Genomic DNA, 72,089 nt, shown 5'->3' on the forward strand with positions numbered 1-72,089 from the left:
CACAAAACATCAACCCAATTTGCATTTCAACGAGTGAAAATATGGAGACGGCCATTTTGCTCCCCCTTCGCTCGACACGAAAATGACGTGAGCAAGGCAAGGCTGCCAGATGGCCAGATTTTAACCTGACCAAATTCGACTTCAAAAGTGGCTAAATAGAAAATCATATGGCTTTCACTATTAAGACTGGCCCACTTAAAATGAACTAAATTTTAACAAACAGAAAATTGATAGACTAGGATAAATGTCACTGAGACAAAAATAGATGAATAAAATTTAATAAAAGAAACAAAATTATATGTTTGGCCATCTGGCAACCTTGTTCGCGATGACGGATGACACAAATCCTCGCGCGCTTTTTAAAAATTAAGGTATTGTTTCATTGTTATGTCATAGGGATAGTAGATTAACACACACTCTACTCTCTCTCTCTCAAATAAATACTAGAAATAACATAAGCCATGGTCTCACGGGACTGATGGATAATAATTTAGCAGGCATTTTACGTGTCATTTGTATGGGTTGTAGACACAAAATTACACTTTGGAAAAGTTCCAAATGATCAATAATATGTATATTTTAAAACAAAATTATAGTTGACCCGAGTCATACAGCTCTATAACTATACTAAGTTAGAACTCTTCTGATGTCTTCATTATATTTTCTGATAATTTTGCCATAAAATTGCCAAGTTTTGATATCTAATTCCACGTATTAAACGAAATACAGCCACAAACCAGATTAAAACGCAGAAAAAGCGTCCCATATTTTCCGTATTTTTTTCTCTTTGTGAGTCATCCAAATAAATGACACCTTTGAAACTGCATAACTTTGTTACATATTAATGGATTTTCAAAATTCAAAATGATTTTTACTCAGTGGAGATAGGGCTTTGATTTAAGTGTAGTATTTCCAACAAAAATAGAAAACAAAAATTTTCAGTCATTGCTACCTTAAAAACAAGCAAAAACAAAAGAGATAGCAAGGCTGTTGCCAGACTGAGTCTTCATCGACCCAGAGAGTCCAACTTTCTCCCATCCTGCCTAAGGAGAATTCCATCTACCACTGCACATGTAAAACATGCCTTCGCAGTCACTCATACTTACAATTTAAAAAAAAATTCTTTGTAATTATGTCCATAGACAAAAATAATCCGTCTGATTGAGTTGGCGAAAATAATACGATATCAAAAAATGGAAAAACAAATTCAAATATAAATAAATAATCAGACAGTCACTTACAAGGTGACAAAAGATCTAGGAAAATAAAGACTATTGGGTGTCTCTCCAGCAAGCCTTCAATCCATTACATGCCCCATCATAATTCATAATGCTTCTCCCAGGTCCTGATATAACCAAAAAGTGTCGCTGGTCCTAGTTATCTCCAAAATCGAAAAATATTCAACCAGACCTACTAAAATAAAGCATAATAAAGTGACAAAATTGCAGAAGATAAAAGTAAGATGTTTTAGTCTATCTATCTTTATTAACATGTAAAATTATAAGATATGAAAATGGCACAAATGAAAAATATATCCTTATATATATCTATGTGCACATATTAGCAGGTCTGATAACCAAGTGCAATTATGGGCACGATTTAACATTGTTGTAATGGACAATATTTATGTTTTGTTTTTAAGGCACTTACAACACATTTAGGTTATATCATCGCCAGTAAAAAGGAAGAAAATGGGATAGTAAAAAGTTCTAGAAATACAATTAAAGCACCCAAGAAAAAGTAAGACAGGGGAACAAATTCAAATAGGGATCAGATGTAGATTCCAAGAGCACACCACCAATGTACTTATTTTGAGATCACCTATAAGTCTCATCCGGACACAAGCACAAAATCCAACAAAGAGGAATACACTCAAATGCTGACAAATACATTCAAAATAACAAATATAATAATACAAAACAGATGATTTACAAGGAAAAAATATCATCTCCCAAAACAATAATTATGTACTTGACTGTTTCCCTCCCAGCTAGGACTCCGGCCAAGGCCAGGACAAAACCAAGTAATCTCATTCCAAGACAAAGACAGAAAGCATGTTGGAAAACAGATATAAGGGGATAGAAGACACAGTATGTACCCCTCTGCCTACTATGGAGGTCAGGGACCCGGACAATATTTAGTGTTCGTTTGAAAGTATTAACATTGCAACAATGAGCCTGTAACAATTTGGGTTTTCAGACCTGCAAATAAGTACATATTGCTTCATATTTATATGTATTTGGTTAAAATTGCTATACTATAAGATTTATGATATGATACAATAACAAGAAAACAATAGCTTTCAATTATCTTTGTATGTACCGTAAACCAGGATGATCAGGAATTGAAAAAAAACCACTAAACAAACTTAACAAGATGCTTTACTCATTGTTATCTTCATGAACTGAATAAAACAAGTAAAAAAGGTATCAAACACGAGTTTTAAGCTCGTCATTTGTTATTTATTTTATAAGTAACTAGTAAATTCTGGGGGCCTTAATTGTCACATCTTTATTGTATGAATGTAGTCGAGTTAGCTCTTGAACACTCATACTCATAAGATCATGACAAAGACCATTGTGATAAAATCTGGATACTACCAGAGCCCAGTAGTGGACAAATAGGTCCAACAGTAGTAGCTACCCAATGAAATAGAATAGAAGTAATTAAGGCACTTAGTCACTTAGTGCTATTGATGCATTAGACTTCCTACTTTTATCACAGAAAATAAAATAACATGGTTAAAGCTTCATTTAGGATTATATCCTTTAAATGTCTTTGACATGAAAAAATTAAATCTGATTATCAATATCATCAACAAACCATTAAACAAAGGAGTGAGAAAACATTACTGACAATCCTCATAGTATTGTTAGCTTGGTTCATACAGGTACATATCAATATAAACATAAAAGTTGAGAGATAGATCAAAAATAATCTCTAATAGGTAGATCCTTTTCAGATTCAATGGAAGACAGAACACATGCTCTAGAGGGGTCAGTTATAGTGTTACATGGGTTGTTTTTTCTTATATCTAATACCTTGCACTTTGCAGTGTTTAACTAAAGCAATTACTTTTTAGACCATTGAAATGAGGAAAATACATATTGATTAGTATAATTTTCAATAGAACTGTAAATTATAAGATGCCCACTACGCAGTGGAGATGTGCACGGCATGGATGAGACAATGGGAAGGATTTAGGTTGGCCACCTATGTGTGTGTGAGTCGTGTGGCGACATGCTTGTGTATTTCAGTGAATCTTTGCACACACTACACACTTGAAAATAGCAAGATATGAAGTGAGTAGAAAAGTGCCAGAAGACAATAGAGAATAAAAATTTTTTTTTTTTTTTTTTTTTTCGCGGCGGTGGTGGGGTTTGAACCTGCGACCTTATTGGTACGACAACTCCGCCTGGCAGGTGAGAGCGTGGCTCTACCGTGTGAGCTATCCACGAACACAAAAATATTCGTTTCAAACCCAAAGTCATTTCTAGATCCCTCTCTCACCCACTTCTTGAGATCGCCGATTCGTTCGCCACCATCGCGAAGTAATTTTGACCAGCAGTTAAGCTTAATAGCCAATATTCTCATCACAAACATATAACATAGAAACGATTGAGACATTGAGTATGCTCCGGTGTATGGGGTGAATTTTTAATTCAGAAAAGTGAGTGGAGCAGGCACTTATGTTGGTAACAACAAGATACTCACTTCATATCTTGTTGTTACCAACATAAGTGCCTGCTCCACTCACTTTTCTGAATTAAAAATTCACCCCATACACCGGAGCATACTCAATGTCTCAATCGTTTCTATGTTATATGTTTGTGATGAGAATATTGGCTATTAAGCTTAACTGCTGGTCAAAATTACTTCGCGATGGTGGCGAACGAATCGGCGATCTCAAGAAGTGGGTGAGAGAGGGATCTAGAAATGACTTTGGGTTTGAAACGAATATTTTTGTGTTCGTGGATAGCTCACACGGTAGAGCCACGCTCTCACCTGCCAGGCGGAGTTGTCGTACCAATAAGGTCGCAGGTTCAAACCCCACCACCGCCGCGAAAAAAAAAAAAAAAAAAAAAAAAAAAAAAAAAAAAATTTTATTCTCTATTGTCTTCTGGCACTTTTCTACTCACTTCATATCTTGTTGTTACCAACATAAGTGCCTGCTCCACTCACTTTTCTGAATTAAAAATTCACCCATACACCGGAGCATACTCAATGTCTCAATCGTTTCTATGTTATATGTTTGTGATGAGAATATTGGCTATTAAGCTTAACTGCTGGTCAAAATTACTTCGCGATGGTGGCGAACGAATCGGCGATCTCAAGAAGTGGGTGAGAGAGGGATCTAGAAATGACTTTGGGTTTGAAACGAATATTTTTGTGTTCGTGGATAGCTCACACGGTAGAGCCACGCTCTCACCTGCCAGGCGGAGTTGTCGTACCAATAAGGTCGCAGGTTCAAACCCCACCACCGCCGCGAAAAAAAAAAAAAAAAAAAAAAAAAAATTTTATTCTCTATTGTCTTCTGGCACTTTTCTACTCACTTCATATCTTGTTGTTACCAACATAAGTGCCTGCTCTACACACTTGAAAATAGCTGGTGTTGTTTCTTGATTGCGGCAAGTGAATTTGATGAGGAGACCAAAAGGTGGGGAATGGAGGTGTGGAAGGGGAAATAATTGCGAGAGAGTGACTTTCATTATACGTACTCCCTGTCTACCCAGATGTGTAGATCCAAATTGATTACAGAAACATTTTGGAATCAATGAAACTCCGTTGAAATGGATTTTGGCCTACCTTAAAAATAGAACACAGTCCATTCAAATCAACTCGCCGTTTGGACAAATTATATCGGATCCCCATCAACTTCATTGCAGTGTCCCTCCAGACTCTGTTTTGGGACGACTCCTATTTTTTCTCTTTATACTGCAACACTGATGTACATCATGGATTCATTCTGTATAGAATACCATCTATACGTTGATGACACAAAACTATATTCTGCTTTTTATCCAGGACAAGAACAGATCGTGAAATTAAATATTGAAAACTACTGCCTAGCAATTAAGACTTGGATGTTAGAAAATAAACTAAAATTAAATGATTCAAAAATAGAATTTTTATTGATTGGCACCAATAAACAAAAGAAAAAAAATCTTGATTGTATTGACACAGGCGACTCAAATTGATATAGAGCAAACTGCAACAATAGGAAATCTTGGCTCATTCTTCGATTCTGATGCTTTAATGCAGAATTACATAACAAAAACTTGCCAATCTTACTTTTATCACTTAAGAAATATTGGTAAAATTCGACATCTTCTTGATGAGAGCACAACACAAATTATTGTTCATGCTTTGGTAAGCAGCAGGTATGACTACTATAATTCATTGCTTTTAGGTGTGCTGACAAAAATGATACGGTTGCAAACTATTCTAAACAGAACCGCAAAACTGATTTAAAAAATCGAATGACCCTACAAAATAAATTCTATATAATCTCCATTGATTGCCAGTTAGCAAAAGGATTGTTTTTAAAACTTGTAGTATTAGTATTGTTCAAAACACTTAAATAAAATCAAGTTCCAGTGTACCTCATGAATTTATGTCAAAATTATAATCCAACACAGGTCGGCTGAAGACTCTCTTTTAATTGCCCCAAGAACCAGGTTACCCTTTAGTAGTAAGTCTTTTTCTGTAAATGGCCTCATTTTGTGGAATGCGCTCTCCCCAGATGTAAATCTAATTAGGGATAGTCAGTCTTTCAAAACACATCTTAAGACAGAACTTTTTTCCAGAGTGTATAAATCATTTTGCATACAGAATACGCCTTAAATCTAAATTTAATTCTAAGTTTATTTTATTCCAGTCTTGATCTTAAGTTCAGACTGACAACTTCCTTTGTTTAACTGAACTTTATTTTTTTCCTCCAACTTTATTGTAATTAATCAATTAAATGTGTTTCGTTAGAATAAATTATTAAATGATTTAAAGCAGACAAATTGGGACCAATCTCAGAGTTTTTATTTTACGCAAGAGTTTATCTTTAGCAGACTGTGGTGTATATCATAGCCTACTCAAGATTTCTTGACTTGTCCGTGCTTTGGGCATGGTATTGGTAGGCCTACATTCTATTCATTGTAAAAAAGCTGCATCTCAAAAGCATTAATTAGATGTTTTTTCAATTGTCATGCCTCCCCTCAATAGCTATTATCAAAGGATAAAAATACTCATATTAAATTCTAACTTTGTTGTGTGACTAATTCCATGTGACAGAATTATTATCAACTATTTTTATTACAGAATACCACTGATACAAATCGAAAAAAATTCTCTCCACTCACAATCACAATTACAGATATGTACTTTATATTGCACCTTTGCTCCTGTTATGGATCAGTAACGGAAAATTCTTTTGTGTTTGTCTCGTGTTGAAAAACAAACGCACATATGCGCATATACGAGCATGCCCATATGTATCTATAATATTAATATTTTTTAAAATAAATTATATTTATGGCACATCTCAATATTTATGGGAAAAGGGATTTACAGGCATTGCACTTTTATTTTTAACAGGATCTGAAAAAAGATTAAAATGTTATTTTTTTTAATTGTCTCCAAATGCTCCAGACTTCAATTGTCATTAAGTAAACTGTACCAAATCATGGAACCTAAAAAATTGATAGTTTTCCAAAGCAGTGATTCAATATCATAGAATTGAACAAGGAGAATGTTGTGAGAAAACAGAACCAATCTGCTACTGGGTGGTCCAAAATAAAATGGGCCGGGCCGAGATTCAACATTTTGTTCTTCTTAAGGTCTTTATAATTGTATTAAAATTTAACAAAGACCAACTTCAACTATTTATCAGTTGCGTACTAGAATTTCGTTGTTATTAAGGTAAAAATCTTTTAATTTTTCAATATTCTTTGAAGCAAGCGTGTAGAAATAGAAAATATAAAATTAAACAAAATTAAACAAACACCTCACAAATTGTCACGTCATTTTTATTCAATTAAGACTAGGGAGTATATTTTTCCAAGTTGGAAATGGTTTTTTGACTTCTTTTAAGGTGATGTGTCTCCATTAGTGACTCCACTGTTTTTTCACTTACTTTTATAAATAGATACAAAATATAAAAGTATAACTCATTAGTCAAACTGAAAAATGACACAATGAATATTTTCTGATCATTAAAAAAAAGCACTGATGTAAAAAAAAAAAGTTTGTAAACTGGGATATTTCAGTTTTCAGTTAAGTTTATCCATGTTGCTGGTCTTTCTCGAGAATATCTTTAAAAAGCCATAAATTTAATAACTGCGAGTAGCACTCAGAAAAGAATATCATATGTATGTGCCATTATGATATTTGATTTTTCCATGCATCATACATTTTAAAAAAAAATCATGAATTAGTCAGCTGTTCACAGATTACAATAAAACTTTTAACATATCAATATATATATACATAAATATTCAAAATGATAACATGAGGATTTTTTGTCGTTGAAGCACAAAATGACCTTGGCTGCCTCACATTGTAGAAGAAGAAGAAGAAGGGTTGGTCTTTTAACTGATACTCATATACAGCCCACATTGTATCACTGTTCAATTTTTAGTAATTGGTCTATAGCAGCCATACTGTTAACTTATAATCCAAATAAAACAACAATGAACATGACTGGTCTTGCTGATAACTCAACGGATTCTATTCCAATTGTAATTTTTTCTTTGAAGTTCTAATTTTGTCAACATCTTCAGCATCATCATCATCGTCGTCATCAGAATTATAGTCATATCGGAAATATGAATACAATACATCAGCGATGAGAGAGACAAAATTGTCATACATAACCCTGAAACGTGTGGGCAGTAAATAAAAATTGAAGAATTGAGCAGGTGTCCACAAACAAACTTCCACAGAAAACAATCCCGCACTCTTATTCTTGACTTCTTTTTTAAATGAATCCCAGCTCTGTCCTTCCATGAGTCCCGTTGCGATAAGGAAGATTAAAATGTAGATTGGAGAAAACAAAAGCAAGTCTGGAATAAGCTGTATGAAGAAAAAAAAATAGGGAGATATTATGAATGTCTAAAATACATTTGAACTCATTAAAATTAGAGGAATTTTAATATATAAAGTATGTGTTGTAATAATAATAATAATAATAATAATAATAATAATAATAATATTGACTTTAAGAGTGTTGACTTTATGCGAATTCCACCCTAATCACTCCCATTTGTTCTATAATTGCTCTTTAACGTTGAGCAGATATGACCTATACGCTCAACCTTTGTTGGCGCTTTCTTACATTTGCACACTGATATTTTCTTATAATTCTCATGTTCCGGTTTGTCTCTTAAATCAATCACAATCTTTATCAATCCAATTTTCCTTGACATCAATTGTTGATTAGTGAATTTAAACAGGAAATGTCATTATCATAAGAGCTTTTCTTTCTCTTTTGCACATCCTTTTTATTCATCCAGTTCATCTTCAATCATTCTACGCACTTTCTATTCTATCAGGAAATCAACAAATTTAGTCCATAGTAATACAGTAGAACATGAAAGTAACGTACTCGGAAATAGCGAGTAAAATCTAAATCCCCGTTGTTTTCCCTTATTTGAGTCAATAAAATTAGCATGAAAGTAGCGAGTATGAAAAAGAGGTCAACTCGGAAATAACGAGCATTTCCTGCCCATGCCTAGGACTGCAAACGAAGTAAAGCAAAACAAGAGACAATGGCAATTTAAATATTTTTAGCCTAGCCTCTTTTCTTTTCTTATTTTTCGTTACGAGTAATATTACATAGTAGCCTAGTCTGTAGTAGTACATAATAGGCGAAACAAATTTGGGTGGGGGTTGGGTTTGTGTGCGTGTGTGTGTATTGGGGGTGGGGGTCAATTATTCACCCAATTAGCCACTCCCACGCCTCGTTCTGAAAAAAGTCCGCGAAATTAAAGGGGAGGCAAGAGAAAATCAGCTGATCGTTAAAATAGTAACAGAAAAGTGGAGGTGCTCGGCAATGAATGCAAGAAAGACATTTAAAACGCCGTAAAAATGTTTAAAAATCACTTAATGTTATAATTACCATCCATAACAACCTGTCAAATTCACATATGTAAGATGTCAAGCCAAAATTAATAATAAAATAATAAAGAACACGATTGACCGGTGGTCCGTTGACTACACATGCATACGAGTACCAGAAATATTTTGTAAACAATGTAACACAATATAATGTGTAAGTTTCAAAGCAAATGCAACCACAAATAACATCAAAGAACAATGTGGGACTACTGTTTTAATTTCATAAAACCAAACGTATATTTTCTGCCCCCGATATTGAACGTGTAGTTAGTATGTATCGTACAAACAACATTCGTTTAGACAGGTAGTCGGGATTCTAGCGCCAGTTTTATTTGGGCAACCAGGATTGGGATTTCACTCAATGCACTTATTATTAATTATTATTATTATTATTATTATTATTATTATTATTATTATTATTATTATTATTATTATTATTATTATTATTATTATTATTATTATATTAATAATAATAATAATAATAATAATAATAATAATAATAATAATAATAATATATTATTATTATTATTATTATTATTATTATTATTAAATAATAATAATAATAATAATAAGCAGTTGAAAGGATATAGTCTTTGGTGTATAAGTGCATATGTACAATATTTCTTATAATAAATGCTTCAAAACAAAACAAAACTAAAAAAAATAAATAAAGAATAAATGAATAAAAATATCTATTTGGGCATTTACTTACATTAATAGTCTTGAAAATCACAATCACAATCCATGAAAATTAAATATCCCAAAATCCGAAGAAGACATGAATTTAATCCAAGATCCAACACAGGAATGTATTTTAATAGGAGACAGATATCCTATTAAAACCATAGCATTACTTGCAAACAACAATACCCCACTCTGCGTTTAACGGGCTTGTGGCCGTCACATTGTAAATTGTGGCCGCATTAAGGTAATCGGTGTCCTAAAGACTGACATACTGACATACAATCAATGAGAACTATAAAGAATCCATTCTAGAATTCAACTACAAACTGAAAAGCATGATAAATATCACTCTCTCAAATAATTTCCTTTGCTCAGGTTCACTCACACTCTCCTTTATTGCAAAACATTGATAAGTGAGATAAAGTTTGTATTTCAATTATAAACTTAATCACATAACCTAAATGATGGAGAATAAAAACAGCTAATTATAAAAAAAATTCACAGATCAAGTTATCTATTTGAACTCCACATATTTAGCTTAATTACTCATTGACCATATATTTTTTTAAATGGCATTGTTTCATTTAAACAAGACCATGACGCTTATGCCTGGACCGGGTATTTACAAATTCTGCTTTTGTGTTCCACTTTTCGAATCGAATTAATCTCTATCTTATCCGTTTATTTGCAAATTTTCTGCACTTTATAAATAAGACCATAACGCTTATGTCTGGACCGGTTGTTCGCAAATTCTGCCTTTGTGTTCCACTGTTCGATTAGAATTAATCTCTATTTTTTCCGTTTATTTGCAAAGTTTCTGCACTTTATAAATAAGACCATAGCGCTTATGTCTGGACCGGGCATTCGCAAATTCTGCTTTTGTGTTCCACTTTTCGAATCGAATTAATATCTAGTCTATCCGTTTATTTGCAAAGTTTCTGCATTTTATTAATAAGACCATAACGCTTATGTCTGGACCGGGCATTCGCAAATTCTGCTTTTGTGTTCCACTTTTCGAATCGAATTAATCTCTATCTTATCCGTTTATTTGCAAATTTTCTGCACTTTATAAATAAGACCATAACGCTTATGTCTGGACCGGTTGTTCGCAAATTCTGCCTTTGTGTTCCACTGTTCGATTAGAATTAATCTCTATTTTTTCCGTTTATTTGCAAAGTTTCTGCACTTTATAAATAAGACCATAGCGCTTATGTCTGGACCGGGCATTCGCAAATTCTGCTTTTGTGTTCCACTTTTCGAATCGAATTAATATCTAGTCTATCCGTTTATTTGCAAAGTTTCTGCATTTTATTAATAAGACCATAACGCTTATGTCTGGACCGGGCATTCGCAAATTCTGCTTTTGTGTTCCACTTTTCGAATCGAATTAATCTCTATTTTATCCGTTTATTTGCAAAGTTTCTAGATTTTATAAATAAGACCATAACGCTTATGTCTGGACCGGTTGTTCGCAAATTCTGCCTTTGTGTTCCACTGTTCGATTAGAATTAATCTGTTTTTTTTCCGTTTATTTGCAAAGTTTCTGCACTTTATAAATAAGACCATAGCGCTTATGTCTGGACTGGGCATTCGCAAATTCTGCTTTTGTGTTCCACTTTTTGAATCGAATTAATCTCTATTTTATCCTTCTATTTGCAAAGATTCTGCACTTTATAAATAAGACCATAACGCTTATGTCTGGACCGGGCATTCGCAAATTCTGCTTTTGTGTTCCACTTTTCGAATCGAATTAATCTCTATTTTATCCGTCTATTTGCAAAGATTCTGTACTTTATAAATAAGACTATGACGCTTATGTCTGGACTGGGTATTCGCAAATTTTCCTTTTGTGTTCCACTTTTCGAATCGAAATAACATCTAGTCTATCCGTTTATTTGCAAAGTTTCTGCACTTTATAAATAAGACCATAGCGCTTATGTCTGGACCGGGCATTCGCAAATTCTGCTTTTGTGTTCCACTTTTCGAATCGAATGAATCTCTATCTTGTCCGTTTATTTTCAAAGTTTCTAGATTTTATAAATAAGACCATAACACTTATGTCTGGACCGGGCATTCGCAAATTCTGCTTTTGTGTTCCACTTTTCGAATCGAATTAATCTCTATTTTATCCGTTTATTTGCAAAGATTCTGCACTTTATAAATAAGACCATGACGCTTATGTCTGGACCGGGTATTCGCAAATTCTCCTTTTGTGTTCCACTTTTCGAATCGAATTAATATCTAGTCTATCGGTTTATTTGCAAAGTTTCTGCATTTTATAAATAATAATAATTGTTCAAAATTTTACCTTACACCCGATATTACAAGTACAAGTGAGCCAGGTGAAGAAGATTGTCAAACAGTGTGACAGATGAAATAGGAAGAGAGAGAGAGAGGGAGGGAGAGAGAGAGAGAGAGAGAGAGAGAGAGAGAGAGAGAGAGAGAGAGAGAGAGAGAGAGAGAGAGAGAGGGCAAGAGAGAGAGAGAGAGAGAGAGAGAGAGAGGGGGGGCAAGAGAGAGAGAGAGAGAGAGGGTAAGAGAGAGAGAGATATTCGTTTTTTGTTCAAAATCTCTCTCTCTCTCTATCTCTCATTGCACAAGGTTGTGCTATTTACTACTATTTATCAAGAACAGCCAAGCTGGCAACCCAGTCTCTGTATAAACTAAGCAAGATGGCAACAGGGACCTCGCTCCTTATCCAATGCCGAAGCTTTAGTTTGAGTCAAACGGTTTTGTTAAAAAAAAACACCCAAAATAAGTTCGTGTCGTAAGTGATGGAAGTTGAAGTCGGCTTATTATAAAATCATTTTTATGGTCTGTTTGGATTACCCTTTTTAAATAGAAAAAGTGAATATAACATAAACTTGAAGAATAGGCAAGCTAAATGAAATTTAAATTGACTGATTAAATGAATACGTGAGGCAGAGTTGCGAACGACTACTGGGTTCCGACATTCCGATCCCAGTGTCATTCATGTTCACCGTACCGTGTTACTGTCTACACACTACACGGCATTGTTAGTGACTGGTCATGCCTGTTTTGTTTGTATGTTTCTTTTAATATGGGTCAATTTACAAAGAATAATAATAGAAATGTTCAAAACAAAAACTAGATTCACTATTACGTGCCTGTAATGAAGTGCTTTCCACAAACCGTGAGCGAGAATGATGGTGGAGGTAATGGCAACCATGTGGGTTTGTTATTGTTTCCTACCTCCGTCAACCCGCGCATCCAGTTGCGCACCCACGCTGATTCTAACCAATGTGGTGCCACGCGACACGCGAGGTAAGCACATGCCAACATACCTCACTTCGCAGCATCGGTCAGCGAGTAGCATCGTTAACGAACAACACGATCAGCGAGAGAGGGGAGTGTGGAACCATTATTTCAATGGGTCAGTGATTGAGTGATGCGCTTGCTTACCTCATCAAACATGCCGAGTGCATACAAACACTCGCGCGCACACGCACACACACACACACACTTCTATGTTCTTGTTTTTTTTTCTAGTCATGATTTTACTTGAAAAAAAAAAAAAAACACAAAAAACAAAAAAACAACAACAAAAAACCAAGCACTCTGCCACTTCTGTGAAGAAATTGAAATAGGGGCGACGGCTTTTACTCGAATTACACACTGAGGGGAATAACCAGCAATATTATAACCTTTCCTGGCAACTCGGGAATAGCTATTTCCGAGTTCTACTGTACTTTCAAACCATAAACAGACCTTCAACTTGAAAATATAAAAATTCTAATTTTTAGGCGATGAAAATTGTAGTCACTATTATTTACTTTAAAAATAAACAATTTATCCCCACACTCACATGGATTTTAAAAAACACTTCAAAATCTTTAAAATGATGTAGATTGGCATCAATTTTCATTTTCATTAAGTTTTAAGACTTATCATGCTCATGAAGTTCTGAATCTGAAACTGAATGTTACTCGAAGTAGACTCAATTCTGAGTATTTGTAATCAAGGGCGGAGAGAGTTGTTGAATGTGACAGGCATTTTTGGGGCTTAGGCTGAAGAAGTTCTGAAAATGGAGCCAAAATTTCGTAATTCTAAGAATTTTTCGTAATAATAGGTAGGTTTGCATTAAGTTCACGGGGGATGGAGTTGATGTCTATAGCGCTAGATGGACAATAATAATTGATTTCTGCAGTTCAGGCAAGATCACTAAGTGTTTTCAACCAGATATAATAGGCATTCATGCAGGATGGAGAGAGGAGCCACTACAAAATCTTCTGATCAACCCATGATCAGATGATCACCATCAGTCCTTTGCTTGTGAGTCGAATGTTCAACCAATTGAGCTATCAGTAACTATCAGGACCCCAGCTTTAGTCCATGACTTTTACAAAGCTAAACTTATACAAGTCTCTCAGAGGTTGTTGAACAAGTTACTATAAATATATGACATTAATTATACAATTTCATTCCATCCTTTATTAACTAAGTTTTGTAATGCAAAATATGAATCGCTTCAAACTTGATTTAATAAAAAATTTTTTTACTAAAAATAAAACAAATAAAATCACCTTAATTGCTGCAATTTTAATTGTGTTGCCAGGTATAAACTTGTCTAGATTCAAGTACCAGAAGTGAACAATTGGACTAAGACAAGCTCCAGCACCTAGCATCATAGCAGTTCTTTTGGGATCCCATGAGTCATTGGCATTCGGTTTGGAGAGTTGATAATTCTGTTGAATGACATCACCCATTGCAGATATCTGGCCACTTATGATAACATTAGTGTATAAAAGATAACGTGGGGAAAATGCAGTCTTGCCAAATCTTCGCAATTTCTGATAGGAAGATCTTGCAAGGTGTGGTAGTCGAAACTTTGATAAAATCATTGTGTGTTCTTTATTTTCTTTCTTTCAAGCCATCTACATCGATTTGAACTGAAAAGAAACCAAGATGAAAGACACATTTATTGAATTTCAACTCAACAAAAACACACAAAAAAAAATCCTTCCATGTGGCAGTTCCCTCCCTTATTCCTTCAGATTGCATGTAAGATAAGGCAAAGGAAAGGACAGTACAGAAGCCAGCTGCTTTGTCTAAAACAATTTCAATACAAGAGACAGCTTCCCCCCCCCCCCCCCACCCCCTAAAAAAAAAAGAAAGAAAAAAAGGAAAGAGACTAAAGTGGTGGTAGAGGTGGAGACTGTTTCTGTGATGGTGGTGATGGTGGTTGTAATGGTATGGCAGAAGTAATAGTGAAGATGATAAGGTAGTAATGGCATTGGTGGTGTGATGCTGTAAAAGTATTGGTGATAAAGATGACAAAGTGGTCCAAGTACCAAAGATAATGTCAGTTGTGGCTAAGGTGTTAATTGGTGATGTAGGGTTAAGTTGTGATGCTAATTTTGTTATAGAGATGATGACATAGTGGTTGTCTTAATGCTACTAGTTACTAGTTATGTGATGATTCTCATCATCCTTTGTTATAGTAGTGATGATGGCAATGACACAGTGCAACCGCTCTATAAAGACATCGTTTAGACCAGAGGATTGTTGTTATGGCGATCGAAGTCGACTGCCTTGAAGATAGTGTTATGTTACTTCTTGAAATGATAGAGCCATCCTTCACTCTTAGCTTTGACTTCAGACCTTTAGATCTCCGGTTTGGGTTCTCCTGTGGGCAATACAAAGTAAAGTCCTTGAAAAGGCTCTTGATTCATATTCTCTCATCATACCCAGGTGTAAAATGATTATCTGGCTGGTAATAGTGTTATTTTTGTTGAAAATATTTTAGATGCACCTTACACAAGCTCCATATCTCACCCTCAGTATTGGTGTTGGCTTCTCACTCTGTGTTAAGCATTTGAGCACATCTAGTGGATAATGTACTATACAATAGCTCACATTTTTAAACCTTTTTTTATTTTTGTCATATTTATTCAAAGTGTGAGGAAGATGATCATGGTGGCTGAGGTGACAGTGATATCGGCTTGACTGTGGTTATGATCATGCAGTGGCTGTAATAGTTGACATGATGCTTTACTTTTAATAGAAGACAGATAAAAGATGAAATTTTTTTTGCAGAAATGGGGAAAAAGTTCCAAATGAAACATTTTATGGTAAGATGAATTTTCATAAAGAGGTTTGTCAATGAAATATAGTGCAACCCCTGGATTGCCCAGGACCGGAAAATTATATCCCTATCCAGGGGTGTCGTTATTCCAAGGTTTTCAAGATGGCGGAAAAAGGGGGTGTGGTGAGACTATAATAATGATATGATGCATAGACCAGTGCCTGTGATAAGAATCGTCCCAACCACAATAGAATGTGTATTTTTTCCAGAGGTCCTTGTGGTCAATTTCAACTTTAAAAGTGGGGTCAAAGAGAAACTTACTTGGCCAAACAGTACAAACTTATGGACCCTCTTAAACAAAATAAATAAAACAAAACCAAAAATAAAACAAAAAATTAAAAAAACCTGATCAGACTAGGGGAAAAAAATAATATTGAGAAAAGAATATTTTTTCAAATAAAAAATTAAAATTAATTAATTGAAACACAGTTCTCTGTGTGGCCAATTTTGGCCAATGGCCATATGGCAGCCCTATAACGCTGTTTTTCTAAGTACCAGATGGCAACATGTGTTAGCATTGGTCGGTAACAAAGTGACCTCATTGGCTATGAGTAGGCTTTTTCATACCTTCAAGGTACAAGATCACGTTTTTCAAAAGCGATGATGCCTATTTCGGTAAAATTTGTTTTGTTTCAAGCATCGGTGTTGAGTGCCAATTATCAATGTTACTAAGCAGGTGTTTAATACTAAAATGTTTGTCACTAATTTTTAAAAATACCAATAACAATAACAAAGCTCTTAACGAGCTAAAGTAAAAAAAGTCTGAAAATTTTAGACAGACATCGAGTTACTCTAATAAAGAGTTGTGCCCCTTTGTTATTAGTTAATGACTTCAGCTACTGATTAATTAGTTACTATTCATAAAGTCCATTGTTTAAAATATTAGTTGAGCTTACAAATATGAGAGTGGCATGCCTAGAGCAGGATGCACTCTTTGTTCCTTACTTTTCATATTTGAGCTATATTATTTTGCCCTTCTACTTACAATGTTGTTGCGATATATTAGTATATACTTTAACTTATACTCAGTAATAAATTGTTCTCTCACATTTAATCACTTAATGCTTCTAGATTGAGTAATTCCACAATATTAATCTAGTGTCCCATCGGAAACAAACCAAAACAACATGTGTTTTCATTGCAATGGTAACTATTTTCAAACAAACTTTACTTTGTAACACCCAGGGACTGGGTTTGGCTTTTACTTTTAGCCAACTGAAAATTTGTCATGGCAGTAATGTAAGTGGCGGACTCGTTTGGAATAGTGCTCGATGGTATTTTTGTAAAATAGTGGACCTTGCCAAGTGGAGTTATGTTACCAATGTTTTGACTAGCAACCAGGTTGCCACATTGGATTTTTTGTAGAAAATTTTTGCTTCTCTTCAAGACATAGGGAAATTTTTTAAGTTTTCAAAAACATATAATCAGGAAGAGGAATGGGTGGACTACCAATCCCTTGTTATATTACGACTATGAATGACAGGGGCCAAAACTATGACACTTGGGATCTTCCGACCTCCGAAATAGGGGATTATCCGAAGTAAAGGGTAAGGCGCTTATGAAATACTTAATATGGTATTAGAAAATATAATTTAGGTATTTATTTCAAATTCCATGCTTTACCACTCTATATTAATTTCTTGCAACATTATGCATTTCTATTCTTTCGTGATTGCAATGTACTGATGTGTACATGTTCACAAGTCTGATAAGGGAGCACAACTATTGTTTTGTTTGTTTGTTTTTAAGGGTTTTAGGGCGCTTGCAACACATTTAGGTCATATCAGCGCCAGTAAAAAGGAAGAAAATTGGATAGTGAAAAGATTCTAGATTTACAATTAAAAGGATTTGAGGAAAAAGTAAGACAAAGGAGAATGGTTCAAATAGGGAACAGATGTAGATTCCAAGAGCAAACTATCAATGTGCTTAGTTTGAGATCACTTAAAAGTCTCACCCAGACACAAGCACAACGTCCCACTAAGAGGAATACACTCAAATGCTTATAATATACATCCAAAATAACAATTTTAACAATACCTAACAGAGAGATGGTTTACAAGGGAAAAAAATATCATCTCCCAAAACAATAACTATGCATTCGACTGTTTCCCTCCCAGCCAGGGTCAGGACAAAACCAAGTAATCTCATTCCAAGACAAAGACAGAAATCAAGTTGGAAAACAGGTATAGGGGGATAGAAGACATAGAAAGTACCTCCCTGCCCACTATGGGAGGTCAGGAACCCCACCCAGGGAGCGTAACTATGTGCTTGATTTAACATTATTGTAATGGACAATATTTTGTGTTAGTTTGAGAGTATTTCCATTACAACAATGATCCCAAAACAATTTGAATGATCAGACCTGCAAATATGTGCACGTCACAATGTTATTATATCCTACTTGAACTTATTTGCAGGTCTGATAACCCAATTCCTTATGGGCCCAATGTTGCAATGGAAATCTAGAAAAATATGAAGCAAATTATTGTCCATTAATTACAACAATGTCAAACTAAACCCATAAGTGGGTTCAATGTCAGACCTGAATATATGTACATGTCAATTATATCCCATCATTTTCCTTGAGACTTATCACAATATTTAAAATTTTAATTTGACATTTCAAAAGATTGGCTGCAATTTATTTTGATCAACACAAAACATCGGCCGCTTGGCGGGGACCACTTTTTTTTTTTATTACAAAAGTACCCTCTTGACTCTCAGTCTCAAGTTTCAAATACAATGATTTCAACTATTATATATATGATTTCCACTAATTCTTCTCACATAGTGGCAATTCGGACACGAGTCTGAAAAGTCTCCCATGGCTATTCAGACTCTCAACTCCAATGTCTGCAAAAACACAGTGCAGGCAGTGGGAAGAGATGATAGAAGAAGAAGAGTTCAGAGGAAATTCTGTTTTTCCCATATCAGAGTGATTGTAGAGGATTGTTGTCCATCTAAAACTATCAGAAAAATATTGTCCTGATTATATAAGAACATCGCGAAAAGTTGTTGGAAAGCATTTTCCTTTACACCACAGTTACTTTGACTTTTGTTCCTTATTCTTTTCTTTTAAATCTCGAACTGAGCTTCCAATTGATTGCGTGCTGATAGTTACCATACTCAGACCACGAGTGTTATTTTCATCAATTTTATGTACATGTCACTAAATCAAAATGACTAGATATTACACTAATAGAGAGACAACTAACATAATAATAGATAATGCTCTAACAGAGTGGCACCTAACATAACAAACATCTGTATGTCTTGTTATTTTTCTTCTACTTCTAATATGTAAAAATAAATCAGTTTGTCTTTTTTTTTAAATATATATATATATTTATAAAATATTATTGTTCATCTTCTTCTCACTATTATAAGTGGTCACAACACGAAATTTACGAAAATCGGTGCAATCGGTATCAGGGCGAAAACGTCTGAGCGGTAAGGAGCACGATCTATCTAGACAGGTGACAATAGATTTCGCTCTAATTTTAATTACACACGCGCACACAATTAAAAACAAAAAAAAAAACAAAAAAACTATAGTGCTACAGGAACTATTCCGAATGACTTGTTGCTCGCACATGCGCAGTAGAGTTTGAGTCCCAATAGCCAATAGCCGCAGGAGACTATTCAGACTCGAGTCCGAATAACCGCAGCCATCATGATTCATATCATCATAAGGCGAACCCATTCTCAGCTCAAGTTTGTGTTAGTTTTGGAATAACGTATGGACTTTACCTAATACGATCCGGATCAACAATCCATTGGCCTTAGCCTACTTAGTCTGACTTAGACTTTTGACTTAACTTTACATTCCAAAAAAGTTTATATTAGACTAGAGTATGAAAAAAAGCAACAAAACTAAACCGGCCGATAACTGAAGAGGGAATTTAAAGGGTCTTTGACTTTGATGATGAAATTAAATTGCAAATTAAGTCGGGACTTTTTATTCTATGATGTATTTTAAAGTTTTCTTTACACCCATTACCTTAAAAATCTATAACTTTGGTCTTTGTCTTATGACTTATGAAACATAGTTTTCCTTTCGTTTTCATTTATGTTTATAACGCGTTTCCACTTCCGGGGCACAGCAACGGGGAGCTCTTTTTTCCAAAGGAAGTGTGTATATAATCTTCCATAAGAATTTGATACACGTTTAATTTGGGTGTAATCATTGACTTACTAATAATAGACCGGAAATCTCCACTGCGCGGCGGGGCAAAATGCGATGCTTTTTGCGTGCGCAGCCATTATCGCCTATATGACTCCACCCTCGGGTCTGCGTGTAGTACTCCCGCGCATTGTTCGAATGGCATGTATGGTTTACAACCGTATCGCCTCGTCGGTTATGAATGTTTCAACTTAGTTTGACTTATAACATACCAGGCATCGACAGCAATACTCAGTCTAATTGAGTCAATCTATATACTGAAAGTAGAAAATCACGAAAATACACTATGGAGGTATGCATGCAACCAACATAATTGATAAAACCAATCATATTTCATCGATCTTGTTGTAGCAATACATCCCGATGGGCAGTGCACCTCCTACCCATTGAGTAAGTGTATGCAAATGATGGTGCAGAACTGCGTCTCTGTCTTAGCATCAACAACAGTCAGTGTGCAATGCAAGTGGGATTATAGGTATCGTAGACATGTCGGCATGTTCGTGTCTGATTCATGCTGCGTGCCACACAATAGCAATAGTGGTAAGCTAGGTCTTAAATAACCTATGTAATTTAACTTTTGTTGTTGTTGTTTCTTTATGTGTGTATGATATTTTATATTTTTATCTATAAATCCCGCCTAAGCGAAAGCCCCCTACTGTGCTGATGCGAAAAGGCCCCGATTTGAAATATATTCCGCAACAGGCATTGATAATTGCTAATTGTTTTTTTTTTTTTTTTGGTTTTTCTGTTTTGTTTTGTCAGTGCCTGAAGAAAAAGAAATGGAAAGGCTCATGTTGTGTTGCCTGGAATTGTTCTAATAGACAGACCAAGAGGTCCGAACTTCATTCTAATGACAGAGAAGAAGATCTTACCTTCCACCGTTTTCCTTCAAATCCTTCAATGAGAAAACAATGGATTGTCGCGATTAAACGACAGAAATTCACACCATCTCGGTTCACTAGAATCTGCAGCAAACACTTTACAGCCACAGACTTTACAGCGAGCAAAACAAGGCGGCGATTGAAAAAGACTGCAATTCCTTCCGTTTTTACATATCCACAACATTTGCAGCCGAAAACGGCCATCCAGAGGAGAAAATTAATAAGAAACCCAACTATGAACAGCAATCGACCATTTCGAACCAGTGAAAATCTAAATTCCGCTCTTCAAGACCACACGTACTTTTGTTCAAATGCAAATAAACAAACTAAACTAGAAAACCAACTGGCAAGGCTAAGGAAAAAAATCAAAAACAATCGCACAAAAATTATGCGATCAAAATCCCGTAACAAAAAATTGACAGAGATCATAAGCGGTCTTAAAAATCAACGGTTAATAAAGGCCAAAGCTGAAGCGATTCTACAAAAAACTTTTAGTGGAATGTCTCTGGACCTTTTTCGTCATATTCAAAGATGTGGTAACGCAAAGAAAAGGATTTACCTTCCTAAGGTGAAGAAGTTTGCCCTTGCTCTTCACTTCTTGTCTCCGAAGGCATACGAGTTTGTGAGGCCCATTTTGCGTCTGCCTCACCAACGGACTCTTCGTCACTGGAAAGCGTCAATTAGTTGCTCGCCTGGATACCTGGACAATATGCTACACGTTGCGTCGAAAAAAGCTGAGGAGACCAATAGTAAATACTGCTCGTTGATATTAGACGAAATGAGTATAAGACAGGACGTGTCATGGGTACCCAGTGAGCACAGATTCTGCGGATTCAGAGACTTCGGACAAGGACCCGTCGACAGTCGGGAGGCTACGAATGCACTGGTATTCAGTTTGAAAGGGAGATGGAAAGTGCCAATGGCCTATTTTTTGACGGACCATATTAACTCCTCTCAGCTGGCATTTTGTATCAAAGAAGCCATGGAAAAAGCAGCAGACTACAATCTCATAGTAAAAGCTGTTGTCGCCGACGGTCTGAAGGCCAATATGAAAGCCGCAACAGAGCTGGGCTGCGACATAAATCTGGAGACTTTGAAGACCAACTTCAAACATCCCCACCCTCAGTTTAAGGATGAAAATGTCTACATGATATGTGACCCTCCCCATATGCTGAAGCTATTCAGAAACTTACTGGCGGACACAGGAAGCTTGACGAGAACCACGAACAGCGGAGTGAAAGCAATTTCTTGGCAATACATTGTCCAACTTCACCTGCTACAGAAAAAAGACAGTCTGTACCTTGCAAACAAGATCACGGAAAAACACATCAAGTTTCAAAATGTGAAAATGAAAGTCAAAATAGCCGCGCAAACACTGTCCAATAGTGTGGCCACAGCTATTGACCATCTGAGGGACGACCTAAAGCTGGAGCAATTCAAGGACTCTGAGGAAACGTGCCTTTTTCTACGGACAATCGACCGGCTGTTTGATATACTCAACACAAAAAATCCGTTTGCAAGAGGTTCGAAAGCTGCCTTGAGTCCCCAGAATGTAGAGTCATGGCAACCGTTTTTGGAGGATGTCCAGAAATACCTCGTGTCTCTCCAAGAGCCATCGGGATTGCCAATACACAGAACCCTGAAGAATCAATGTGTCCTGGGCTTCATCATAACGGCCCAATCAACCCTGGATCTTGCAAGAGAACTTTTTGCCCGTGGCAACCAGTATTTCCTCACTTACAAGTTCTCACAGGATCACGTCGAAATGTTTTTCAGTAAAATTCGGCAGAGAAATGGGTGGAACAACAACCCTAACGCCCAACAGTTCCGCAGTGCCCTCAAAAGTCTGATGATAACCAACTTGATCAAGGCGTCGGACAATGGAAATTCTACCCCACAGGACGACACAGTTGAGTTGCAACTGGACTTCCCACTGGACACAAGAAAGCCAGTTCCTCTAACGAAGATGGATTGTGAAAAGTCAAGAGTGGAAGAGGAAGAGGACCAAGAAATGATGGTGGCAATAAACGACTTACTGGACACGCCTCTCGTCAGCGACTCAGATTGGCGACAGTCCTGTTTATTTTACACGGCCGGATTTGTTGCAAAAAAAAGCCCAAAAGTCCATCAAATGCAACACCTGTAAGGACGCGCTGTATGATGCACAAAACACATCTTCTACGCAATCTCAATTCCTCAAGCGCAAGAACACTGGCGGTCTAACCATCCCATCAAATGGTGTTGTGACAGTTGTGGAAACGTGTGAAAAGGTGTTTCGCTGCACTATGCCTAGTCCAGCATTGATGGACAGACTTCCGTCCCAGAGTCACATTGACCTTCACATGCAGACCGTCGTCTTGTCCCATCTCCGCTCAAAACACCTTAGCCTTTTCCCTTCTTTAAGGGACCATTTTTTTGACCACGAGATAGCCATAGAAACCAATCACATCACACAGCTAGTCAAATCCATCTCCAGCGTTTACTTTAGGATGAGACTTTTCAAAGCGGGGCAAATGTACCAGAGACGGAAAATAATGATGGGGAAAATATCAAAAAGGATGAAGTTCAACAAGATCATCCTTTTCAGTGGACTATAAGTACAAAAGGGGGAAAGGGGGAGGAGGGAGTGTTACACATCGTTAGTTTTAATGAATCAGTGAATGGTGTTTTCTTTCGACTTAACTGATCGTGCTGTAGGTAATAATAATAATAATAATAATAATAACGAAGAAGAAGAAGAAGAAGAAGAAGAAGAGATAATGGACCTGGGGCAAGATTACAACACTTGTATCCGATGGAGACGGCTATCCACTGTGACGGACTTGTTGCCAAGCACCGAAAGGATAAATAAGTAAGTAATAATAATAATAATAATAATAATAATAATAATAATAATAATAATAATAATAATAATAATAATAATAATAATAATAATGATGATGATAATAATTAATAATAATAATAATAATAATAATAATAATAATAATAATAATAATAATAATAATAATAATAATAATAATAATAATAATAATAATAATAATATAATAATAATACGGGTGGAATCTAAGCCCACTCTAAAGAGCTTTGTTGACGAATATTATGATGTGGTTATCGAGTCGAGTCGTTGCCTTGGTGCGGCGAGCGAGAAGAGGTGGAGCGCTATAGCGTGCGCGGCAGTTCCCCATGCACGCCTCGCAACTCTCTCGTTGAGCGTCCCGTCTATATTCATACGTCGATGGTTGAAGCCTATTACACCCATCGACGTATGAATATAGACGGGACGCTCAACGAGAGAGTTGCGAGGCGTGCATGGGGAACTGCCGCGCACGCTATAGCGCTCCACCTCTTCTCGCTCGCCGCACCAAGGCAACGACTCGACTCGATAACCACATCATAATATTCGTCAACAAAGCTCTTTAGAGTGGGCTTAGATTCCACCCGTATGATTATTATTATTATTATTATTATTATTATTATTATTATTATTATTATTATTATTATTATTATTATTATTATTATTATTATTATTATTATTATTATTATTATTCATTATTATTATTATTATTATTATTATTATTATTATTATTATTATTATTATTATTATTATTATTATTATTATTATTATTATTATTATTATTATTATTATTATTATTACTTACTTATTTATCCTTTCGGTGCTTGGCAACAAGTCCGTCACAGTGGATCGCCGTCTCCATCGGATACAAGTGTTGTAATCTTGCCCCAGGTCCATTATCTCTTCTTCTTCTTCTTCTTCTTCTTCTTCTTCTTCTTCTTCTTCTTCTTCTTCATTATTATGATTATTATTATAATTACCTACAGCACGATCAGTTAAGTCGAAAGAAAACACCATTCACTGATTCATTAAAACTAACGATGTGTAACACTCCCTCCTCCCCCTTTCCCCCTTTTGTACTTATAGTCCACTGAAAAGGATGATCTTGTTGAACTTCATCCTTTTTGATATTTTCCCCATCATTATTTTCCGTCTCTGGTACATTTGCCCCGCTTTGAAAAGTCTCATCCTAAAGTAAACGCTGGAGATGGATTTGACTAGCTGTGTGATGTGATTGGTTTCTATGGCTATCTCGTGGTCAAAAAAATGGTCCCTTAAAGAAGGGAAAAGGCTAAGGTGTTTTGAGCGGAGATGGGACAAGACGACGGTCTGCATGTGAAGGTCAATGTGACTCTGGGACGGAAGTCTGTCCATCAATGCTGGACTAGGCATAGTGCAGCGAAACACCTTTTCACACGTTTCCACAACTGTCACAACACCATTTGATGGGATGGTTAGACCGCCAGTGTTCTTGCGCTTGAGGAATTGAGATTGCGTAGAAGATGTGTTTTGTGCATCATACAGCGCGTCCTTACAGGTGTTGCATTTGATGGACTTTTGGGCTTTTTTTTGCAACAAATCCGGCCGTGTAAAATAAACAGGACTGTCGCCAATCTGAGTCGCTGACGAGAGGCGTGTCCAGTAAGTCGTTTATTGCCACCATCATTTCTTGGTCCTCTTCCTCTTCCACTCTTGACTTTTCACAATCCATCTTCGTTAGAGGAACTGGCTTTCTTGTGTCCAGTGGGAAGTCCAGTTGCAACTCAACTGTGTCGTCCTGTGGGGTAGAATTTCCATTGTCCGACGCCTTGATCAAGTTGGTTATCATCAGACTTTTGAGGGCACTGCGGAACTGTTGGGCGTTAGGGTTGTTGTTCCACCCATTTCTCTGCCGAATTTTACTGAAAAACATTTCGACGTGATCCTGTGAGAACTTGTAAGTGAGGAAATACTGGTTGCCACGGGCAAAAAGTTCTCTTGCAAGATCCAGGGTTGATTGGGCCGTTATGATGAAGCCCAGGACACATTGATTCTTCAGGGTTCTGTGTATTGGCAATCCCGATGGCTCTTGGAGAGACACGAGGTATTTCTGGACATCCTCCAAAAACGGTTGCCATGACTCTACATTCTGGGGACTCAAGGCAGCTTTCGAACCTCTTGCAAACGGATTTTTTGTGTTGAGTATATCAAACAGCCGGTCGATTGTCCGTAGAAAAAGGCACGTTTCCTCAGAGTCCTTGAATTGCTCCAGCTTTAGGTCGTCCCTCAGATGGTCAATAGCTGTGGCCACACTATTGGACAGTGTTTGCGCGGCTATTTTGACTTTCATTTTCACATTTTGAAACTTGATGTGTTTTTCCGTGATCTTGTTTGCAAGGTACAGACTGTCTTTTTTCTGTAGCAGGTGAAGTTGGACAATGTATTGCCAAGAAATTGCTTTCACTCCGCTGTTCGTGGTTCTCGTCAAGCTTCCTGTGTCCGCCAGTAAGTTTCTGAATAGCTTCAGCATATGGGGAGGGTCACATATCATGTAGACATTTTCATCCTTAAACTGAGGGTGGGGATGTTTGAAGTTGGTCTTCAAAGTCTCCAGATTTATGTCGCAGCCCAGCTCTGTTGCGGCTTTCATATTGGCCTTCAGACCGTCGGCGACAACAGCTTTTACTATGAGATTGTAGTCTGCTGCTTTTTCCATGGCTTCTTTGATACAAAATGCCAGCTGAGAGGAGTTAATATGGTCCGTCAAAAAATAGGCCATTGGCACTTTCCATCTCCCTTTCAAACTGAATACCAGTGCATTCGTAGCCTCCCGACTGTCGACGGGTCCTTGTCCGAAGTCTCTGAATCCGCAGAATCTGTGCTCACTGGGTACCCATGACACGTCCTGTCTTATACTCATTTCGTCTAATATCAACGAGCAGTATTTACTATTGGTCTCCTCAGCTTTTTTCGACGCAACGTGTAGCATATTGTCCAGGTATCCAGGCGAGCAACTAATTGACGCTTTCCAGTGACGAAGAGTCCGTTGGTGAGGCAGACGCAAAATGGGCCTCACAAACTCGTATGCCTTCGGAGACAAGAAGTGAAGAGCAAGGGCAAACTTCTTCACCTTAGGAAGGTAAATCCTTTTCTTTGCGTTACCACATCTTTGAATATGACGAAAAAGGTCCAGAGACATTCCACTAAAAGTTTTTTGTAGAATCGCTTCAGCTTTGGCCTTTATTAACCGTTGATTTTTAAGACCGCTTATGATCTCTGTCAATTTTTTGTTACGGGATTTTGATCGCATAATTTTTGTGCGATTGTTTTTGAGTTTTTTCCTTAGCCTTGCCAGTTGGTTTTCTAGTTTAGTTTGTTTATTTGCATTTGAACAAAAGTACGTGTGGTCTTGAAGAGCGGAATTTAGATTTTCACTGGTTCGAAATGGTCGATTGCTGTTCATAGTTGGGTTTCTTATTAATTTTCTCCTCTGGATGGCCGTTTTCGGATGCAAATGTTGTGGATATGTAAAAACGGAAGGAATTGCAGTCTTTTTCAATCGCCGCCTTGTTTTGCTCGCTGTAAAGTCTGTGGCTGTAAAGTGTTTGCTGCAGATTCTAGTGAACCGAGATGGTGTGAATTTCTGTCGTTTAATCGCGACAATCCATTGTTTTCTCATTGAAGGATTTGAAGGAAAACGGTGGAAGGTAAGATCTTCTTCTCTGTCATTAGAATGAAGTTCGGACCTCTTGGTCTGTCTATTAGAACAATTCCAGGCAACACAACATGAGCCTTTCCATTTCTTTTTCTTCAGGCACTGACAAAACAAAACAGAAAAACCCAAAAAAAAAAAAACAATTAGCAATTATCAATGCCTGTTGCGGAATATATTTCAAATCGGGGCCTTTTCGCATCAGCACAGTAGGGGGCTTTCGCTTAGGCGGGATTTATAGATAAAAATATAAAATATCATACACACATAAAGAAACAACAACAACAAAAGTTAAATTACATAGGTTATTTAAGACCTAGCTTACCACTATTGCTATTGTGTGGCACGCAGCATGAATCAGACACGAACATGCCGACATGTCTACGATACCTATAATCCCACTTGCATTGCACACTGACTGTTGTTGATGCTAAGACAGAGACGCAGTTCTGCACCATCATTTGCATACACTTACTCAATGGGTAGGAGGTGCACTGCCCATCGGGATGTATTGCTACAACAAGATCGATGAAATATGATTGGTTTTATCAATTATGTTGGTTGCATGCATACCTCCATAGTGTATTTTCGTGATTTTCTACTTTCAGTATATAGATTGACTCAATTAGACTGAGTATTGCTGTCGATGCCTGGTATGTTATAAGTCAAACTAAGTTGAAACATTCATAACCGACGAGGCGATACGGTTGTAAACCATACATGCCATTCGAACAATGCGCGGGAGTACTACATGCAGACCCGAGGGTGGAGTCATATAGGCGATAATGGCTGCGCACGCAAAAAGCATCGCATTTTGCCCCGCCGCGCAGTGGAGATTTCCGGTCTAATATTAGTAAGTCAATGGCTTCAACAGTCATGACGTCACTTCCCTCGGAGTGACGCATGGTAATTTAGTAACTGACTCTAAACTATCGGAACAATGGCGGACGCCCTTATGAAATATTCCTCCGACGAGCATAAAAGTGTATCCAAATGAGAAAAATATTATAAATATGATCTTGTTTTGACTTTTATACATTCTTATCGCATAATATGGAAAGTTCTAGCCAGCATGAAGAAGAAAAAGTACCGATTTTCTTTGTTTAGAACCACGCTGCTCGCCGTTGCTGGGTGACGTGACATCAGACTAATGAATCCAATTAGTGTGACCCAGTACCCAACGCAGTGGTACCCAATCCTATGGAATGTAATAATCGATGGTAACTTGCGTTCCTAACCCAAAATTAAATATGTTCTCTCCGTCAATCAAGAAAGTCCTTCCCCACGCTTGTAAATCTTAAATTTGGCAATTTGCGATTCAATAGTATATTATTATGGCCTATAATTTGTTGTTTTTATTGTTGCTGTTGTTGTTGTTGTTGTTGCTGTTGTTGTTGCTGTTGTTGTTGTTGTTGTTGTTGGGAGGAGGAGGGTGGGTTTTAATGTGGTGATTGTGGTGGCATGGTGAAGATATTGTAGTCGTGGTCATTGTAGTATTATTGTTGTTGTTTTATTTAATAATAATGGAAAGATGCTGATCGTGGTAGTGACGACAATGGTGATGGTGATAAGGCTGGTGTAATGATGGTGTTGGTGGTGGTAGTATTGCGGATATGTGGTCTTATGGTATGACACTCACTTTCGGATCGGAAGATCCTGGGTTCGAGCCTCGCTCGGCGCATAGTTGAGTCCTTGGAGAAGGCTTTTTACTCACATTCTATCACCGCACTCAGGTGTAAAATGAGTACCTGGCCGTTAACAGCGTTGTCTATGTCCGAAAACATTATAATATCGCCTAACAGGCGTCATGTCCCGTCCTAAATGTTAAATGTTGCTGTTGGCCAGGGACATCTTGTAAAGCGCCTTGAGCACATTTAGTGGATATTGTGCTATATAAAAGCTCTTTTTTTAAAAAAGCTCATGAATCTATTAATTTTATTTCTGGGAATTCAAAATAGGAAAATAACTTTTGAAACGGAGCCGGAGTTTTCTTTTTGCGATGATCCACTAAAAGATTGAGATTCCCAACTATGAATTATTGGAAATAAATACCTACATGTCGGCTGTAACTCAATAATGTCAATGGCACAATAACTAAACATAATTCATTTTTGTCAGCCGCTCATTTGATATATATGAAGATCCGATGGCTTATTTGGCACAGCACATACCCCACTATCTAGCTAGTAGGTACCTAATGGAACTGGGTCAGTATAAACCCTTGCCATCTCCGCCCCCTTGACACAACTGTCACTGCCCACCTGTTCATATAGCTAAGATTGAGTAGCTTGGTGTTTAGATCAGGTGGAAAGTACTTTGACAAAAATTGCAATCTCGTCAAATCAGTTGCTGTTTGTTCGATTTTACATTACTACTCGATTTAATTATCTATACGCCATACTTTAGTAATCTCTTATTGAGAGTTATTGACGTTGAAGATTAGATACTCACATTGAAAGATAACAAGACTCAAACAGGAGTCAAAACTGTAGTGATCTATTTCAAATCCCTCCTAACTTTCTCAGGATTTTGAATAACTCAATACATATTTTCTCACAGATGCGCCTCGATAATTTATTACACCAACATCTGCTGTAATTTCAAAAACGCCTAAGTATGACACTGAATACATTAATGTCCAGCCGATAGGCGAGAGGTGCTATATGGCCAAATAATTAATCGAACATCCGGCCAATCAAGCGCCATAAAATTATCCCAGGATTACACAAGATTGATTACCTAACGCCCAGCACGACGGACGTACGCGTAATATGATTGGTCTCGAGCAAACTGACCAGTAATATCCTGGCACTAACGAATCCTGGAACATCTTTGGTTTCTGGGATTGACTAAACTCCAGTCATATTTCTATATAATCAAAGACTCAGCTAATTCGGCCTCTCTCTCTCTCTCTCTCTCTCTCTCTCTCTCTCTCTCTCTCTCTCTCTCTCTCTCTCTCTCTCTCTCTCTCTCTCATCCCATGACTATATGACCAATATGCTATTCTTGTGACCAATTTGAAATTCTATTTAGTGCGAAACATCGTGCGGACAAGGGTATGAAATAAGTATATCAATCTTATAGTTGTGGATTTAAATAGTGTTATGATTAATTACTGCCATTTAAAACTAGTATGTGTACTGAGTAATAATTCATGTAGTGTTTTCACCTGGGCCATAAATAGACACAACCTATAAAATAACCGAAATTGATAGCTCATGTAAATACATTGCATTTCATTCACTCTCTAGATCTATATAGGTATATATGCCTTCCAAATGAATGAATTACATGAATTACATTTACAAATGTGTTATCGCTAATACGCGATTAATTATGTATTTATATGTATTGATTCTTATGCTCTCGTTGGTTACTTATATTTCCCCATCCCACTAACTATATGTATCTCGTTAATTAAATTAAGGATAATGACTAACAGAATTTAGATCAGTGGTGATGTCAAGGATTTGTTAATTGGAAATCTTCACAACACTGCTCATAAGGAATATAAAAATGTTACAACAAAGATTTGCTCCATTATTTCACAGTCGGGCCGGGTTATACGTTGATCCAGAGCTGAATCTATCAAGTGACCCACTGGGACAACCAGAGAATGACAAAAACGGCTCCTCCATAAAATAACGAGACAGAAGCAGTCTCAACGCTTCCACCAGTCACATCCAAACAGATAAGGAACCGATTATAATAATTTGAGAAACGGAAATGGGGGGATGAAAACTAACTACCCATGATTACCCAGAACCTAACTTTAATTTATTAAAATGTACTATTATTCTTTTGGCCAATTATAATTTATATTCTTATTGTGTGAGGCAACTCTGTTGATTTATATTAAAGTATTTCTGCTTTAACGGGGATTAATACTTACCTTCTGAACCTAATCTATCCATATATAACGTACCAATAATCTACCACTACTTCTACTACCTACTTCTTTAAACTTAAATCTTTCTTACTATCTGTCAAGCTGACATGAACTTTAACCCGACTATAACAGGGTAAAAGTGTCACCAGACAACTTATGTCTTTGGGGAAACTATCTCACTCCTATTTGTCTACTCCTACTTTCCACTTCTCCTGTATAGACGCGACAAAAAAAAAAAAAAAAAAAAAAAAAAAAAAAAAAAACAACAAAAAAAAACAAAGACTAAACAAGAGAAAGAACAGATAACTTAACTGCCAGTTTTATAAATGTTGAATTGCCAAGTGACAAAATTATTTTAGTGATGAAAGAAGAAGACTATCTTCGTCGATTATGAGAACTAGCATTAATCAGTTATGTCATTCAGAGTCATTAGGCTCATGGAGCCCGGTTAATTAGCTTTAAACGGATAATAGCAATTGCTTTCTGCCCTTTGTGTATATGACGCTAGTCTATCGCAAAGTACTTTCCGACAGATCAAACAGTATCAGACCCAGCTACCCAATCACTGCCGGGTGGACAGGGGTCAGACATAAATCTCAACTGCACCTAGGATCGATTTCGGTCCCTTTGGTTGAGAAGCTAGTGCTCAATCTGTTATGGACCTCTAGTTATGGACATAGACATAGACATACTTCCAAAAAATCATTTCCAGATCTAATTGAAAAAAACAACAAAACGAAACAAGTTTTACACAAAATGCAAAATGTTAATAAAAACACTTACTTGCACGATTTAGGGCCGACCAATTTTTATAGTATACATAATTATTGAAATCTTACACATCCGCTGAACGTCAAATCGAATCCACAAGAACACGACTAACATCCTGTCTTCCGTCTTCTGAACTAGGGAGTGAACATACCTACTGTTACCTACCTACTGTCCGTCTGTCGACCAGGGTTGCCATTTTGGCCCTTTTTAGGGCCAAATCCGAGATTTTTGGTCCTTTTCAAACACAGTTGGCCCCCCATATATCAGTTGGCCCTTTGGCCCTTTTTTGGCCCCTTTTGGATAGTGATTGCCCCAAACGAACCCAACTACATAGCCTTTATTTCAAAATGAATTTTGTTCAATTTATCCACATCAAGAAAACTGATATGTGCATGCACACATCGATATCCGTAGTATTACTGATTTGAGTGTTTGAGACATTGATCTGGCACCAAAACCCTCCTCGACCTGTCTCTGCAAGTGCTGAGTGCTGATTAATTCCACGAGGCAAGGAATCTGACAACGGACGGCGATGACTTGGAGTTCGGAAATTGAGAGGGGGGTTGCGTCCGGTCGGCACTTAACACCGCGCCCTCCCACTCCCCAAATGCCTTTATGGTTGAAAAACAATGGAACTGCCTAGTTCGTGGAATTTGGGTACAAGTACACAAATGAGTGTAGTAAATATGTACTGGAATTTGTAGCCAATGAACAGAAACGCCAAAGTGTGGAGGAAAGGGTGCGTCACACAAAAGAAAGATGCCTGTCCATGTTAGAGGTTGCTTGTGAGCAAGTCAAACTAAGACTTCCATCGACAAAGGATATGTTCAAAGGACTCAGTCAGCTTAGTCCAACAAAAGTCCTTAACCAAGTGGACAAACCTGCATTCAGCAGCTTACCGTTCCTTCATTTGGTTAAATCAGATTTGGTAGAGGATCAATACAGACGTCTCACTTTTATTGACTGGTCAGATGTGGAAGCTTTCAAAACCACAGGACTCCCAAGTGACACCCATAAATTTTGGTTTGGAGTTATGAAAACACCTGGATTTGAAGAGCTAGGTCAATATGTGATGAATTGCCTCATTGTTCCGAGCAGCAATGAAGTCATCGAGCGTGTCTTCTCATTGGTAACGGCCACAAAAACAAAGCCCCGCAACCGAATGGGAGTACTTTGTCTTGATGCAATAATCAGGATCAAATCTCATCTTCAGCAACGATCCAAATGCTGTAAAGATTTTGTGGCCACAAGCAAGATGATTGCACTCCATAACACAAAGGTGTTGTACACCCAATCAGATGAGAAGGATGAGGAACAGCAGGAAGAGTGCATTCAGCAATTCCTGTAGATTGGATAACGAATATTTAAGTTAAATGTAAATACTTTATTTTCTTTTCCACTTTGAATGTATTTAAACGTAAATAGAACTTTATTTCAGAATTATTCGTTCATTCATATAAGTTGTGATTAATTGGAATGACATGCGGTGAAAATATACAAAATTAGTATCATGAGCTATGGAAACCCACGATGTCGTCGAAAAGTACAGGATCACTCAGGTCTGTGATAAGGAAAATGTGTCCCAAGTTGAAACAATGGAAGTAATCACTTCAAAATTTTGTTGGAGTTAGGTATGGCAAAACTGTACACTTTGTGGACCAAGGCCACCCACCGTGACCTTCGTTATTCGATAGTCACGAAGGCCACGCACCCACCCACCAACCATCCTTCACCAAGAGCAGTTATGGCAACCCTTTGGCTATGTACAATCTGAGTCTGGCAACATGCATACAACCCCCCTTTGCACGTAAGCTCACTCCTCTTTATTGTTCACACATGTTTGTATGATTATCTGTATTCGGATATACATTCTGTAACATTTAGTAAACATTTTCCGTATTTTGGCCCCAAACCATATCATTTGGTCCTTTTCTTGTCAAAATCTGGCCCCACGACAAAAAATCACCTGGCAACCCTGCTGTCGACTGTCGGCTGTCGGTCGGTCGATTGACGAGATTGCCAAGGAAAACTTCCGTCGCTTTCATGCAACAACTCAATAACAGTACATGTGTGTTCTGAGAAGATAACTGACTTCACGAACATCTGTTTTAGTTGCATGCACATCATTAGGTACTGTTACAATCGAATTACCAACCTGGCAATTTATATTTTTATTTGAATAATGTTTTTCTCCGACTTATAATATTCACGTAACAATTTTTAAAAATATCATTACAATAATCTAAGTTAAAAAGCAGATTTAACTTATCCCCAAGGTATACGAATATGCCGTCTAACTCTAACATCCCAACGCAATTATGGCTATGGGCCTAGTGAGAGAATATATAAAAAAATTGCGTCATTTTCAATTTCAATGCCGTTGCCGTTCAGTTACAACACTGTGGACACTGTTACTGTTAACTTAACGCTGTTAACGACCAGATACTCATTTTACACCTGAGAATGTGAGTTAAAGAGCTTTTTCTAAGGACTCAACTATGCACTGAGCAAGGCTTGAACCCTTCCTATTCCTATCCGAAAGTGAGTCTCATACCACAAGACCACATAGCAGCTGCATTATGAGACAATCAGAGTTTTCCTCCCTTTTCCTTGATTTGATTTAAGTTGGGCTAAAATACAAACTGGAAGGGGACAATTGTAAGACGTTAGTGGACACTGCATGGAGAAAACGTTTTGAATTTTGAAGGACATATGGGATTGAGGAAGAGTGGATCAAGTGTAGTTAATTTTTAGCAGAAGTTTGCGGTGTTATTAGGTGGCAAGCAGACTGTCTCAAAATGGGGATGAATCATTTCTTTTGACCATGTGCTCACGTAAATTTCTTCCTTTCTTCTTTCCCTTTTTTCTTTTGTAAAATTTGATTGCCAAACTATTTATAGCAGGCCTTATATATAGCGAACTTTGTTTTGAAAAAATGGCATTTAGGGTTCCATTTTAAAGAGAAATATTCTGTTTTACAGAATAAGCTGGCATTTCGCAGAAGCGTGCAATTAAATTAAGGCAGCATGCATTCAGACTATCACCACTATATTGAATTCTGGGTGGGGTTCCTGACCTCCCATAGTGGGCAGGGAGGTACTTACTGTGTCTTCTATCCCCCTATATCTGTATTCCAACGTGCTTTCTGTCTTTGTCTTGGAATGAGATTACTTGGTTTTGTCCTGGTCCTGGCTGAGAGGGAAACAGTCAAATGCATAGTTAGAGTTTTGGGAGATGATATTTATTTTCCTTGTAAATCATTTCTCTGTTATGCATTGTATTATGTTTTCTTTAATATTATATACGATTTGTAAAACATTTGAGTGTATTCTTCTTAGTGGGGACCTGTGCTTATGTCTGGATGAGACTTTTAGCGGTCTCAAACTAAGTACTTTGATAGTGTGCTCTTGGAATCTACACCTGTTTCTCATTTGAACCAATTCCCCTTTGTCTTACCTTCTCTTGGGTGCTTTAATTGTAATTCTAGAACTTTTTACTATCCCATTTTCTTCCTTTTTACTGGCGCTGATATGACCTTAATGTGTTGCAAGTACCGTAAAACCCTTAAAACAAAAAACAAAAAACAAACTGTGTATTGAATTTATGATATCCATCAAAAGCACAGGACACAATCATCCATCCACGCATACTGCCATATGCATACAAACGGTAAAGCCAGTAGTGGAGAGAAGGGCAGTGGGATCAGGAGAAGGTTACACTTTCAATGAACATCATCATGTAATATCATTTTATTACACTAGACAGTGATGACAGGAAACATTTATGTTTGAACACAACATGTGTACTCCAATACTTGTCCATGTCCTTCAGTCGTATAAAGCCCATGGTGGTGACAACCACCCAGTTGTGAGACCATGACTTTGGAGCAAACTCCCTTCCACGCATCATATCATTGGCATATCTGAGGAGAAAGACAGAGAGTCAAACCTGATGAGTAATGACAAGAATGGAGATGGGGATTATTATGGTACTGGCAATGTGGGTGATATTTATGGTGGTGGTATTTGAGCTCGGGGACATTCTATGTTTGTAATAGATCATGAAGATTGTGAAAGTAATGGTTTTGAGTATGAGAATGATGATAATGGTGGTGATGGATGATGAGGATGACGATGGTAATGGTGATGGAAGATGAAGAGGATGACAACAGTAATGGTGATGGTAGATGTTAAGGATGACAATGACAATAGTATTGATGGTGTAGATGATGAAGGTGTACATGGTAATGGTGGTTGTAGATGCAGAGGATGACAATGATAATGGTGGTGGTAGATGTAAAGGATGACAATGATAATATTATTGCTGGTGGTAGATGATGAAGATGTAAATAGTTATGGTGGTTGTAGATGATGAGCAGGATGATAGTAATGGTGGTGGTAAATGATGTTGATGAATGGGTATAAATGGAAATAAATGTGTGCTGTTCATCGCCTGTTCTTCTCAGTTATGATGTGGTTACACATCTCATTAGTGAACATGAGACAAAAGAATTCCAAAGTTCTGCCATCCATTTCCACAAGCAGGCCGCTGGTGCCGGTAAACGGTAAAGATGGAAGCTCAGTTCAAACAAACTTCCACTCAGCTGTTCTTACACCCACAAAATCTGCAACATCATCATCGTCATCGTCATCATCATCTGTGGCAATGATGCGGACATCGGGTTCTGAATCAGACACAATCAATCTCAGAGTTTGAGTCAGCAGTAAACTTCATGATGAATTGAGAATTATCCATTGAGTCCTGTGAAACCTGAGGGGCATTAAGTCAAGAACACGTTTTGATTTCTTAATGATGATGAAGGTTCAAGAGAAAGTTGAAAAAAACTAAGAATATTGAAAAACTGTCCGAACTGTACAGAGGTGAGTGATGGAATGATGCATTGATCGGGCATTTGTTTACATTTACCCCTGTATCGCTCCAGTTCACAAGGTGCAGCTATCAAAACCTTTGACTCTTTTACATTTTCTAATTCGGATAATAGAAAATTCCATTTTTGTGAAGCTGAGTGTGCCAACCTCAAAGCACTAAATATTGGTGCTTATATGACGTAGAAATCTTGTTTGGGCTAAATAATTGAAATTGCAACCCACACATAGTCTTAGGATTTCCTTTGCGTTATTCTAAGCATCGTCACACTTCAAGACTTAGTAGCCATTTTGATTATATCGAAAGAAAGATTGAGGTATACCAAAGATTAAGTATGAATATGAATTAAACAGAACTGATTTGATTCATGTTCTTAATAAACTCATTTTGAAATTGCTTCAGTACATCAGAGATAGTTAAGCCTTTAGAAAGATTCACAGTCATCAAACTTTATCAAGTTTGTACATTGATTGGTGTCATCCTGTTTTGTTTTGAAGCAAACTAATCAGAAATATGTTTCATTTGTTAATTCATTCAGTTTTGTCCTCCCTATGATTCAACAGTATATAGCCTAAACAAGTAAAAAAATGAGACGCCATCCTCCTAGACCACCCCTAGGTCATCCAGGACTGGGCATGCCAGGTCCACACAGGGGTATGAGAGGACCACCCCCTCCTCACATGGGCATACCTCCACTCTCGAGTGTTGCTCCATCACCAAGAATGGCAGTAAACATCAGCAGCTGTACCAACTCAAATGATCCTGTCTCTATGGACTCTCGTCTCTTTGTTGGAAACCTTAATACTGTATTGTTAAGTAAGGAAGCCGTAGAGGCCATATTCAGTCCATACGGAACTGTGTCTGGCATCTCCTTACATAAAGGATTTGCATTTGTCCAGTTCCGACATCCCGATGATGCTCGATGGGCGGGAGCAAATGAAGATGGGAAGATCTATGCTGGTCAAGCTCTTGGTGAGTAGTTAGAGAATAAATCATTCTTTCTTTGATTGTCTCTTTTTCCTTGTGTTTGTTTGTGTGTGTCTTTGTGTATATATGTCTGTCTGTCTGTTTGTCTGTCAATTGAGTTGAAATTAACTACTCATGGGTGCTGAGTTGTCCTATATTGTTGCTCTGTTTCTGGACATATCTCTTTGCATGGATACCATTTCAAACTTCATTCACATAGTGGTGTCATTGTTAAACTAGGTTCTAATAGTCAGTTTAATTAAACATGCATATTGGTGGAATATGCAGTCCTGCCAACCAGTACGATTTATCGTATTTTAGTACGATTTTGGACCCCGAATATGCGGATACGATTTTCGTGGATGCTAATTTTAAATGGCCATTAAGTTTTAGTTTCTCGATAAATCGATAATTTTGTAATCACTAGACATTGCTTGAATGATGAAGATCAGAGTTTATTTTGATTGGGATTGATGTTAGCTTTTATATAAATTTTTGTATAGTGCGCACTTTTTTTCCACATGTGCGGACAAAATACACTTTTTTTTTCTAAAAATACGCTTTTTAGGGTCATGGAATACACTTTACATCCTGGGAAGGTTGGCAGGTCTGAATATGGAGGGTGAAATTCCCAGGACGGGGAACTTAAGTTTCCTGGGTCAATGAGTTCTAAACTGACCCCTGCCCTGTTTATCTCTTCTATCCCAGTATATAATTTGTAATTTTCATGTGTTTTTTTATGTCCTTGTTTTTGGAGTGAGATTATCAGATTTCGTCAAGGCTATGCTAGGGGTCATTTGTTTAGAAATATTCAGTCATAGGATAATTTTGAAAATGATACTAATACCAATACTGATGATGATGGTGGGATAGTAATGATAATAATAATAATCATAATCATAATCATAATCATAATCATAATAATGATAATAACAATATATAACAATGCTACTTCTATTACTACGTCTACTACTACTACTACTACTACTACTACTACTACTACTACTACTACTACTACTACTACTACTACTACTACTACTACTACTACTACTAAACTACTACTACTACTAATACTACTACTACTACTAATAATAATAATAATAATAATTGTAATATTTTAATGATAATACAATCCAAGTCAGTTTATTCGGACAGCTCGGTTCCCGACAAATCGTCCCAATTAAGCAGCGGCCAGGAAATTGGGCAATTTATCAGTCTAACAATACCCCACTCTGATTTTTATCCTGGTCTTGAATGTGATGATGGCAGTCGATGACACTGACAGGGGATACAGATAAATTCTATTGTTCACATCTCTGTGATGACTATGATAAACGGTTTGACCACACACCCGATTGGCTGTGGCATTAGACACTTAGAGGGGATAATTACTTTCTTATCTGAACCAGCGACCACCGGAGCTCTAGCCCTTCGGTCTTGTGCCATGACGTAGAAGTTAAACGTCTTTTGTAGTTGTTCCAGGTGACTTAGAGGGGATACAGGTAAATTCTATCGTTCACACCTCTTTGATGATCACACCCATCCGGCTGACTGTCCCGTTAGACTAATTTTTATTTTGAACCATCGTTTTAAATCATTGGAGACAGTGAAAAAGTGGTGGGCTGTCCCAATTAAGTGGCTGTGAATTGAAAAGGGTATGACTTTTATACTGAAAAAAAATCCATTCCCAAGAAATCATCCCAATAAAGCAGCTGTCTCAATTAAGCAGTGCCCCAATACCGGCTTGGACTGTAATAGAAATAATAATGATAATAATAATAATAGTAATAATCATAATAATATTAATAATTAAAAAAAATATTAACAATAGTAATAATAAAATAATATATAATAATAATAATAATATAATAATAATAATAATAATAATAATAATAATAATATATAATAATAATAATATAATAATAATAGTAGTAATGATAATAATAATAATAATAAAATAGTAGTATAATAATAATGATAATAATATATAATAATAATAATAATAATAATAATAATAATAATAATAATAATAATAATAATAATAATAATTATAATTATAATTATAATATTATAATAATAATAAAAATAATAATAATAATAATAATAATAATAATAATATTATATAATTATTTATTGATAATAGATTGATGTTGGAGTCAATATTTCCTGGTATAATATCAATAAATATCCATCCCAGTAGAAATATTTGTCTTCATAAAACAAAAACCACTTCTTATATTGCAGAATGAAATAAAAACTTCACAATGGGAAAGACCAATGCTATTGTGATTTGACAGATTCCCGTAACATTAATGTGAAAATTAAAAAAAAATAATGGGGACATTTGAAAAATGTTTCAAATTAAGACTTAGTGAGATGACACAATTTCCGATTATCATGCAGACTCCCATCTATTATGCTGGTGTTCAGATGGGATCTAAACAGTAAGTGGGAGGATATGAGATGGTATTTTGTGTTAGAACATCCATCTTCGAAGTAAAAATCAATAATATGGACAGACAAAAGATATAACCTTTGTTTTAATTTGTAAAAGACTTTGAATAAATTTTGATTTTATAGGCTGTCATTTACACTAAAATATTTAGCCTTTTATTTTTTGAAAATGTTTTATTTGCCGCGATTGCATTTTTTTGGGTTATATTTTGTATGTGTTAAAAAAAAAGACTTGGGATTCTAGACACTGGCATGTCTTCTTCTTATTTTTTTTGATTACAGTATTATCCTTATTAAAACACTGTATACTTAGTACAAAATGGTGCGCTTGTTACAGATACATTTCTACGTCATGGCACAAGACCGAAGGGCTAGAGCTCAGGTGGTCGCTGGTTCGGATAAGTAAGTAAGTAAGTTACAGATACATTAAGGAAAACAATGATCTTTGAACTGAAACTAGCCTATGGCCTTGAGCCAATCAAGTATCAAATTAAAAACAAAAGACAAGGAATACTCACTGTGTGCCTGCATCTCTAATGTAAGCAAATTGCTCTAGTTCATGCTCATATATAATATTTTATTGGTGGTTCACACACAGGAGTAAAAGTTAAAAAAAAATAGGGATAAATATATGATAATACTAATAATAATAATAATCATAATCATAATAATAGAAGTAAACTCATTTTTCGATGATCTCTCATTCCTGAGGTTTAAACAAACAACAACAACAACAACAAAAATAAAACAAACATACGAGTATTGACAGCTGTGTCACCAAGTGATGTAGTAGTTTTACCAATGATTTGTTAAACGTCTGTTTCACGTTTTATGGGCAGCTGAGGAAGTGCATGTCTTATTTTAATATGCGTTAACAATAGATGTTAATAGGAGTGAGGTCTAGGGCAGAGAAGGGGGGTGTGTGTGTGTATGTGTGTGTGTTTTTGGGGAGGGGGTGTTTAATAGGGATAGTTGTTTGCATTTTCTACTTTATATTAACAATCATAATTGTTATTACAGTAAAATTACTTTAAACCGAAAGAAGCTAAACCGAAAAATACCTTAAACCGCAAAGAATTTAAGAAATTGTACTAGTTTCTTCATTATCTTTGTACTAATTCTTACGATGAACCGAAATACTTCTAAGCAGGACTTTCTTTAAACCGAAACAACTTGAGAGCACCTTCCTTTTTTCTCTCTCTATTTTTCTTCAAAAAGTCGGGAAGGTAGCCACACGTAATAATGCCCGGCGATATTAAACAAAGAGCGTAAGTATAAGATGAGGGTGATGGGTGGGGTGGGGGGTAGGCAAACACTTCAATTACTGCACTTGGGCTTGGTCAACACCAACACCACAATCGCACAGACTGGAAAAGGAAGACAGCGGGTGACTGGCAGGCGAAAAATGAGGAAAGAGGGGGAGTTGGGGTGTAGAATCACGAAAGCGAGATGTTCTCGCTCGTGTGTTGATGCTTTGGAACTTTTCAACACGACAATAAGGAGGAGGGTGGTAGACGACTTACCATTGACATGCCATTTCATTTCCACTTTGTTTAAATGTGTGTGTGAGGGGGGGGGGGGTGAGGTTCTATGTAATTAGGCCTTTGAACCTCATGGCAATTCAACAAAAGAGAGACGTGTGGGAGACAGGTTGGCATTTACACGCCTTTTCATTTCCCTTTCACTTCATCTCTGAGTAGCTGCGCATCATTCATTATCAATTATCGCACAAGAACTTTCGATCTTATTTTAGCTTTGCATTTTACTAAAAGATGTCTAAAAGAAAGCACTGTGCTTACACGTTTCAGTTTAAAATCAAAATACTATGTAAGTCGATGAAAAAAAAGTTGATCAAGACGGAGATATGTAGAATACACGGCATCCCAAACTCAACTCTTTCAACAATTTTGAATTGAAAACAAAAACCCCCAAAAATATTTTTAAAACACAAAAAAAATAAAAAATAAAAAAATAATAATTTATGGTAACGAAGACTGCATTTATTCAACAACTCCATTTAACGAGAAACCCATGATACGATTAAATGAGCAAATTCCTTAAATAGTTACTACCCTTGAAAAACATTGCAAAACGGGAACTTGCTTTAAACCAAAATGTCTTTAAACCGAAATGGTTTAGAAGGTCCCCAAAATTTCGGTTTAAAGTAATTCTACTGTATTTATTTATTCCAAATTGAATAAAAAAAATCATTTGAGGGGAAACTACCAAGTTGTAATAATAAAATCACGAATTTCTGTCATTGACAGCTTTTATATGTTTAAAATGTTGTAAAACAGTGTTGATTAATTCCTCATTTGTCATATAGCTGGAATGTCTTTAAAAAAGGTGTCTCTAGTGCTTTTGCACAGAATGTGTCCAAATTGTGATCTAAGGTCGAATGTCCAAATTAGACCAGGATTTAATTAGAGTGACTTCATAAAGAAATGCAGTCATGTCTCCATAAACCAAATTATACCCACTGGGGCTGTCAACTACTGTTTTTCTCAATGGCAGTTTCCTGCATTTTTCGGTCTTTAATAATCCCGATTTGTGAATACTACTTTGTTTTTGTTTTTAAAAATTTTTATTTTAAATTATTTTTTTCTTTAGCATATTATTAGTGATAACTCTTTATCTGATCATGGCTGAGCATGTTCGAAGATTATATATGATGTTTACACTGGATTTTTACTGGACTTTTTTCTTTTTTTAAAAAAACATTTTGTTGAGATTTTTATTCTTTATGTCTCTTTTTTAAGATCTTCATTTTTTAATCCCTTGTGATTTTGGCTTTTTTTTTCAATTTTAGATAATCAACTGTTGTTTTTGTTTTGTCGAGAATTAAGTTTTTTCATTTTGACTAATTTACCTTTTGATGACGATCAGTTAAACTGAAATAGAAATGTAGAGTTTTAATTTTTTTTATTGTTTTTTTCTCGTTATCTTTAAGAATTGTGCTTGGTGATTATATTAAGTAATGTAAAATAGATGATTTTTCAGAATTTTTTTCCACACATTTTCTCTTTATTTCCTTTATTTGTTTTGTTTGTTGCTAAGTGGTAATTCAGACATAATGAATCATCCTTATTGAATTGTCTTGAAATAGTGGCTTCAAGTTAGGGAAATTTTGGTTATTAGTTAGCAATTAGATTTTTTTTTTTTTTGATCAATGGCTTTTCAAAGTTTAAGAATTCTTGTGAAAATTTTTGTTCTTTTTCTTTTTTTCTATCGATATTTTTTGTCTCGTCTGGTTTAGATATCAATATAGTGTCTCAACCAAAAAACAGAAGTGCTTTGAAGCGCTCAAATTCTGGCAAAGGAAGTAATGAGTCGTAAGTAATTTTTTTTTTTTCATTTTCTTGACTAGATTTGTTTTTCATGAAGAGTAAAATGTTCTTTAGAACATTGTTTAAAGTAATTTGATTTTGATTTTGTCTTCTTCATCAATTAGAGATAAAGCCATTACATAAAGCCATGTAATCAGATCTGAAAACAATCCAGTTTTGTAAAGTTTTACTGTCAAGTTTTTTAATTAACCCCAAGAGCCTTTTTATTCTTTAATAATTTTTTTTTTATTCCAAGGGAAGAGAAATTTTGAAAAAAAAAAAATTTAAGAAAAAATAATTATTCATACATTTAGTAGAACCTCTGTATTTGGAAAACGGTAGAGAAAGTAGGTTCCTGTTTTGTTTCCAGTTAAATATTTTGAATTAGGAAGCATTTCATAATAGAATCAATGCATTACCAAATACAAGTACATTTTTTTATACTCACCCCTCTCCCCAACTTTTTTCCAATCCATTCAATATAAAAATTAAGGCTAGTTAAAAAGTTAAACTTTAAACCCAGAGCAATAAAATCAGCACTTATATACTTATTGCTCAGTAGAATTGTATCATCAGTTTTTGTTTATTTGTTTTGGGTTTTAGTTTTGTTTTAATTTTCCGTTTGTGTGGATTTCATGGAGTACTGCAGTGCCAGCACACAATATTATTAGGCACACCCTGATGTACAAAGTTATTACCATCTCCTGATTTTCTCCCAAGATTTTCTACATTTTGGGGAGTCCCTACAATTGTCAGAATTTAATTGGCATTTGTCTTTTTCTTTTCTATTTTTTTTCTTATATTTTATTATAGTGCTCAAAAAAAAAAAAGAAAAAGAAAGATTTTTGTGACTTAAAATTATTTTCTTTATCAAATGGATGACGTGGTGTTGTGTTTTTTTTTTTAAATTGTGTTTTTCTTCTTTTTAACTAACACATTTTACATTCAACAAGACCTTGGATATCCTAAATTCATTGTATTAAATTTATTCCAGAAATTTATCTATTTTTGGGTAAAACAGAGCAAAAATATATTCTTTGAGAGTTTTGTGGAAATGTAACTGATTATGATTCTGTTCCCTATTTGAACCAATTCCCCCTTGTTAAAACTTTTTCTTGGGTGTACTTTCATTGACATTATAGAACTTTTTACTATCCCATATTCTTCCTTTTTACTGGCACTGATATGACCTACCTGTGTTGCAAGACATATCTCATTATGGGTTTGTTTAAAGTGAAATTACACTGGTTTTCCGATGGAAGAGATACTTTGGTACTGTCACAATACACATGAAATGTTCCCTCCAATTTTTAAAGAGTATCACATTTCCCTGAAAATTTCCCCTTTCATAGTTTTGTGGCGAGATCTATTTTTATATGAAAATTTTATGTCACTCAAGATATTTTTATTTTTTCTCTATGAATTCAGACATATTTAATCTCTGCTCATCTCTTATCTTTACTGACATTTATTGGATACTAATAATAATATATCTTTATTGTCCCCAAAAAAGTGGCAATTTGTCATTTGGTTACACATTTATAACAATACAATATTGACATAGACACACTCACACAAGATGCACACTAGTAACATAGTAGTTATCGTTAAAAAAAAAAAAAAAAAAAAAAAAAAAAGCATCATACACTTTGCCTTGTGTTCCTATAATCTGATAGGGTCCCAAGTATGGAACAACCTCCTCAACCATATATTTTTTAAGCATTATTTTTTTTCAGTTTTCTTTTTTTAAAAAAAAGTAAGGTGATTATTTAATTATGTTTTAAATAGATAAATTGTTCAGTTCATCATTTAATAATCTCTTTCTTAGTTTTCCCCATAGTTTTCACGATCATATCAATGAATAATGTGAATATGTTCAATTTTGAAACTTTTGTCATCAAAGCTGTGAAAAAGGAAGTTTTGGCTATTTCCAGAATTTTTTTGTCTTTTACAATCAAGAGGTTGCAAACATTACGAGAATGATTAAGTGCCTTTATCATCATATATTTTTTTCCAATTATTGCATTAAACGGCTGTTGAACTTGCTTGTTTCATTAAAGGATTATAGGCTTGATGATTTGAATACAAAGTTTTAACTTGTCACACGTATTGCTACAAGGTCACCTAGGTCTGGATTTCATACAATAGACTTCTTGTTTACATTTGAGTTGTCTATTTTGGTTTTCTTTTTTAAGATATTTCAGAATTATCATATGTCACTGCTCTAGGTCTGTTAACAACTCATAATAGTAATGTGAGTTGGATTTTATATGTCAACCTTTGAATTTGTGTTTGAAGGAGATTCTATGCTGGTGTCTGAAAAGACCTTCTAAAAACTTTCTAATACGTTTTCTTCTTGAGTGTCACAAATGTATGAGCTCATTTTCTGAGTTACTGATATGATATTAAAAAGTATTTCAGGTGCTAACAAACTAAAAGAAAATCAAATCATTTTGTGTGGAGTGTGAGTTATTTTTTTATTTTTTTTTATTTTTTAAAGCGTACTTTTTGTAATAGGTGTCACTTTGTATTTTCCAAGAGCTCATTATTTCTATATGATTATAATTACTTTCAGGTTGAAGTCAATTCCTAGTTGAGCATTATTTCTTTGCTGCTTCTTTGTTATTTTGAAAAAAATGTAGTTCGTCTTCATGGAGGACAAATTGTTTATTTATTTGTCATAAACTGACATTTTATACAAAATTAACTTTAACGCATGTTGTAACCCCTTCCCCTCCCCCTAACAGAAACAAAAAAAAAAACAACAAGAAACGAAACTTAGAACTTAATAAGTTTCTTGTATTATATTTTTTATTTTGTTTCAGAACAAAGAAAAGTCGTACAGAAGATTCTTCCCAGAGTAATACAAATCAGTCTCTACAAAGGACCCTGGTCACACTCTCGAATGTCAAGGAGGAGGACAGTGTAAAAAATGTAGGTTGGATATAATGTATTATTATATACTTTTAAAACACACACACACATTCAAATATACGCACATAAAAAAACAACTTCAGCAGTTATATAGTTATAGCGCAATATCCACTAAACATGCTCAAAATGCTTTTCAAGGGGTCCCTAGCCAACAGAAACACTTAACATGTAGGAAGAGACATGACGCCTGTTTGGTGATATTACAATTTTTTTTCCGACAGAGGTAGATAGACACAACAGAAAATCATGGATTTATAACTCACTTAATACACATTTACAGGAATGCCAATCATACACTTTCTGTAATTAATATGATTTTTCTAACCAAATATGGGCATTCAATTTTATGAAAATCTAGAAGATTTGGTTGAAAAAAAAAAATAAACAAAAAAAAAACAATAAAAAAACTATGAAATTGCAATCACCTACATATAAGTATTATCTCACCTTTTTTGACACAAAAATATTATCTCACATTTCGGAGAAGAGCTCACTGTATTGGTATAGAATTTTGCCCATATTACTGTTTTATTTCTACTCGTTTTTGTATTAGGAATGTCAGTAAATTGGGAATTCACATCCCCGAAAAGTGTCCCTCAGCAAATGACAAAATGTCCCTCACTTAGACTTTTTCATCTTTGTAGTACTGCTTGTTTTAGTAAAACCAAAATACACACCAAAACAAAAAAAACCCAAAACAATCTGGCTGACTGTTAAATAAATTGATTGTACAACTCCTTTATCGACCATTTTTTCTGTTTTCTCTAGAATATTCCCAGCAATAATGGTACATCAAAGAAAACAGTCGTATCATCATCCAAGCAGACCGCGCAGTCCAAATCCTACCTTGCCAGTGTAGGTGAGTCAGGTGAGAATGGAAGTTTTAGAATTATTTTTTCTAATAAGTCCTTGATTCGTTATTTAGATGTCAGGACTTCAGCAATGCATCCTCTATGAATTTATTTAAGCCTGTGCAATATCAATGATCTTCACTGGGTGGGGATCCTGACCTCCCATAGTGGGCAGGGAGGTACATGCTGTGTCTTCTATCCCCCCATATGTTTTCCAATTGCTTCCTGTCATTGTCTTGGAATGAGATTTCTTAGTTTTGTCCTGAACCTTGCCGGAGTTCCTTGGCTTGGAGGGAAACAGTCAAATGCATAGTTATTGTTTTGGGAGATGATATTTTTTTCCTTGTAAATCATCTCTCTGTTATGCATTGTATTATGTTTAGTTTACATATTATATTATATGATTGGTAAACATTTGAGTGTATTCCTCTTAGTTGGAACCTGTGCTTGTGTCTGGATGAGACTTTTAGGTGATCTCAAACTAAGTAATTTGACGGTGTGCTCTTGGAATCTACATCTGTTCCCTATTTGAACCAATTCCCCTTTGTCTCACCTTTTGTTTTGTGCTTTAATTGTAATTCTAGAACTTTTTACTATTCCATTTTCTTCCTTTTTACTGGCGCTGATATGACCTTAATGTGTTGCAAGCGCCGTAAAACCCTTAAAAACAAAACAAATGATCTTCACTGCATCTGTCAGATTTTTTGTGTTTTTTAGAAGGATGCAGTGGAGATGGTTTAATATGATAATCTTTCTGTAGGATATTAATGACTTCCTTGATTGTTCTTAGGACAGATTTTCTAAGTTTTCATTATTCATCGACCGAGTCAGCAGAACTACCAACTCCTGTTGTTTTTTTTCCCCCAGGATTTTCTCATTTTATATTGTTTTAAATTTATTAAATTCTGACAGGATTTCTAAAATTGTAAATTCAGTTTTTCCTTGATTTTTTTTTTCTTGATGATTTAGTGATGTTTACATATGTATTATAGAAAATGGAATCTAGTGTTTTAATTGTTGTTCATTTTCCTATTGGACTTTAGCATAGAGACTTGTAGTTCTTAATGTCCTATTAATTTGATTTTGTTCATCTGGCTTTTTTTTTTTTGTGGGGGGGGGGGGGGGGGGGGGAATCCTGATTTTTAAACGATGTGATGGTATTTTGGGTTGGCAGCTTTATTTTTGTAATGTTTTTTATCAGTGAAACTACCTGTTAATTTTATAAAATGTAGTTGGAAGAATCAGCCCGGGCTCCCGCACGTCCGTGAATGTTTTAGTTCTCTAGATTCTGTTGTCAGCCAGTACTGGGATGCTTATACTCAGCATTGACTCTTTAGACTGCACCCTCTTTGGTTTCATTTTCTCATTCAAGAAAAAGAGAGATCGCTGTAATAGTAATAGCAAGAGTGAATATTTTGCCAGATTTCAAGCACAGTATTTTCAAAGTGCAGGCTGCAGCTGTGAGTTTCATCATGTATACTGTCAAGTGGGGTGTTACTAGGAAGACAAAGTGGATTCATGTTTACATCAACACCCATAGGACAGGGTTTTTGAGTTCCGGTTTTGGAGCAAGAAATTTATCTCTTTCCGCTCGTTTTGAGATGCTGAACTGCAGCTGATGACTGGGTTGTCTTAACTAAATCGATTTTTGTTTTTTTTTCAAATAGACTCTAAGGAATATGCTTGATACCCTCTGACAGCATAGCATGATATAAAATTAGAATACCAAATCGTCCACAATAAATGTATGCATATTACTCATCTGTCTCCTCTGTCTTTTCATGTGAAATAAATATATGACAGATATTCTGATCTGTGGTAACTGCAAGTACCAGTTTCCTAATCTGGAGAGTTTAGTCCAACACAAGAAAGTGCCATGTCGTCTGAGATTTTCATGCCAATGTCAGAATGAATCGGGTAAGTCTCATCTCTCTTGTCGTGAATGTTAGGTTTGTTTCCATATTTATTATTAAGTTTTGCCTTTTTACAGAGTGTCCAAAGGGGTAGGTAGAACACTCGCTTCACACGCAAAGGGACTGAGATCAATCCCGGTTGTAGTTGAATTTGGCAATTGAGAGGCCAAATTACGAATCTCACTCAAAGTCAAATGACCGATCATAGGCTAATGCTCTAGTGAACCGTTTATATGTCGCTATACTCTTACGAGTGAAAGTACGCAGACACACTGTTTATGTGCTTTCAGATCACGTTCCTACACACTACCATCTCCTTCATCTGGATGAATTTATTTTGAATATTAAATTACCAGACTTTTTATAGTTCAAGGCTTACAAAATATTTTTTAAAATATGAAATTAGGGAGGTTACTCTTTATTTGATAGGGACATCATTGAATTACTGATATAATCAAGAGAGATTTAAAATGACGTCACCCTCTTTTGTTGTGGATGTTCTAGAATTGTGTAGAATCAAGTAGGCCTATTCTTGCAATGGTAGCCAAAAAGGACTCATGATTACTCCCCATCAGATACTCTAAATAACCTTTTGAATCAATGGGAATTAAAATTAATCCTTAATTTTTAAGAAGGGTTTGGAAGTTACTCATATAGAAATCTGTGAAAAATAGTTTTAGAATTTTTAGATCTGCCAGTGATTCTGTGGTCGATGATAAAAAATTAATATTGGCTGTACGGAACAATGTTGATCCCCAGCCCTATTTTTTAAAGAATAGATTGTTGTTATTGTATTTATTATTAATGTTATTTTATTATTATTATTATTTTATTATTATATTATTATATTATTATTATTATTATTATTATTATTATTATTATTATTATTATTAATAATAATAATAATGATAATGATAACAACACAGCTTTTATTATCACTCTTTCACTTATAATATTTATTTGATGGAATGAAATTCAGGTTTGATGTTTTCAGATGAAACCCCACAAGTACCTACTCTGTTAGAGTGTGCCCGTTGTGATAGCGTTTTTGTGAGTGCTTGGGCTCTCTGTGTGCACTGCACTCAAGAACATAATTTGGAGATCTACAAAGAAGATGTAAGGTTTTCAACTTTCTCAATTAATTCATTTGGCATTTTAAATTTAAGTTTATTGTTTGCTTTCACCAGTTCAATGATTAGTCTCACATTCTCATTGGACTGAAATATGTGTTTTTCAATTTTCTAAATGAATTCTTATGGCATATTAAATTTAAGAGTTTATTGTTTACTTTCACCAGTTCAATGATTAGTCTCACATTCTCATTGGATTGAAGTAAGAATAACATGGCAGAAAGATTTGATTAATATAAAATAGATAAAAAAAAAAAAAAAACTGTCACGAAGTAATGGAAAAACATATTCGTCGACTCATTAGCCATCCTCTCTTAGAAAAGAAGAGCTAAATTTGTTTTGCAATCATTATGACATGTTATGATAGTTTGGATTGCCTGTCAATCCTCGGAAGCTTTGAGTGAGAGTATATAGATAATTTGTAAAAAGTAGTAAACGAAATTGAATATAACACCTTCAAAAAAGAACAAAATACCAAACACAGAACATTTCGGGCTCAAAACCCTTCTTCAGCCAACAACAAAAAAACAATAAAGACATAAATACAATACTTAATTCCAGATAGATGACAGATATTTTTTAGAAAAATCTTGGAAAGTAAACCAAAAAAATGGTGTTCGATATGTAATGAAGGAGTTAATTTGGAATGGAAAGGAATGGGTATTGATTGATATATTGACATTATCCTGTAAATCATTTTTTGCATGACAGTTTTATTATAAGGGAAGAATGAATGCGAACCTCTCCTCCCCTTTCCAAAAAGAAAGAAAAAAAAAAGTAATGGCTTGAAAGGAATAAAATAATGCAGGTAAATAAGTTGTCAATTTCCACCTTATCAGATGTCAATATAAATGATATAACTCGCAAATATCAGAAGGCTTTGAAGTTGTATTTTCTTATCAGTCAAGTGTGGACGACACATATTTCATAATATATTTGATGATTTGTGTCTAAAGTTTGATTCATAAATGAATACACATTATTATGTGTATTTTTTTCAACAATGAGTAAAGCTTCTTCAAATGTGCTTTGTGATCTTGTGGTATAAAACTCGCCTTCTGACATGAAGGTCCTTTTTTTTTGAGTCCTGGAAAAGGCTTTTTACTCATATATTTTCTCACCATTAGATGTAAAATGAGAACTTGAAGCAAGTGTCATGCCTCATACTAAATGTTGCTGTTGGATTAGCGTAAAACGTTTTGAGCACATTTAGTGAATATTACACTGTATAAAATCTCAAGTCTTTATTGCTTTGTATTTTATTTTCATTTTTTTTCTTTCCTTCTTTGATTCTATTAGTTGATGAAAAGGATAAAGAAGGAGAATTACAGCATCAAACACTTATTTTCATTGGACGTATTTCAAGGTCAAATCTATAATTAGACATTCATGTTTGTTTCGTTTCAGTATACAGAGAACAATCAAGATCTTGAGGGGAAGGAATGAAAACGTTATCAACGCCATTTTATATTCCTGCCACAAATGTGATTATGATAATGTTGAATCCAAGCTTTAAGTCATCACTTTTATTGTGAATCTTGTTTTAAACTATTATTCATGTGATTGTGACAAAAATATTTTTAACATTCAAAGAAAATGTTGTTTACATTTTGTATCCTTGGTTGTTTTAACATTTTAAAATTGTGTTTTGTTTTGATTATAAAAATCAGAAAAGTACAATTTTTTCTTACTTAGATCTGCAACTGTTCATTATAATTTGGGCAAGGTTGAGAGTAGGATAAACACTTTATAGTAACAATAGATCTAACATTTATTTGTATGCTTTTTTTACTAAATTTATAAATATACTCCTTCAAGAACAATTAATTAGTGATATGAAATGATTTGAAATCAATTACAAAAAAAAAATAATAATTAAAAAATGGGAGTATAAATCTCACAAAGAGACATCACATCAACTTTTTTCATTCATATTATTAATCATCATTTTTTTCCTTTGAGTAAATTTTTTTTGGGTGAAAAATATTCATCGTGGAGGTTAATGGAGGTTACTGTTTCAATGTTTAAAAAGATATTGTATGATTTTATAAAGTCATGGAATCGTTTCCTTTACATTGAATTTATTGTTAGCTATAATGATATGTTTTTCAGGTAAACCAAAGATTTTTTCAGTCGGATATTATTCATATTCTCTGCAATTGTTACACCATCTTTGACAAAATGGAATGTGCATATTTTTATTTGAGATTAATGCATGAAGTTTTGTGGGTCAAGAAAAAGAGGTGCTCAAAAAGTAAAGGACGGAATCTTACTTTCTGAACCCAGGTTAACACGATATGTCCTTTATTTAGATTGAAAATATAAGGATAGACAAAGGAAGTGTACATGTCATCTCCCTCTATCTCCTTTGTTTTTGTTTTTGTTTTGTTATTGTGCGACTATGTGGTCTGGTATGACACTCGCTTTCGGATCGGAAGGTCCTTGGTTCGAGCCTTACGCTCGGCACATAGTTGAGTCCTTGGAAAAGGCTCTTTACTCACATTCTCTCACTGTACTCAGGTGTAAAATGAGTACCTGGCCGTTAACAGCGTTGTCTTGTCCGAAAAATTGTAATATCGCCTTACAGGCGTCATACCCGTCCTACATGTTAAATATGCTGTTGACCAGGGACTCCTTGTAAAGCGCTTTGAGCACATTTAGTGGATATTGCGCTATATAAAGCTCAATTTAAAAATTTTATTAAACCTGACTCTGGCAGTCTCGGTTTTGGCCCCGGTTACTCTTACCCCATTATATACATTTTATTAAAGTTAAAGCCACTGTTTTTAATTTTTACATGATAATGGTAGTTGGAATAAAACTACGTAAATGCCAATTTTCATTTAGATTGAGTAACTGAGATTTTAATTTTTACATGTTAAGGGTATCTAGTTGGAATAAAACTACGTAAATGCGAATTTTCATTTAGATTGAGTGACTGATTATATATATATATATATATATATTTATAGCAGCCAACTGTCCTGATAAAATTGGGACTGTTCCAATCTGTCAAAATCGGAAGATAAATTTTAAGAAGAAATAAAAAGGACGATTTATGTGTATGGAAATGATCCTTGTATGACTCAGGATTTTGCTTTTGTGACTAGCAAATTAAAATAAGGAACAGAAAAAGCTCTAAATCTTTATTATATTATATATAATAGTCCAAACATACTGCTGTTTTAGGTCATGACATAATAGTATGATGAGTTACGGTGCCCCGTTTTAGCTCTTTGAAAGGGAGGCCGCTATGTATATTTTTTTTTCGATTTTGAAAAGTACCAGAAATCTCCAGGGGAAGAGGTGGAGGGTGAGGGTTGAGTGAGTGAATGATAGTGATACTGCCAAGTTAATTTTGTTTTCAGAACTGAAATAAAGTTTGCCTGAAGTTCTTGCATGCTCCTGCCAAAACATCATCATCATCATCATTGCCATATATATGTCAACACTTCGTATTGTGTTGTGTGATACTTGGAGAGAATTACATAATATTCTAATCGGTACTTACAGATTATTACAACAGATAATTCTGGCTACAAGCTTCATAGGCCAGAAATATTTACAATCAATACCATTTTATTTATATTTATTTTTGGAGAATTGTTGCAACCCAAGTATTACAGATCGTTCTGGTCAAAAGGAAATCAAAAGTTGATTATTTTTGTTCAATTTTGCTATTTTCTGTTTCGTTGATACAATTATTATTTATTATTATCAATTTCATTCTAATTATTATTATTATTATTATTATTATTATTATTATTATTATTATTATTATTATTATTATTATTATTATTATTATTATTATTATTATTATTATTATTCTGGTCAAAAGGAAATCAAAAGTTGATGTTTTTGTTCAATTTTTGCTATTTTCTGTTTATAGAATTATTATTATTACTACAGCTACTACTACTACGACCTGGGTGGGGTTCCTGACCTCCCATAGTGGGCAGGGGGGGGGGGGGCACTTACTGTGTCTTCCCTCCCCCTGTATCTATTTTCCAACATGCTTTCTGTCTTTGTCTTGGAATGAGATTACTTGGTTTTCCTCTGACCTTGGACAGATACCCTACTGGGTCAAATTCATAGTTTTGGGAGATGCTATTTTTTGTCTTGTAAATGATCTCTGTTATGTACTGTATTTGTGTTTCATATGTATGATTTGTAAACATTTGAGTGTATTCCTCTTGGTGGGGACATGTGCTTGTGTCAGGATGAGATGTGATCTCAAACTAATACAGTGGTGGTGTTGGGCGATGTTTGTGCTGGAATTTTAGACCACTGACCATACATAGTTCATGCAATTTCTTTTCCACATGTATTTATTAAAATCACAAGGCCATCATTGTTGTTGTTGATCATGAAGATAATCATACGCTTTCAATTTTTCTTTTCAAAAGTGCTCTTTTAAAAAATTTATGATTGTCATATCATTGCCCTTCAAAGGGTTCATATTGAATGTCTATCTTCTTGATTCCCCACTACCGTGCTCCAAGGTGGAAATCTTATGTTCTAGGTTGTGCTTAATTAATAATAGTCTTTAGATGCTGCTGGTCCTGTGATTATCAGTCTACCTTTTGTCTTGTTTACCTAGTGTTAATTTTTTCATTTTTTTTTGTCTCTAGTGTGCTATTATTCCATTTTGCCGGTGAAGTAGATAAGTAGTCCTATTTACAGGCATAAGCCAAACACATGAGCTTTTATATAGAGCGATATCCACTAAACGTACTCAAAGCACTTTACAAAGGGTCCCTAGCCACATGTCTTAGTTTATCCTGCACTGTATAGCATTAAATGAACTGTGATAATTTGCTAGACTGTTGTAAATTGTAGAGAACGTTCCACTACTTCCACTAGATCTAAGAGACCCAGCCACCCAATCACCACTGCATGGATAGGGGGAGTAGAATTGAACCAGGAATCAGAAGTTATTTGGTAGTTTGTGAACATGTGCTATAAAGGGGATCATAGTTGATGGTCAAGTCATGCTTTGCTCTAAAGGCCCATAGTGGGCGTGGAGCTCACTTATGCTGTCTCTTCTATCCTCCGATTTCTGTTTTCCAACTTGCTTTCCATCTTTGGTGTGGAATGAGGTTAATTGGTTTTGTCCAGATCCTGATTATGAACTGCTATATATTTTGTTTTGAATATATAATGATTCTTCGGCATTTGAGTGTATTCCTTGTATTCGAGTCAGATCCTGTGCTTATGTTTGGATAAGACTGTTAGGTGATCTCAAACTAAGTACACTGATAGTGAGCTCTTGGAATCTATAGGTATTCCCTATTTGAACCATCCTTTTTGTCTTACTTTTTCTCATGTGCTATAAAATGTAAATCTAAATATTTTGACTATCCCATTTTCTTCCTTTTCTTCTTGCACTGAAATGACCTAAATGTGTTGCGTGCGTCCTTAAAAATAAAACAGCTTTAAATGTCTTATTCCATTAACATTTTTATTACATTCCATTTTTCTTTTTCCTCGCGAATTTTTACCGGTGCTGGTATTTTCAATTCTATGGTTCAAGGTATTTTTTTCCACCCTTGCTTTCTTTCATTTCTCATGACCTCTAGGTATCGGAGGTCCTGTTGTTGAATTTTAACTTATTTTGATACCGTCAAAAAAAAGTTTTATTGTTTTTTGTTTTATACTGTCCCTCTTCAGAAAATAGTGTAAACAAAATTAATTGAATAGCTGCTAAAACGAGAACACTTTTTTATTAGTAAAATCTTAATTAAGTCTCAATACAAATCACCCTTTGTTATTGTAATCCTCTCAGTACCGTATTAATTCTTTTTTTTTTCACAATGTGCTCACCTATAAGGAGTTATCTTCTTTTATAATTCTTTCTCTTGCTATTTTAATTGCCATCACGGACTGGCTGGGAAATGATTGGATTTTTATTATATTTTAAATTGTTTATTATTACACTGAATAATAATTATTATTCTTGGTGGGAGGTTCCTGACCTACCATAGTGGGCAAGGAAGCTTACTGTGTCTTCTATCCCCCTCTATCTGTTTTCCAATATGCTTTCTGTCTTTGTCTGGGAATGAGATTACTTGGTTTTGTCCTGGCCCTGGCCGGATGGGAAAGTTAAATGTATAGGACGATTCTTTTTTAAATTGTAAATCATCTCTCTGTTATTGATTGTATTACATATGATTTGTAAACATTTGAGTGTTTCCTCTTAGTGGGCTGGGTGGGGATCCTGACCTCCCATAGCGGGCAGGGAGGTACATACTGTGTCTTCTATACCCTTATATCTGTTTTCCAACATGTTTTCTGCCTTTGTCTTGGAATGAGATTACTTGGTTTTTTCCTGGCCCTGGTCGGAGTCCTGGCTGGGAGGGAAACAGTCAAATGCATAGTTATTGTTTTGGGAGATGATATTTTTTTCCTTGTAAATCATCTCTCTGTTATGTATTATTATTTTTATTTTGAATGTATAATGTAAGCATTTGAGTGTGTTCCTCTTTGTTGGATTTTGTGCTTGTGTCTGGATGAGACTTATAGGTGATCTCAAACTAAGTACATTGGTGGTATGCTCTTGGAATCTAAATCTCATCCCTATTTGTTCTCAGTTCCCCTTTGTCTTTCTTTTTCTTGGGTGCTTTAATTGTAATTCTAGAACTTTTTAGTATCCCATTTTCTTCCTTTTTACTGGCGCTGATATAACCTAAATGTGTTGCAAGCGCCGTAAAACCCTTAAAAACAAAAACAAACCTCTTAGTGGGGACCTGTGCTTGTGTCAGGATGAGCCATTTATGTGATCTCAAACTAAGTACAGTGATAGTGTGCTCTTGGAATCTACACTTGTTCCTTATTTGAACTAATTTCCCTTTGTCTTCCTTTTTCTTGGGTTCTTTAATTGCAATTTTAGAACTTTTTACTATCCCATTTTCTTCCTTTTTACTGGCGCTGATATGACTTAAATTTGTTGCAAGCGCCGTAAAACCTTTAACAACAAAACAAACATTATATTATTATTATTAATGTTTTTAATTCTCGAAAATTATTGATCTATGTCTACACAGTTGATTTGTTACATTGTTAAGGTTTCATTATTCAGAGTTGAAAATAAACTATTTCATAACCGAATTAATGTTGTTCACTCAATAACAAAGGACTGATATTTTTCCCCATGTAAATCATATGTCATGCACTGTTACAGTATTCTACATTGCTTGAGCCTGGATGGGAACTTTTAGATGTCAAATTGAAGGTATTGATAGATTATTTTTGGAATCTACTTCTGTTCTCAATTTGATACACCTGGGTGGGGTTCCTGACCTCCCATAGTGGGCAGGGAGGTACATACTGTGTCTTCTATCCCCTATGTCTGTTTTCCAACATGCTTTCTGTCTTTGTCTTGGAATGATATTACTTGATTTTGTCCTGGCTCTGGCCGGATACCCTGGCTGGGAGGGAAACAGTCAAATGTATAGTTAGTTTTGGGAGATGATATTTTTTTCCCTTGTAAATCATCTCTCTGTTATGCACTGTATATATATTTTATTTGTAAACATTTGAGTGTATTCCCCGTAGTGGGGACCTGGTCCTGTGTCTGGATGAGACTTTTAGGTGATCTCAGACTAAGTACTTTGATAGTGTGCTCTTGGAATCTGTTCCCTATTTGAACCAATTCCCCTTTGTCTTACCTTTTCTTGGGTGCTTTAATTGTAATTCTAGAACTTTTTACTATCCCATTTTCTTCCTTTTTACTGGCGCTGATATGACCTTAATGTGTTGCAAGCGCCGTAAAACCCCTAAAAACAAACAAAGTTTTGTCCTGACTCTGACCGGGGACCTTGGCTAGGAGGGAAACAGTCGAATGTATAGTTATAGTTTTGGGAGATGATATTTTTTTCCTTGTAAATCATCTCTTGTGTTATGTACTGTTATTTTTTATTTTTAACATATGATTTGTAAACATTTGAGTGTGTTCCTCTAAGTTGGTTCTTGTGGTGGTTTCTAGGTGAGACTTTTAGGTGATCTCAAACTAAGTACGCTGATGGTGTGCTCTTGGAATCTGCATCTGTTCCCTATTTGAACCATTCCCCTTTGTCTTACTTTTTCCTCAGGTCCTTGTAATTGTACATCTAGATGTTTTTCCTATCTAATTTTCTTCCTTTTTACTGGCGCTGATATGACTTAACTGTGTTGCAAACGCCTTAAAACAAACAATTTGATACACCAGTCCTTCTGTGTGTTTTTTTTTTATGACCTCCCACTGTAGTAGAGAGGCCATTTGCTCTGTCTTCTATCCTCTATTTCTCTGGATGGGGTCTTTTGACCTCCCAAAGTGGGCAGGAAGTCACTTGCAGTGTCTTCTATCCCCCTTTATCTGTTTTCTGTTTTGGATTTGGATTGAGATTACTTGGTTTATCCTAGCCCTGGCTGAGAGGGAAACAATCAAAATATCTCAGAAAACTAATACAACACATTTGATTCAAATGTGTTGTATTAGTTTTCGGAGATATTTTTTTCCTTGTAAATCATCTCTCACTCTGTTATGTAATGATCGTTATTTCTTGTTTGTTTGTTTTGAACATATCTTGTAAAATTTGAGAGTTCCTCTTAGTTGGACTTTTAGATGATCTCCCCAAACAGGGGTATTTCATAATTAAATTTTCCTCTTTTATAACTATAACTTCTCTACTAATAAGCAACATAGAAATGCAGAGGCACTTACTATGTCTTCTTTCCTCCTATATCTGTTTTCCAACATGCTTTCTGTATTTGTCTTGGAATGAGATTACTTGGTTTTGTCCTGGCCCTGGCCGGATACCCTAGCTGGGAGGGAAAAAGTCAAATGTATAGAGTTTTGGGAGATGATATTTTTTGTCTTGTAAAACATTTCTCTGTTATGCTTGTATTATGTTTTGTTTACATATATATCATTTATAAACATTTGAGTGTATCCCATAAGTGGGGAACTGTGCTTGTGTTTGGATGAGACTTTTAGGTGATCTCAAACTAAATACTTTGACAGTGTGCTCTTGGAATCTACATCTGTTCAAATAGGACTATCCCATTTTCTTCCTTTTCACTGGCGCTGATATGACCTTAATGTGTTACAAGCGCCATAAAATAATCAAAAACAAAATTTGAGACTATGACGTCATATCCAAAAGTCTGGAGGCCAAATTTCAGGTATAGTGCTTGTCGTATCGTAGAGTTGTGACGTAGCAAGTTTGTTGGTACTTTTGCTCCTTGTCCAAGCGTAATCACATGAAAATGGAAGAGCAAAACATTGCAACATTCTCATGCTACAATGCAGTGATGTCAAAACTCCGGTATCACTGGAAAAAAATCGTGGTCTGGAGCAAAAAAGTCTGGGTTACGGGCAACTTCCGGTGAGGTCATATTGTTACAAGGGAACATCCCCCCCAACACCTCTACCACCACATCATCATCACTGCCACGACTACAACCATCCCCACACATCTTCATCACCACCACTACTACTACAACCACCACCACATCATCATCACTACTACTACAACTACAACCACCACCACAACATCGTCCAATGGTATCCATCTCCCATAGTCCCAGGTTCATTACCCACTGATATCCTCCCACTTCCCATAACTTCCGATGATTTCGGTAGGTTTCGAAAAAGGTGGGAGTAATCACTTTTTTACTAAACCCGCCCAAACCCAGTCCCAGGTTCACTCCCCAATGGTGTACACTACCCTGAGTCCCAGGTTCACTCCCCACTGCTGCCTACTTCCCATAACTTTGTCGGGTTTCATAAAATAGAAACACCGCTCTGAAGGACCACTTTTTTAAATTTAAAGGGTATTTTTAAATGATCTCAAACTTGACTTGCTGAGTGGGGTTCCTGACCTCCATAGTGGGCAGGGAGGTACTTACTGTGACTTCTATCCCCCTATTTCTGTTTTCCAACTATGTTTCTGTCTTTGTCTTGGAGTGAGATTACTTGGTTTTGTCCTGGCCCTGACCGGATACCCACATATTATATATAATTTGTAAACATTTGAGTGTATTCCTCTTAGTGGGAACCTGTGCTTGTGACTGGATGAGACTTTTAGATGATCTCAAACTAAGTACTTTGATAGTGTGCTCTTGGAATCAACACTATTTCCCTATTTGATCCAATTCCCCGTTGTCTTACCTTTTATTGGGTGATTTAATTGTAATTCTAGTAACTTATTATTACTATCCCATTTGCGCTGATATGACCTTAATGTGTTCCAAGCGCTGTAAAACCCTTAAAAACAAAACAAAACAAAAACAAACTTGACTGTGGATAAATTTCTCTTCAATCTACCTCTCTTCTCTTTGAAATTTATCACCTTTTGTCTCACTTATTCTTGGATGTATTTTTAACTTAATCTCTTTTGACTATCCTGTCATCTTGCATTTTACTATCGCTGCAATAACCTGAGTAACAAGAGCCATAAACCCATTATAACACAAAAGACACGGGTCATGATATAACTTTATATGACCATAAATGCCATTTAAAAATATTTTACACAACAAAAAGAAAAAGGGGAAAATAAAGCAAAACAAAACAATTAAAAATATGGAGATTAATTTAATTCAAAACTGTTCTAGATATGAGATTTCCATGTGTAACATATTGGTCTAGTACATATAATATTGCACGATTTTGAACAAATAATATGAAAGGAGACCTAAAACATCTGAAACAGCTCTCATCAGAAAGTCAATAAATTTTAAACATTGGAAATGGTCAAAAGAAAAAAAAAGATGAATCATTAGAGATGAATAAGGTAGTGTCTATAACTGGATTTTATAACAATAATATATATACAGCATAACTTAATAGATCATTTACAATTGTAACATTTAATTTTCTTAAAATTGTAACATTTAACTTTCTTAAAATTCGCATGTCAACTATGTCATTGTCATTGAACCCTTTGGGTTAGAGATTGGCCCTCAATAAATTGTATAATAATTATTATTATTAATGCTGGTTGAACGACACTCAAAGGATATCTACTTCGATATCTGATTTTTAACCACAGTAACTGAAAATCAGTAAAACAAAATATGAAAGGACTGCCCCCATTCATGATTACGGCAGTTTTTATTTTTTTCAATGTTATTAAGCAAAGTATACCATATAATACCATCATATTAATAGTGATATAATATAATTACCACATTACAAGTACTACAGTTGTATGAGCAGAGTGAATGTTGTCAACGTCATGTGAATCAATTTTTGAAAGAAGGAAAATCAGCTGTAAATAATAAACAGGAATCTATCTTTACATTAGCAGGGGGACTAAGGCTTTTGACATTGTTGAGCATTTGTTAACAATCACATATAGAAAAAAACAAACCAAAAAACAAATTTAAAAAATCTGATATCACAAATTCTTTTTGACTTTTGGTTCAACCAGTTTCCACTGTATTCAATTTTGATTGTTTAAAATTATGTTACGAACAGTCTGAATAATGGAAAGCTTCAATTTGGACAATTTCATGGTACTTTTTCATAAACACAGACATAGAAATGCCAAATTTACAGATTTAATTGGTATAAACAGATTTTCTTTTGGCTTAAATTTGACCAAATTCAGATTTTTTTTTCCCTTTTGCTTCAGATTCTGAAAGTTAAATTAGTAATAGAAAAGGTGCTTATTTGACTCAGAATGGATATGTGTGACCTATCTTATCAAAACGGTTTTATAACAGGGTGAACCAGGTGTCAAAAAGTTATTTTTTTCTAACAGTAACAGGGACCAGAACTGTGGGATTTTAGTCTTTGTCAGTTCGAGAAACTTATGTCTATTGTCTCCAAAAACAATAATATAAAAGTAGCCCAAGTTTCATGTTTTGGACTATGGCATCAAATTTTGGCACTGATATCACCTTGACATACTGAGAAAGTTTGAGAAAGGGCAGGGGGTCACATATGTTCAAACTGAAGTACACTTCAACAATTCTAAAGCATAGCTGCCAACCTCTCCATATAATATGTGTATGTGTGGTGCGCATAAGAGAGAGAGAGAGAGAGAGAGAGAGAGAGAGAGAGAGACTCGTCATAAATCTTGCTTCATCACGTCTAGACTATTGCAATGGTCTTTTGTAAAATGTAATAACAAATCATATTGAATATAGCAATGACTATCCCGCACAAATCTTTGGGCCTCTTTTTCGTTCACCAAGTGCCCAAAGTGCGACAAAATATGGGACGAAGCCGCTTCGTATATCGGCCGTTTTAAAAAAATCACCAAATTCGAGTCTTCAAATTTTTAAAAAGTCAAGTCTTTCCAACATACTCATTATTTTGTGTATGCTTTCTGTGATATGTATGCGACATAAAATTGTAATAACAGGGCTTAATGAGTTTCCAGTGGTCACTTATTCAAGTATTTGTAAATCACGATCCACATGTGACTCATTCCTATTAAGCTTATAAAATTATGTCACATTACATAAGTTAACACATTTTTGGACAATTATTGAAATAAAACATTGAAAAACAATAAACACAGAGCATTGATACTAATTCTGACATTTATTGTTTTACAAAAGGCATTCAGAAATCAGTTTTTTAAAACAAAGGATATTATTTGAGCAATCATCATCTCCAAAAAATTATAGGAAAATGACAAAAATAAAAATTGTTTACCATAGACTAGGTATATAAGTGTTAAACCACCACAAATAATATTTCCTTTCAAGTATTTATATTTATCATGAAAAAAAAATGAAAAAGTCATTCTTAACAGGAATGAGTTTGTGTAACAGGAATGAGTGGACGTAACAGGAATGAGTTTCCTGTTACAGGAATGAGTAATTACAACATATTTATTCGAAAGGATTATAAATTCAATACGCTTAGTGATTGAAACTCAGAAGGGGAACAAAATGGTTAGGGCGCCAATACATTGATTTGACACAGTTACATTTTGAAGAACATCAGAAACAACTGGATAACAGATCCACCTCAAACTCTTTTGTTCCCATCTGCTGAATCTTTACTTGAAAAAACACCAAGTGGAGTGGAGTTCTATTCGGGAACTCGGTCAAGTGGTAAGTGGCTTGGGGAAAATTTCTACATTGACAGCTGCCAGCATTTCCTCTACTCATCAATGTGTTCAGTGATAAGACGCTGGCCGCCATGAATGAGTCCAGTCACATCAACACTGCTTTGAAAGACACTGGTGAATTTGTTAAACTGGTTGTCGAACTATGGAAGTTATTTAACTACAAGTCACCTTTTTCAAACTGTTCACTTGTGAGATCCTGACAGAATACCAATGGATACGACTCCAAGAGGTGAAAAGACGATATGTTACTTAAAATGAATGAAATCCCAATGAAAACGGGACAGATCATTCACCAGAGAAACTTCTGAGGCAATAGAGGCAACTTGCTTTACTCAACACACCAGGACCTTGTCAACATCAATATGTCTGGTTGGGATTTTATCAATAGGATGATTTAGAGCATCATGTTGGCCATTTCAGACATTCAGCTGGATATAATTATAACATAACAGTTCAAGAGATGATGGCAAGCCATGACCACGCTAAATTGAGGAGAAAATGAAAAGGATATTTTGTAAACCAAGAAGTAATTTCTCACAAGCAGTGTGAAGTATGTGACAGTTCTGCCAAATTGTCTGATCCCAACCTCATTTTACTTGTTCCCCGATGAATAGATGGCAATCTATTACATAGCAGGGTAAATTGCTTCACATCATCATGAATTGGCGTCAACATCATCTAACTCTTTTGGGGAAGAGGAAATCAAATTGTATCGTGACAGTCTTGATCGAGGTGGTCTCACACACCCATCTTCATGATTATTTCAGTTCATTCTTCTTGGATATGCCTTCTTCATCAACTCATCAGAATTTTTTAAAGTAAAAGATTGTCCACCACCCATCCAACAGTTTCCCCGATATATTAAATTCAGATCTCTGCCTCCCAAAAATTTGCTGTGCAAAGGTTATGTAACATTCTACTCAAGAACTGTTGCAGAAGTCTGCAGCTAACTAACAAGATGAACCCGAACAGAAAATAGCAAAATTATCCGGCTCATTTATGACATGATGCTGTCAATATCAAATTTTTTATTAGAGTTTAATAGCATTGTGCTTTATCATCATCATTACTAACAAAATTCATCTTCATCTTCCCCTTTGCCTCCATCATTTTCTTCTCCTTTTTCTTGTTGTTGTTTTGTTTATATTGTAATTAAAGAAAACATTGATACAAAATTACATGCATAGAACTACGAATTCATACGACCTTCGATGTCAAGGGTAAAAATGTGGAAAAATTCCAGTTTTTTAAATGGTTGTGGATGGTGTGTTAGTTAAAATTAGTTTCGTGACATTATAGATGGTATCAAATACCTTAAATTTCATTGTTTTGATTTCCTGTTTCTTACTCATAACGGTTGACTCGAAAATGTTCAAACTTGTTAAATCTTTTCCAATATTTTCTATCTAATTTCTGAACTCTTATAATGTTTGCATCTTCACCTTCGACAAGCCTTGAGGAATGCTCAGCAGCTAAACAACCTCACGCAGAGGAAGGAGCGCACTTGCACTGTACCCCTGAGTTTGTGAAAACAGTCAACTCATCAACAGATGAAAGCAATAGAGTTTAGTCAGTCCTATGAACTCCTCTCAAGGTACGTTGTATGCCTACATGTAACTGCAGATTTCAAACGCCATTGAATTGTGTAAAATACCGAATGAACCATGCTTCGTCCATACCCTCAATCTCGTTGTGAAGGCCTCCATCAAGGAAACAGATGATGTTTGTAGACTCCAAAGAAAAGTTAAGGACATTGTCACATATTTTCACTCCAGCACAATTGCAAATAACAATCTCAAAAAGCTCCACACAAACAAAGAGAAGGCAATGAAAAAACTGAAGCAATACATGGAGACCCGATGAAATAGTATTCTCCTTATGGAGAAGACGATGAAACTACAAAAGTGCTTTGTTTATATGGGAAAAACTCAATGTGTCTCGACAGTCAAGAAATGGTTTTTTTTAGCCATTTTACGAAGGAATAGTTGAAATAAATGCAGAGAGAAACACTTCACTATTGAAAATAATTCCAATAGACTTCGGTCAGATGAGATTCACAGAAACAGCGAAAAAACGAATCTTCTCTGGCAAGAAAACTGAACAATGGTCTACATCAAAGATTTGCTGGAGTTGATGAAAAGACCAACCTAAAGCTAGCAACAATTGTTACATTCAAGATCCTCACAAAACAATGAACAGGAACTATAACCATGAATGCTGTGGGACACAAATATCATTGGTAAGCATGTGTTTTATTCTTGGTGAACAGTTTACAGAAAGTTGTAATCATTTTCTGTTAGGAGGAACCATGTGTTTTGTTTCCCAGTGTTTTCATTTATTTTATTTTAGCTATAATTGTTGACTTGACGAGGAGGCTGATGCTAAAAAAAAAAAAAAAAAAAAAAAAGACATATTATATAATATATATTGTCATATGACTAATACAGGATTGCATTTTCAGGTTTTCAGATACAATTACAATGACAAAAACTACAGCTACCAGGGACTGGGACAAGTGTTCAGTATGTCAACTAGATAACAACAACTGTTTAGAATGTCCAGCTAACTCAAAGAAAGATAACAAAGGGCAAGGATCAACACAAGTGCAACATCAACACACTCAATGCTTTGTAAGGTCGCCTCTATGCTGTTTCTCTATCAGACCACTAGGTTTTTTTTACCTAGTTCTGGAAAGAGTGCCGTTAAGTAAAGTAAGTAAAATACGGAATGAACCATGCTTCGTCCGTACCCTCAATCTCGTTGTGAAGGCCTCCATCAAGGAAACAGATGTTTGTAGACTGCAAAGAAAGTTAAGGACATTGTCACATATTTTCACTCCAGCACAATTGCAAATAACAATCTCAAAAAGCTCCACACAAACAAAGAGAAGGCAATGAAAAAACTGAAGCAAGTCTTGGAGACCTGATGAAATAGTATTTTCGAAATGGTGAGAATCTATAAGGAGAACATGATGAAACTACAAAAGTGCTTTGTTTATATGGGAAAAACTCAATGTGTCTCGACAGTCAAGAAATGGTGTTTTTGAGCCATTTTACGAAGGAATAGTTGAAATAAATGCAGAGAGAAACACTTCACTATTGAAAATAATTCCAATAGACTTCGGTCAGATGAGATTCACAGAAACAGCGAAAAAACGAATCTTCTCTGGCAAGAAAACTGAACAATGGTCTACATCAAAGATTTGCTGGAGTTGATGAAAAGACCAACCTAAAGCTAGCAACAATTGTTACATTCAAGATCCTCACAAAACAATGAACAGGAACTATAACCATGAATGCTGTGGGACACAAATATCATTGGTAAGCATGTGTTTTATTCTTGGTGAACAGTTTACAGAAAGTTGTAATCATTTTCTGTTAGGAGGAACCATGTGTTTTGTTTCCCAGTGTTTTCATTTATTTTATTTTAGCTATAATTGTTGACTTGACGAGGAGGCTGATGCTAAAAAAAAAAAAAAAAAAAAAGACATATTATATAATATATATTGTCATATGACTAATACAGGATTGCATTTTCAGGTTTTCAGATACAATTACAATGACAAAAACTACAGCTACCAGGGAATGGGACAAGTGTTCAGTATGTCAACTAGATAACAACAACTGTTTAGAATGTCCAGCTAACTCAAAGAAAGATAACAAAGGGCAAGGATCAACACAAGTGCAACATCAACACACTCAATGCTTTGTAAGGTCGCCTCTATGCTGTTTCTCTATCAGACCACTAGGTTTTTTTTACCTAGTTCTGGAAAGAGTGCCGTTAAGTAAAGTAAGTAAAATACGGAATGAACCATGCTTCGTCCGTACCCTCAATCTCGTTGTGAAGGCCTCCATCAAGGAAACAGATGTTTGTAGACTGCAAAGAAAAGTTAAGGACATTGTCACATATTTTCACTCCAGCACAATTGCAAATAACAATCTCAAAAGCTCCACACAAACAAAGAGAAGGCAATGAAAAAACTGAAGCAAGTCTTGGAGACCTGATGAAATAGTATTTTCGAAATGGTGAGAAGCTATAAGGAGAACACGATGAAACTACAAAAGTGCTTTGTTTATATGGGAAAAACTCAATGTGTCTCGACAGTCAAGAAATGGTGTTTTTGAGCCATTTTACGAAGCAACTGTTGAAATAAGTGCAGAGAGAAACACTTCACTATTGAAAATAATTCCAATAGTCTTCGGTCAGATGAGATTCACAGAAACAGCGAAAAAAAGACTCGTCTCTGGCCAGAAAACTGAACAATGGTCTACATCAAAGATTTGCTGGAGTTGATGAAAAGACCAACCTAAAGCTAGCAACAATTGTTGCATTCAAGATCAAATGATTTTTTGTTCAATTAGTAATTCGTTGATTTAATAATACTTACCATGTCAGTTGGGCCTCAATGGGCTTTTTTCTCTCAAAAAAAAAAATCTTGTAATTAAGCATATTCACTTTGAAATGAATACGCTGGTAAACTTTTCTTAATTCAAATTCATTGAGGAGATCAATAAACTTTCAAATAAAGGTTTACGCAAGTGTGGTTCATTCAGTATTCATGACTATAATAATATAACACAGCGATTCTGCAGTGGGAAGCTGATATGACAGGAATGGTTGTAACTATTTCAGGGGCTTTGGATACACAATCCCTTCTGTGCCAAGATAAACTGATGGATCCAGAAAAAATGTCATGTAATAATAAATCCCTACGGAAAGCAATCATAAATATGAATATGAAAATCGCTAAAATAATAGACCTATCCTATTGTAACCAAGCCTGTCATACGTGATTTCCACAGTACGTGATTGCATAAAATACAGAATTTCATTTATGAGGATTTACCTCAAAGTTATAATTAGACGCTCCTATGACAAGATTGGTTGTCGGTGCCAGTTGCACCAGTTCTTGGTTAACATCGCTTCAACTTCTCCAAGATATACACGAATGTTTCTTAGTTCATCCTCATGTAAGCGCGGAAACGTTCTGGGCTTTTTTTTAAGCAAAGGAAATAAGTGGTGATACTTTCCTTCAATTCGTCTCCTTCTATCTATTTCATGAATGCCAATTCTTTTGCGTGTTGCTAAAACAATTTTCGGCAAGACACTGTCTAACAAAATCATTTCATCATCACCCAAATCTGCCATGATGATTAAATGAGCACGGTGACAAGCGCAATCAACAATCTTACTTTGTGTGTGCCTTTAAAAAAGCAAGCGCTTTCTTTACAAGTACTTGCTTTTTCACGCTCGCTTTAATCGCAAGCAAGCGTTCTTTGTGTGCGTACACCAGAGAGGTTGTATAGCGAACGCTTCAAGAGCTCTCTCTAGCCAAAAAGCCCGTATCTGGGTCAACAGCTGATCATGGAAATAAGCGCGTACAACAATGAGCTAAGATGGAAACACATAACAAATGCCAGTGGTGTTCCGGTATCAATTGTTCAAATTTTCGACACAAGAGACCAGATTTAGGTTTCTTCCGTTTCCCAAAGGATCCTGAAAGGTGAGAAAATTAAACTTTAATCTATTAACCCTAACAAATAGCTATATTTCTGTATTAACACGTTTAGATTGTGTTACTAGAGAAAAACGAACAATAGATTTCTGATCCAGGTCTAATCTACTGCACCGTGACTGTGACCCTTAAAGGTGGCTCTTTTGGGGGTGAGGCGGGCCATTATCTTCTTCTTCTTCTCCTTTTCCAGTAATAGCAGATGTGCTGATTTAAAACACAGTAAAGGGTAGGGGCGACAGTGTAGCTACACGGCATTGAATTATAGCCATATATGTTGTGCCCGTGGATTTATGCTTGAAATAATTGAGCTTTTATATAGCGCAATATCCAATAAATGTGCTCAAAGCGCTTTAGAGGGATCTAGATATGATGTATATTGACTAGACTTGTGATGCCTATGTCTAGATTCTACTACAGTAGTAATCTCAATGAAGTGAGCTTAGTTTTTTTTAGAAGTTTATCTAAAGAGAAGCATAACTCTAGTCTCTCTCAGCCAATTAGTATGTGCTTTTAGGTATGAAATTAACTCTTAATCTGACCAAGCTCTCAATCAATAACTAATAATAGATCTAGATCTAATATTGAACTGCGTTTGTTACTTTTCACAGGTCCAGGCGTTGGGTCATCAACTGCAGGCGTGCTGATTTGGATGACAAGTCAGCTGATGCACTGCACAGAGGAAATGTTTTATGTGAAGAACATTTCGATGCTTCCTGTTTCAGTGCAAGTGCAGTGCACAGAAAACGTCTCCTGAAGAGTGCGGTGCCAACACTGTTTGCAGTCCCGAATCCACCTCCCCAAGCAAGTCCCAGACCTCCCCCCAAACCAAGGCATATAGCTACTACTACTACTTATGATAGTGGAGCTTCTACAAGCTAACAGTGCTTCCATGACGAAAAAACCGTGCCTTCTCCTCCTGTCAATAAGAAAGTGACAACACTGCAGCGTCAACTGAGGGCAGAACGCTCAAGGACTTGGCGTCTGCGGCAAAAGATGTACAAGAAGCAACAGAAGGAGGAAGAACCGAGCAAAAAAAATGAGGAAAACATGGACACCATTCAAAAAACACTGTCAAAATACATGTCATCGGAGGCCCTCGAATTCGTCCTCACACAGGTGTGTGTTTCAAAGGCCCAAGGGAAAGGAAGGCGATTGACAGAGAGATGGATAGATAGATAGATAGATAGATAGACAGATAGATAGATAGATAGATAGATGAATGAATGGGTGGATGGATAAATGGGTGGATTGGTGGATGGATAGATGGATAAGTAGATACATCTTCATCACGATCTCTAATTTCCTTTTCTTATTTTAATCTGCCACATTTTCTTGAATACTATTTTCAATGTCTTGCACTTGATAGGCTTACTTTGCCTATACTGTATTTTGATGACATCATTTTGAGTCTGCCCCCCCTCTTCCCATGTCATCACGTGCCAACATTTGTTAGAACACCCCCCCCCCCCCCCCCCCCTCCCTTAGCCGATGAAGTATAGTATTATTGCTCCCTTAAATATATTATGTTTTGTTCTCACAGGTACGGGTTTCCAATGTGTGTGCAAAAGGGCGGCGATTGACGAATCGGGATAAAAGCTTGGCTTTATCCTTATACCACTCTTCCCGCAAGGCCTACAGACTCCTTCAGCGGCTGTTCAAACTGCCATCACCAAAGACTCTAGGCAAAGCCATCAAGAATGTAAAACATTAGGACTGGACCATGTGCAAACATTTTGCACCTTTTAGAACTTAGTGCAAGTCCAAACAATGAAAGGGGTCGAGAAAGTCTGCGCTGTCGTGTTGGATGAGATGGCTTTAAATGCCTTCCTCCAATACGACCCCTCAAACGACGAAGTGCAAGGCTTTGAGGATTTCGGCCACATGGGGCGATCACAAAAGCATGCAACCCACGCCCTTATGTTCATGATTAGGGGTCTCAGTACAAAATGGAAACAGCCGATTTCATATGTCCTTTCAAATGGACCAGTGAGGGTAAATTTGCTGCTTCCATTAGTACAGGAGACATTTCGAAGCATAGTTGCCATTGGTCTTGTGCCAAAACTTGTAATATGTGATCAAGGAAGCAATAATAGGGCAATGTGTACACGTTTGCATATTACAGCACAGCGACCATTTTTCATGCTCGACAACCAGAAGATTTTTTAAATGTATGATCCACCACATCTGCTCAAAAGCATTCATAATAATTTTAAATCCCATGGATTTTCGGTAAAAGGGCATGATGTGTCATGGGAGCATGTTGTGAAGTTCTACGAAGTGGATTGCACTTTACCTATTAGATTAGCACCAAAGCTTACCAGAAAGCACATTAGCATGCCACCATTCAGCCATTTAAGGGTGAACCTTGCTACACAGGTGTTAAGCCACAGTGTTGCTGCAGGCATATCAACGATGGCTACCCTGAAAGCACTCCCTGCAGAAGCCATTCACACTGCAAGCTTTGTTGAGAAGTTTGATCAGCTCTTCAACTGCTTTAATAGCCGCAGCCTCAGAAGGAAGAGCGTGATGGGCCACGCAATTACTGCTACTTCAACTCATCATGATTTCTTGACTGAATCTTTGCAGTGGTTGAATACAATTAGGTGCAACAACAAGTCTGGAACTGTTCCATGTCTTGATGGATGGAAACTTAACGTCCAGTGTCTCACCGAGCTGTGGACAGAATTGCACATGAACTTTGGCTTCCACTATCTACTCACAGATCGCCTCAATCAGGACTGCCTTGTTGAAAACATGTTTTCTGTGATACGAGGTAAAGGAGGCCATCGATTCAACCCTGACTGTGGCCAATTCAAAGCTGCTTTAAGGCAGTGTATGGTTGACTCTGTCCTCATAACAAGTGACCGTAAAAACTG

General features: G+C 35.7%; 2 protein-coding genes across 7 annotated transcripts; one reads left to right on the forward strand and one right to left on the reverse strand.

Annotated features, from left to right (window-relative positions):
• Nucleotides 1-7,003: 7,003 nt before the first annotated feature.
• On the reverse strand, nt 7,004-32,329 carry LOC144976775 (mpv17-like protein 2). 3 transcript variants are annotated; one of them, XM_078921201.1, is made up of 3 exons: nt 32,180-32,329; nt 14,337-14,702; nt 7,004-8,064 (listed from the first exon to the last, which is right to left on the reverse strand). In XM_078921201.1, exons 2-3 carry the CDS (start codon nt 14,652-14,654, stop codon nt 7,720-7,722), a joined length of 663 nt encoding a protein of 220 aa, XP_078777327.1. In that variant the 5' UTR covers nt 14,655-14,702; nt 32,180-32,329; the 3' UTR covers nt 7,004-7,719. The 3 variants fall into 3 exon arrangements, with proteins under 3 accessions (XP_078777327.1, XP_078777326.1, XP_078777328.1); XM_078921200.1 differs by lacking the exon at nt 32,180-32,329 and adding an exon at nt 19,899-19,958; XM_078921202.1 differs by lacking the exon at nt 32,180-32,329 and adding an exon at nt 15,219-15,437.
• A 1,816-nt stretch (nt 32,330-34,145) lies between these two features.
• Nucleotides 34,146-57,735, forward strand: LOC144976774 (uncharacterized). 4 transcript variants are annotated; one of them, XM_078921195.1, is made up of 8 exons: nt 34,146-34,297; nt 37,618-38,026; nt 43,731-43,806; nt 46,626-46,734; nt 47,503-47,602; nt 49,389-49,502; nt 50,478-50,614; nt 52,036-57,735. In XM_078921195.1, exons 2-8 carry the CDS (start codon nt 37,642-37,644, stop codon nt 52,072-52,074), a joined length of 960 nt encoding a protein of 319 aa, XP_078777321.1. In that variant the 5' UTR covers nt 34,146-34,297; nt 37,618-37,641; the 3' UTR covers nt 52,075-57,735. The 4 variants fall into 4 exon arrangements, with proteins under 4 accessions (XP_078777321.1, XP_078777324.1, XP_078777322.1 ...); XM_078921198.1 differs by having other exon boundaries at nt 50,493-50,614; XM_078921196.1 differs by having other exon boundaries at nt 47,503-47,593.
• Nucleotides 57,736-72,089: the final 14,354 nt, after the last annotated feature.

The sequence above is a fragment of the Berghia stephanieae genome, chromosome 7 (assembly GCF_034508935.2).
Source record: "Berghia stephanieae isolate SIO BIC M18660-M18661 chromosome 7, UCSD_Bste_1.3, whole genome shotgun sequence".
Classification (NCBI taxonomy): domain Eukaryota; kingdom Metazoa; phylum Mollusca; class Gastropoda; order Nudibranchia; family Aeolidiidae; genus Berghia; species Berghia stephanieae.

What these genes read in the sequence shown, in the direction of transcription:
- LOC144976775 (XM_078921201.1), bottom strand. Translation starts at nt 14,654, where the DNA reads ATGATTTTATCAAAGTTTCGACTACCACACCTTGCAAGATCTTCCTAT. An exon ending in TTAAAATTGCAGCAATTAAG is followed by an intron (nt 8,065 to 14,336) that starts GTGATTTTATTT and finishes TTCTTCATACAG; the next exon opens with CTTATTCCAGACTTGCTTTT.
- LOC144976774 (XM_078921195.1), top strand. Translation starts at nt 37,642, where the DNA reads ATGAGACGCCATCCTCCTAGACCACCCCTAGGTCATCCAGGACTGGGC. An exon ending in GGCAAAGGAAGTAATGAGTC is followed by an intron (nt 43,807 to 46,625) that starts GTAAGTAATTTT and finishes ATTTTGTTTCAG; the next exon opens with AACAAAGAAAAGTCGTACAG. An exon ending in AGGAGGACAGTGTAAAAAAT is followed by an intron (nt 46,735 to 47,502) that starts GTAGGTTGGATA and finishes TGTTTTCTCTAG; the next exon opens with AATATTCCCAGCAATAATGG.